This window comes from Nycticebus coucang, chromosome X (genome assembly GCF_027406575.1).
Source record: "Nycticebus coucang isolate mNycCou1 chromosome X, mNycCou1.pri, whole genome shotgun sequence".
Classification (NCBI taxonomy): Eukaryota; Metazoa; Chordata; class Mammalia; order Primates; family Lorisidae; genus Nycticebus; species Nycticebus coucang.
The window spans coordinates 44431748-44503836 of NC_069804.1; the positions used below are offsets into that span (position 1 = coordinate 44431748).

Here is a 72089-nt window from a genome sequence, read left to right on the forward strand (position 1 = left end):
TATTTTGCTTGAGCAGATTAAACGTTGATGACCACCCTGTTCTGGCTTGAAAAGTTTCAGCAGAGAGATCTGCAGTCATTCTAATGTTCTTCCCTTTGAAGGTAATAGTTTTTTTTCGCCTGGTTGCTTTGAGAATTTTCTCCTTCATATTAACTTTAGTGAAGTTAATTATGATATGCCTGGGGGATGTCTTATTGGGGTTGAGTCGTGCTGGGGTTCTGAAGATATCTGTTATCTGAATTTCAGGTTCTCTAGGCATGTCTGGTAAATTCTCCTTCATAATTTCATGCAGAAGGGCCTCAGTGCCCAGTGAGGTCACTTCATCTGTTTCGGGAATTCCTTTGAGTCAGATATTTGCCTTCTTTGAGTTATCCCAGAGCTCTCTGAGAGAGTGATCCATTTTTGCTCTCCATTTCTCTTCCTCTTTGAAAGTTTGGGAGCATTCAAAGGCTTTGTCTTCAATGTCACAGATCCTTTCTTCTGCTTGGTCCATTCTGTTGCTAAGGGATTCTACTGTATTTTTCATATCTTTGAGGGCTGCAAATTCTAGCTTCAGTGTGTCTAAGTCTTTGGTGGTTTTGTCTTTAAATTCGTTAAATTCTTGAGACAGATTTTGAATTTCTCCACGAATTCCTAGTTCCATTTTGTTAATCTTGTTTGCCATCCAAATTCTGAATTCTATTTCTGACATCTCAGCCAGTTGTTTGTGAATGGGATCTTCAATTACATCTGCCGTATCTTTCTTTGGGGGGGTTGATCTATTCTGGTTATTCATGTTACCAGAGTTTTTCTGCTGATTCTGCCCCATGATTGTTTTACTCCCTTTGATTTCTCCCCTGGTGTTTTGTCGAGGACTCGTACAGTGCTGTGACCTGAGAAACTGAGGCCCTGTTTTGTGCAGAGGGGCTAAGTGGTTCTGTCTTGTTTTCAACTGGTTTCTATTTGACCCTAGTGAAACAGTTACTCTGGGTTGAAGTCTCAGCTATGGAGAAATACCAGCAATTAAGTCACCCCAACCACCACAGGCAACAAATGGAAAAGGAAAATCAAACCTTCCTACAACCACACATCCAGGGCACCACCTGGATAGTCCCCAGGTGAGTGGCTCAGTTCAAAAGGTCCAAATCAATTGTCTCAGTCAGCAGCTGCCTCGGGTGGGAGACTTCAAGAGGTCCCTGGGAACTGGATCACAGGGGTCTGGTGACTGCTCTAAAATGGCTTGCTCCAGTGCTGCATGGAGTCAGGAAGAGCCATCCAGTAAATAGATCAGTCTGGGAAGATTGATGCCTACTTCCCCACCTTGCAGCTCTGTCACGCCCTGTCACTGCTAGCCCCACAGGGCTGTGACCTAGTCAGTTGTCTGCAGTAAGCAGATACTCCAGGGGTTTGCACCTGCCTAAGTCACAGGGTAGTCTGTGTCTGCTCGTCTAGGCCGCTACTCTCTGTCTTTAGCCAGCAGGGGGTGGTGTGGCCTGTCAACCTTGGGCACTTGATGGAGGCTGGAGGTGTTCACTCAGTTCCAGCCCCACCCTCAGTTTATGTTACTGAGTGAATGGAACAACCCTTTGGGAGTTTGTTTCTGACCCTGCTAGATTCCTCTGCAGAGGAGAGGCTGATTTGAGTTCCCAGAACCTGTGCCTGAGGCCCTGTCTTTAGTCCTGCGTGTTTGTATTCGCAGCACGATCAGTTGTCGGCTGTAGCCTCTTGGTCTCCTTTGCCTATAGGCTGGTGATCCCCTGAGGGCCAGGTGCATCTTAGGCTCAGTAAAGCGGTCCTCTGGATCAGCCCCACCCTGGGAGTTTCCTGGCTCTGCGGGTGTGTTTTCTAGTCCCCGTGGTCCACCCAGGTCAGTGCCGCCTCAGGCAAACCCTTTATTCACGGGGCCTGTGTTTCAGTCCCAGGTCTGTTCCATGGTGGTTGCCATCTGAGAAGATGCTTCACCTCATCTGGTTGCCCAGGAAGACAGGAGGAGAGGCTATGGGATGTCTGGGGGTGGGCCTTGTTATTGCTGAAGACAGCTGTTGCTCTGTACCTCAGGGCACCACCGCTCCAGTGTAATTCCCTTTTAGCCGACCTTCGTCTTCTCGCTCCTTTACTACAGAGTCAGCACTGGCCAGCTGCAGTCCAGGTCCTGTCTGCACCTCTCGAGAGTTCACCCAAGAATCTGGACTCCTGGCGGGGCAGGTCTCCACATCACAGAGTGAGAGTGGAGGGAAGTGTTAGGAGCTCAGAGTTGCAGGTTGTAACACCAAGCTCATTGAGACCAAATTAACAAATAAACAGATACAAAGGTTACCAGGCACATGGGCCTATAGATACAGAGACAGACGGAAACACATAGACATACAGGTAACAGCCACGACAACAGCAATATAAGAAAAACTGCAATAAAAATAGTGATAATCGTAAAATAATTGAAAGAAAGGAAAAAAAGAGAGAAAAAAGTGGTGTTAGTAGGAATGTTAAATGAGAAGAAAGAAGAGGGCGGCGCCTGTGGCTCAAGGAGTAGGGCGCCAGTCCCATATGCCCAAGGTGGCAGGTTCAAACCTAGCCCCGACCAAAAAAAAAAAAAAAAAGAGAGAAGAAAGAAGAAATTAAAATTAGAAGACATAGAAATAAATAATATATCTATGTAAAAAGTAATAATAAATAATTATCGAAATCTCCTCTAAGAAGATGGTGAGGAAAAAACAGAGAAAAACAAAACAAAAAAAACCCCACGAAAATCAAAAAACAAACAAACAAAAAAAGGCATCAACTACAAAAATATTCTTGCATGTAGAAATATACCTGTATATATCTATATGTCTGCTGTAGGGATCAACTTTCATAGGAATATATTCATACTGCAATATACTTTCTGGACACCAGGTGGCGCTGCAAGTGGTTCCGAGGCTTATACCTTATTTACAGTTTATACTGTTACCATGGTAACCACCTTCCATGGCCAATGGCCATTTTCGAATTTCTGTAAAAGTTTGTCGCCTAAGAATTGTGTGACCTCGGCTGTTCTTTTCCAGACAGCACTTGCGACCAACCTTCCCACTCAGTGCAGGTGTCCACGCTTCTTAAGTCTTCCCACTCTGTTCCCAGGTTCTCCTGCAAACTGGCGACTGCAATTGGCTGTAGGGGGAGTGGTGCTGAGTTCACACGGTTGTTGGCGGGTTTGCGGTTTTATCTGCTGTAGCTGGCTCCAGGGGCTGAAGCCAAGTTAATGGCTTTAGCAGCTAAAGCTGGGTCTGCGGCTTCAATAGCTTCCTGGCTTTAGCAGCCAAATCTGGGTCCGCGGCTTCAAGCAGGTTCCTGTGGTTGGAGCATTCGGGGACTTATTCTGGGTTTTATGGTTCAGAGTTTCCCTTTTGGATCGGCACCCGCCAGTTCCCCATGCAGCCTGAACAGCCAGCCCCCTCCAACACCCGGGGGAATGGTACCCGCCCTTTTGGGTAGTTCAAAATGTCTGTTTCCCAGGCAGAATCCCTTCCCTTCAATTGTCCAACAGTTTACCCAGCTCCCCGTGGTTTTGAGTGTCTCTCCTTTCGAATGCCTCCCTCAGTTCAGGAATAATTATTTGTCAATTGGGTATTGTCAGCATTTACAAGCTGCTGACCTCCGTAGGGGAGGGGCCTGCTGGCCGGCACGGCCAAGCAGGGAATAATCTCTACAACAGAGTCTGTGATTTTAAATTACCCCTCATATATAGCAATCCGCCAGTTCGCTGGCCATCTCCAGCTGTCTGTCCACTCCAATAATCCACACACAGGGAAGGTCCAGACCGCCTTTCCTCTCACCTGATGGCTTGGGAGAGGTGGGCTACACGTCCATCCAGTCTGCCATCATGCTCCGCCTGTCCTTCCATTCTTGAGATACTTCACTAAGAAGAATATGTTCCAGCTCCATCCATGTTAACGTGAAAGAGGTAAGTCTCCATCTTTCTTCAAGGCTACATAATATTCCATGGTGTACATATACCACAATTCATTAATCCATTCGTGGATCGATGGGCACTTGGGCTTTTTCCATGACTTGGCAATTATGAATTGGGCTGCAATAAACATTCTGGTACAAATATCTTTGTTATGATGTGATTTTTGGTCTTCTGGGTATATGCCTAGTAGAGGAATTATAGGATTGAATGGCAGGTCTATTTTTAGATCTCTAAGTGTTCTCCAAACATCTTTCCAAAAGGAATGTATTAATTTGCATTTCCACCAGCAGTGTAGAAGTGTTCCCTTTTCTCCACATCCATGCCAACATCTCTGGTCTTGGGATTTTGTGATATAGGCTAATCTTACTGGAGTTAGATGATATCTCAAAGTAGTTTTGATTTGCATTTCTCTGATGATTAAAGATGATGAGCATTTTTTCATGTCTGTAGGCCGCGTGCCTGTCTTCTTCAGAGAAGTTTTTCTTCAAGTCCCTGGGATCACTTGTTCTTTTCTTCCTTATACGTTTGAGTTCTTTGTGGATTATGGTTATTAAACCTTGGTCAGAGACATAACCTACAAATATCTTTTTCCATTCTGAGGGCTGTTTGCTTGCTTTACTTACTGTGTTCTTGCCTTTGCAGAAGATTTTTAGTTTGATCAGGTCCCAGTAGTGTATTTTTGAAGTTGCTTCAAATGCCCCGGGGGGTCCTCCTCATAAAATACTCCCCCAGACCGATTTCTTCAAGGGTTTTCACTGCACTCTCTTCTAGTATTTTTATAGTTTCATGTCTTAAGTTTAAATCTTTAATCCAGTGAGAGTCTATCTTAGTTAATGGTGAAAGGTGTGGGTCCAGTTTCGGTCTTCTACAGGTTGCCAGCCAGTTCACCCAGCACCATTTGTTAAACAGGGAATCTTTTCCCCACTGAATGTTTTTAATTGGCTTGTCAAAGATCAGGTAATGGTAAGTAGCTGGATTCATCTCTTGGTTCTCTATTCTGTTCCAAACATCTACTTCTCTGTTTTTGTGCCAGTACCATGCTGTTTTGATCACTATTGATTTGTAGTATAGTCTGAGGTCTGGTAGTGTGATTCCTCCTGCTTTGCTTTTATTTCTGAGTAATGTCTTGGCTATTCGAGGTTTTTTCTGATTTCATATAAAATGAAGTATTGTTTTTCAAGATCTTTAAAGTATGACAGTGGAGCTTTAATAGGGATTGCATTGAAATTATATATTGCTTTGGGTAGTATGGACATTTTAACAATGTTGATTCTTCCCAGCCATGAGTATGGTATGTTTTTCCATTTGTTAACATTTTCAGCTATTTCTTTTCTTAGAGTTTCATAGTTCACTTTATTGATATCTTTCACGTCCTTTGTTAGATAAACTCCCAAATATTTCATCTTCTTTGCCACTACTGTGAATGGGATAGAGTCCTTAATTGTTTTTTCAACTTGACTATTGTTGGCATATATAAAGGCTACCAATTTATGAATGTTGATTTTGTAACCTGAGACGCTACTATATTCCTTTATCACTTCTAAGAGTTTTTTAGTAGAATCCCTGGTGTTTTCCAGATATACAATCATATCATCTGCGAAGAGCGAAAGTTTGATCTCTTTTGACCCTATATGTATACCCTTGATCATCTTTAGCCCTATTTGCAGTGGCTAAAACTTCCATTACTCACCTGAAATTTCTATTGGTACTATTTGAAAAAGCTTCTTTGGATGTATGTAGATACAATTTTTTATCATACATCACATCGTATGTGTACATAACAAGGGGAATAAAAAATGAAATAAACACATTCCTAAGACTTCACATTTAGAGTCTTCGTAAAAAAAAGTATTTATTATTTTAAATTGAGAGATAAAATTGCTTGTATGTATTGCATAGAACATGATGTTTTGAAGTATATATACATTGTAGAATGGTTAATAGCTAATTACATATGCATTACCTCATATAGTTATCATTTTATGGTGAGAATACATAACCTCTATTCTCTTAACATTCTTCAAGAATACGGTATATTGTCATTAACAGGAGTCAACTCAGTGTACCTTCTAGACTTTTCACCTTCATTGTTCACAGAGTGTTAGGGAATAATTTGTTGTTATAAAGGATTGAAGCTAAGGAAAGTGGCAGGCTTTTACTTTAAGTTTTTCAAACAAAATAAATTACACAGGTCCTATTATTTTTTAGCTTGAACATATCCACCTGATCTTAGAGTCAAGTTTGAGGGATTTATGCCAAATACAGTCAACTGGGAACAAAATTTCTTGGCTTGTTTTTCAGAAACCAAAAACTCAGCTTGGCTCCTGTAACTCAAGCAGCTAAGGCACCAGCTACATACACCAGAGCTGGTGGGTTCGAATCCAGCCCTGGCCTGCCAAACAACAATGACAATTACAACCAAAAAATGGCAGGGCATTGTGACAGACAGCTGTAATCCCAGCTACTTGGGAGACTGAGGCAAGAGAACCACTTAAGCCCAGGAGTTTGAGGTTCCTGTGAGCTGTGTTCACGGCACTCTACCCAGGGTGACAGCTTGCGGCTCTGTCTCAAAAAAAAAGAAAAGAAAAGAAATTGAAAACTCTATTTTGTTCAACTCTTGAATTATTTCTAAATTTTTTCTCCTCTCCCTCTTTTTCTTATCTTTCTCTTTCTGTGTCTTTTGATCAGTATCTAATATTATTTATCTAGTAAAATACACATGATTGGAAATCTACCCCATCAAAAGAGAAACCCAAATTTGTGAAGGTCAAATCATACTCATGCCCCATTACATTTTTTTTTTTGCACTAACCTACCTGAATTACCTTGATACTTTGCTCATCTTCACAAAGGAGATGCAAAATATACCATAATATTACTGGAGGAACTCAGATGAGTGCAGCTTCATAAGCTTACATATGAAAATTAAAATGCGTCTGGGTTCATCCATTAAAAATTCCCCATTTAGGCTCAGCGCCCATAGTCCAGTGGTTATGGCATTGGCCACATACACCAAAGTCAGCGGGTTCAAACCTGGCCTGGGCTGTGGAGAGCTGAGTTGGAACCAAAGAATTCCTCCAATTAAAGACAATCCATTCACAAGTCAAAGGAAAGGAGGAGATGTGGAGAGTGGGCTGTGAGACTGGCAGGGCACTCACAGCCTGGGGAACATTCAGAGAATAAACCCCCAACTGCTTCTCCTCCATTCCCAAAACAACCATATTCCTTTCTTCATGCTTCCTCTGCGAGAAGTCACATAGCCTTTTGTCTAGTTAACTACAGAGATCCTTGAGATTTCTCCCTTCTTTCTCCTTGTCATATACTAACAAAGTTGAGTAAAAACCACTAAGTCACATAGTTCTTCCTTTGTTTTGTTAACTATGCTGGGATCCTCGTGATCTTTCCCTTCTTACTTCTTGTCATATGTTAACAAAGTTGAGTAGAAACCATTAATAAGATGGTTTGTCTTTGTTAAAGTTATTAACATTTTCCTATTGTACTATAAGACCAAAACTATGTCTTTTGTTTATGCTATTTCCTCGTATTGTCTATGCTACCTCCTCCATGACAACCCTGTGCAGATACTATAAAATGAAGCTGATTTTGCGCTTTGGTGCTGGCTGCAGTCAGACCTCCCCATCCCATCCTTTGTTTTTTTGTCTTCTCTTATGCTGTATTTTTCTCAGTCCACTCTGGTTCACTCCCCTTCCCCATGCTGGTTTGCAACACTGGGCCAGCTAAACAACAATGGCAACTGCAACAAAAAATAGCTGGGTGTTGTGGCGGGCACCTGTAGTCCCAGCTACTTGGGAGGCTGGGGCAAGACAATCTCTTAAGGCAAAGAGTTTGAGGTTGCTGTAAGCTGTGTTGCCATGGCACTCTACCAAGGGCAACATAGTGAGACTCTGTCTCAAAAAAAAAAAAAAATGCCCCTAGTGGGGGTATCTTTTCAAGTAAAGAAATATGATAGCATTTTTGCAGATATAAAGCTTAATTTATAAATGCAAAAAAGAATTCCTCATTTAACAAATAGTCATGAAACACCTTATATGTGCCAAGTAGACCATTCTAAAATTTCAGTTGTGAGCAAAAGTAGACATAGACCCTCTTGTCATAAACTTTATGACCTGGTGATTTCAAATCCTATCCCTAATATGCTGACACACATATTTCTCTAGCTAATAATACTTCTTCACTGAGTTCTGAGTTGTATGTCCAAACTATCCATTCAATATTTCCAATTCAGTATCTCTTCAAGGTTGACATGTCCAAGACTGAACTTATGAAACTGAACTATGGCCATTCCCCACTGTCTTCCAATAAATACAAATAAATTCCTTTTACTCCTCTTTTAGACTTTCCAATTTTAGTGAATGTCACTTTTGTTAGTAGAGCGTCTCAAGGAAGAAACTCAGAGGTAGAGAAGGCACCTTCCTGTTCTTAAGCCAGTTTCTAATCTAACACTAAGTGCTGTTATTTTAAAAATTTTTTTGTCTTTGAGACAAAGTCTCAGTCTGTCACCCTGGGTACAGTGCTATGGCCTCATCATAGCTCACAGTAACCTAAAAAAAACCTCTTGGGCTCAAGTGATCTTCCTGTCTCAGCCTCCAGAGTACCTGGAAGTACAGACACCTGCCACAATGCCTGGCTAGTTTTTCCCATTTTAGTAGAAATGGAGTCTTGGTCCTGCTCAGGCTGGTTTTGAACTCCTAAGCTCTAGGGACCCTCCTGCCTTGGCCTCCCAGAGTGCTAGGATTATAGGAGTGAGCCACCACACCCAGACTTGATTTTACTTCTTATCTCATAACTCTGTCTACTTCTCTCCATTTCACCATCACTGCCATTACCCCAGACCAAACCACTATCATGTTTTGTATGAACTGCTGTGAAAGTTCACAAACTACTCTCCAGAGACTGATGTTGACCCCCCACTCCAGTCCATCTTTCACTCTGCAGGAAGGATAGACACAAATGAGCTCGTGTGTATTTTTATTTATCACTCTATCCCCAGCACCTAGATGAGTAGCTGGCACTCTAAAATACTTGCTGAATATATAAGAAAATGACTTATTTCACTAAGATGTTACAGACCAATGTCTTTGACATGACCTATATGATACTGTATCACTTGTCCCTGCCTAGTGCTCCAGTATTATCTCTCATTAGCGTCCCTTCCAAGCTCTTAACCTCTGTACTTCACCAAACTGGACTTCTTCAAGCTTCTCAAACAAATCCTGCTCCCTCTCTCCAGTGTCTTTGCTCCTACTGCCCCTTTGGTGTGGGTTTGTTGTTCTTCTTCAACTAAGGAGCTCCTACCCTTCCTTCAACTCTTTGGTCACATGCTGCCTCCTCAAGAAAGCCCACCCTCACATCTGCCCTGGACTTGACAGTTTTTTTAGTAATCTGCCTAAGAATTCCACACCCCTTTCCTTTCCAACATGTTTCTCATTTCATTATTTCTCTTTTGGAATGATGTATTCATCAGTGTGATCAGTTGTTTAATTTTTGTCCCTTGTTTAAAGAGGAAGCTCCACAAGAACAGAGAAGATGTCTTCTTTGGCTCTCTAGCATCTAACACCTTGCCCGGCCTATAACTGGAACACTGCAAATGTTTACTAAATGAAGGCAAATTTGTTATTGAGAAAGCATTAATTATTAATTATAACTAAATGTATTACTTTATAAAATCTCTAAACATTGTTGCAAACAAATATCCCAATTTGGACAGAAGTATGGTATCCTCTACCTCTACCATTACTTCTTTCCCTTCTGTAGAATGCAGTCTACTACAGAAAGTGTTTTTTTTTTTCCTAAATTGAGTTGTTCATCACCCTAGTGAAGATAGTAATGAAAGTATTCATTTAGAATACAAGCTATAAACAGACTAAATCCTGACTTCTATGTTCATGGAGTTAAAACTTTAGAAGTTTATCACCTGTAACTGTCATCAGGTAGCAAAACACTTTTAATTGGTATTTCAGGACTTAAGAGAAGACAAACTGGGTAAAAGCAAATAGAGTCAGCCATAAAGTTGAAAGCCTTGATTTTTTACTTTGCCAAGTGTCTGAGGGGGATTTATTTAATTCAGCCGGTGAGTCAACAAGTCAGTCTAATTCTCTAAATCTGGTTATTTTCCTTTGCAAAATGTATTTGTTCTCTCCACCACAAAAGCATATTTGCAGAAGGCATTGACTATGAAATTCTCTTTGCCACAGTTATTGAAAAAGAATATGAAGAGGGCAGTGCCTGTGGCTCAGTGAGTAGGGCGCCGGCCCCATATACCGAGGGTGGTGGGTTCAAACCCGGCCCCGGCTAAACTGCAATCAAAAAATAGCTGGGCGTTGTGGCGGGCGCCTGTAGTCCCAGCTACTCGGGAGGCTGAGGCAGGAGAATCGCTTAAGCCCAGGAGTTGGAGGTTGCTGTGAGCTGTGTGAGGCCACGGCACGCTACCGAGGGCAATAAAGTGAAACTCTGTCTCTACAAAAGAAAAAAAAAAAAAGAAAAAGAATATGAAGAGCTACATAATAATTAGACAATTGATGTTCCCAAAAGAAGATTAAGAATCTCATTCCCTAGAATGTAAATGTTTTGGCACAGTAACTGAGATAACACCAGAAAGGCTATGTTAACCACTGTGATAAAAATGTGTCAAATGGTTTATGAAGCGAGTGTATGATGCCCCATGATCATATCAATGTATACAGTTATGATTTAATGAAAAAAAAAAAAGAATCTCATTCCCGAAGTCATTCTTTCTCAACTGAGCTATGAACACTCTCTCTACCCCCAAAAGAACCAAATTAAAAAACTTGTAAAATTTCTCCAACCTAAATTTTGAAAACTTATGACACTTTCAGTCATTCAATGATATTTTCTTGCTTAAAATATTTGGCATTATTAAATATTATTTTACCATGTTTCAAAATTGAAAGCTCCAATTGTTTCTCTAATTCTACATATATATCAAATTATTAAATAAGAAGATAATTTTAAGTCAAGGAAAAGAGCTATGTATTTTTCCAGGTAATCAGCATGCTATATAATAACATCACCTTATAATTTACAACATGCATAGCCTAATTTGATCTTTAGAATAATACTACAAAGACAGCATTCTTATCCTCTCCTGCTGTTACTAATCATTATCAGATAGTAAATGGTGGAGTTGGTATTTATGTCATCAGATTTCAAATCCCAATGTTGTTATACTCTATGCCACTCTGAATAGAAGAGCTAGAAATATGCTGGGAGAATTAGCTAGAATAAATTATCAAAGTTTCTAGTATCCTTAAACCTCAATAAGGAACAGGATGATAGTGATTACCAAATGTCTTGAGAAGAACTGTTCTTGTTCTTCTAATTCCAGAATGAGAAGAAATGGACTCAGCTAAAGAATAAAATTCAAGATATGTTCATTTATTGAGCCCTCAGTATATGACAAGCACTGTCCAAGTTGCTGGGAATACAAAGATGAATATGACATGGCCTCTGCACCCTGAGATCTCAAAGTCCTTTGGAGGAGATGAACATAAAAAAAGGCAATGATAAATTAATGTGGTAAATGCAGTGGAAGAGATATGCAGAAGGGCTTTTGCAACACAGAGAAAACCATATACCTTGGTCTGTAGTATGGGAGGCAAGTATCCTAACTGAAGATAGTCACAAAGGCCAATGGACACATTATCATGATGCTTTTGGACTATAAACTTTAGGAGAATAAGAGAACTTGTTTTTCTTATTTTGGTATCCCCAACACCTAGTACATGGCTGGTGCTCAACACATTAGTTTGTTTAACCAAACTTAACTGCCAGTTTAGAGATTCTGAGAAGATTCGGGGAGTGCTGGTCCTGGCTCTTGGAAATAAATATGGCTCTCAGGCCATGTGACGGATGCTTTTTCAATATTTTCAAACTTTGATATATTAAAGAAACCTGTGAAGTTTCCTTCTATTAAGACTTTGGGCCACAAATTCAACCTTTTTTCAATGGTCGTCATACTTGAGAGGTAAACACTCAAGGTTTTCTCCAGCCTGATGATCTTTTGACTTATGCTCTGATTTCTTAGAAAAAATGTTGTTGCATGCCAGTCTGTGCTACTTGCATTGAATGGCCTCACACATTATTGTCGCAGTTGATAATGCCATAAATTGAATTGTCTCATATTTATTTTTTTATTTTTATTTTTTTATTATTTTATTTTATTTTATTTTATTTTATTGTTGGGGATTCATTCAGGGTATAATAATCCAGGTTACACTGATTGCATTTGTTAGGTAAAGTCCCTCTTGCAATCATGTCTTGCCCCCAGAAGGTGTGGCACACACCGAGGTCCCACCCATCTTCTTCCTTCCCCCTCTCTGCTTTTCCTCCCCACCCCCATGACCTTAATTGTCATTAATTGTCCTCATATCAAAATTGAGTACATAGGATTCATGCTTCTCCATTTTTGTGATGCTTTACTAAGAATAATGTCTTCCACTTCCATCCAGGTTAATACAAAGGATGTAAAGTGTCCATTTTTTTTTAAATAGCTGAATAGTATTCCATGTTTTTTTTTCAGCAATCATATGTTTATTTTTTCAATGAAATTTATTTATTTATTTATTTATTTTTTCATTTTTATTTTTTTTATTGTTAAATCATAGCTGTGTACATTAGTGCAATCACCTGTGTCCATTCTAAGATGCACCATAGATGTGGCCCCACCCATTACCCTCCCTCCACCAAAACCTCCCCCCTCCCTTCCCCTTCCTTGGCCCTTTCCCCATAGTCTTGTGCTATAGTTGGGTTATAGTCTTCATGTGAAAGCTATAATTTAGCTTCATAGTAGGGCTGAGTACATTGGATACTTTTTCTTCCATTCCTGAGATACTTTGCTAAGAAGAATATGTTCCAGCTCCATCCATGTAAACATGAAAGAGGTAAAGTCTCCATCTTTCTTTAAGGCTGCATAGTATTCCATGGTACAAATGTACCACAAATTGCTAGTCCATTCTTGGGTCGATGGGCACTTGGGCTTCTTCCATGACTTAGCAATTATGAATTGGGCTGCAATAAACATTCTGGTACAGATGTCTTTGTTATATTGTGACTTTTGTTCTTCTAGGTATAAACCTAGTAAAGGAATTATAGGATCGAATGGCAGGTCTATTTTTAGGTCTCTAAGTATTCTCCAAACATCCTTCCAGAAGGAAGGAACGTATTAGTGTGCATTCCCACCAGCAGTGTACAAGCATGCCCTTTCCTCCACATCCACGCCAACATTTCCGGTTTTGGGATTTTGTTATGTGGGCTACTCTTACTGGGGTTAGGTGATATCTCAGAGTAGTTTTGATTTGCATTTCTCTGATGATTAAGGATGATGAGCTTTTTTTCATGGGTTTGTAGATTTTGCATCAGTCTTCTTTAGAGAAGTTTCTGTTTAAGTCCCTTGCCCACCCTGAGATGGGGTGACGTGTTCTTTTCTTGCTAATAAATTTGAGTTCTCTGTGGATTCTGGTTATTAGACCTTTATCGGAGGTATAACCTGCAAATATTTTCTCCCATTCTGACGGCTGTCTGCTTACTTTACTCACTATGTTCTTGGCTGTTCAGAAGCTTTTTAGTTTGATCAGGTCCCAGTAGTGTATTTTTGATACTGCTTCAATTGCCTGGGGAGTCCTCCTCATAAAATATTCACCCAGGCTGATTCCTTCAAGAGTTTTCCCTGCACTTTCTTCAAGTATTTTTATAGTTTCATGTCTTAAGTTTAAATCTTTGATCCAGTGAGAGTCTATCTTAGTTAATGGTGAAAGGTGTGGGTCCAGTTTCAATCTTCTACAGGTTGCCAGCCAGTTTACCCAGCACCATTTGTTAATTAGGGAATCTTTTCCCCACTGAATGTTTTTAATTGGCTTGTCAAAGATCAAATAACGGGTAAGTAGCTGGATCCATCTCTTGGTTCTCTATTCTGTTCCAGACATCTACTTCTCTGCTTTTGTGCCAGTACCATGCTGTTTTGATCACTATGGATTTATAGTACAGTCTCAGGTCTGGTAGCATGATTCCTCCTGCTTTGTTTTTATTGCTCAGTAATGTTTTGGCTATTTGAGGTTTTTTCTGATTCCATATAAAACGAAGTATTATTTTTTCAAGATCTTTAAAGTATGACAATGGAGCTTTAATAAGAATTGCATTAAAATTATATATTGCTTTGGGCAGCATGGACATTTTAACAATGTTGATTCTTCCCAGCCATGAGCATGGTATGTTTTTCCATCTGTTAACATCTTTGGCTATTTCTTTTCTTAGAGTTTCATAGTTCTCTTTGTAGAGATCTTTCACATCCTTTGTTAGGTATACTCCCAAATATTTCATCTTCTTTGGCACTAGTGTGAAAGGAATAGAGTCCTTGACTGTTTGTTCGGCTTGGTAATGGTTGGTATATATAAAGGCTACAGAATTATGGGTGTTGATTTTGTAGCCTGAGACATTGCTATATTCCTTGATCACTTCTAAAAGTTTTGTAGTAGAATCCCTAGTGTTTTCCAGATATACGATCATATCATCTGCGAAGAGTGAAAGTTTGAACTCTTCTGACCCTATGTGGATACCCTTCATCGCCTTTTCTTCCCTAATTGCGATGACTAAAACTTCCATTACAATGTTAAAGAGCAATGGAGACAATGGGCAACCTTGCCTGGTTCCTGATCTAAGTGGAAATGATTTCAATTTAACTCCATTCAATATGATATTGGCTGTGGGTTTGCTGTAGATGGCCTCTATTAGTTTAAGAAATGTCCCTTCTATACCAATTTTCTTAAGTGCTCTGATCATGAAGGGATGCTGAATATTATCAAAAGCTTTTTCTGCATCAATTGAAAGAATCATATGGTCTTTATTTTTAAGTTTGTTTATGTGTTGAATTACATTTATAGATTTACATATATTGAACCAGCCTTGAGACCCTGGGATAAATCCGACTTGGTCATGGTGTATAATTTTTTTGATGTGTTGCTGGATTCTGTTTGTTAGGATCTTATTGAGTATTTTAGCATCTATATTCATTAGTGATATTGGTCTATAATTTTCTTTTCTTGTTGGGTCTTTCCCTGGTTTGGGGATCAAGGTGATGTTTGCTTCATAGAATGTGCTGGGTAATATTCCTTCTTTTTCTATATTTTGGAAGAGGTTTAGTAATATAGGTACTAGTTCTTCTTTAAATGTTTGGTAGAATTCTGACGTAAAGCCATCTGGTCCTGGGCTTTTCTTTTTAGGGAGATTTTGTATAGTTGATGCTATTCCAGAACTTGATACAGGTCTGTTCAACATTTCCACTTCGTTCTGGCTAAGTCTTAGTAGGTGGCGTGCTTCCAGGTATTGGTCGATTTCTTTCAGATTTTCATATTTCTAAGAGTAGAGTTTCTTGAAATATTCGTTAAGGATTTTTTGAATTTCTGAGGGGTCTGTTGTTATTTCATCATTACCATTTCTGATTGATGAAATTAGAGATTTTACTATTTTTTTCCTGGTTAGGTTGGCCAAAGATTTATCTATTTTATTGATCTTTTCAAAAAACCAGCTTTTGGATTTATTGATCTGTTGTATAATTTTTTTGTTTTCAATTTCATTTAATTCTGCTCTGATTTTGGTTATTTCTTTTCTTCTGCTGCGTTTGGGGTTGAAGTGTTCTTCTTTCTCCAGTTGCTTGAGATGTTCCATTAAGTTATTGACTTCCTCTGTTTCGTTTTCTTGAGGAAGCCTTGCAGTGCTATAAATTTCCCTCTTAGGACTGCCTTTGCAGTATCCCAGAGGTTCTGGGAGTTCGTGTCTTGATTTTTGTTTGTTCCAAAAATATGGTGATTTCCTTCTTAATCTCATCTATAACCCATGTATCCTTCAGCATAAGGTTGTTTAGCTTCCATGTTTTTGTATGGGTATGCAGGTTCCTGTTGTTATTTAGTTCAACTTTTATTCCATGATGGTCTGAGAAGATGCAAGGAATAATTTATATTTCTTTAAATTTGCTGAGGTTAGATTTGTGGCCTAGGATGTGGTCGATTTTGGAGTATGTTCCGTGGGCTGATGAAAAGAATGTGTATTCAGTTTTGGGGGGATGAAATGTTCTGTAGATGTCCATTAAGTCCAGATGTTGAATGATTGAGCTTAAATCTAAAATTTCTTTGCTTAGCTTCTTTTTGGAGGATCTATCCAGGACTGCTAAAGGGGTGTTAAAATCTCCAACTACTTTGGAAGTGGAGGAAATCGAGTTGCTCACGTCTGTTAGAGTTTCTCTTATAATTTGAGGTGCGTTGTGGTTGGGTGCATTAATATTAATAATTGAGATTTCATCATATTGAGTATTACCTATAACAAATATGAAGTGTCCATCCTTATCCTTAATTATTTTGGTTGGTTTAAAGCCTATTGCATCTGAGAACAGGATTGCAATGCCTGCTTTTTTCTGCTTTCCATTTGCCTGGAATATAGAGGACCATCCCTTCCCCTTGAGTCTATATCTGTCTTTTAATGTAAGATGCGATTCTTGGATGCAGTAGATACCTGGCTTGAGTTTTTGTATCCAGTCCGCCAACCTATGCCTCTTTAGAGGACAATTTAAACCATTCACATTAATTGAGAGTATTGATAAGCCTTTCGAGAGACTGGTGGACATTTTTAATCCTTTTGCGACTGTGGAAGTTGGAATTTGATCAAAAATTTTTTGGGTGGGTTTACTTTTGTGGTGGAGAATTACGCTGGTCTTTATGGAGGATAGGTCTAAGAATGTCCTGGAGAGCGGTTTAGTTGTGGCAAATTTCTTCAACATGTGAATGTCATTGAAGTATTTAATTTATCTGTCATAAATGAAGCTCAGTTTATGGGTACAGGATCCTGGGTTGAAAGTTATTTTGTTTTAGGAGATTAAAAGTCGATGACCATCCTCTTCTAGCTTGAAAGATTAAAGCAGAAAGATCTGCAGTTATTCTGATATTCTTCCCCTTGTAGGTAATGGTTTTCTTTCGTCTGGCAGCTTTCAGAATTTTCTCCTTCATATTAACTTTAGTTAAACTGATTATGATGTGTCTGGGGGATGTCTTTTTTTTTTTTTTTTTTTTTGGTTTTTGGCCAGGGCTGGGTTTGAACCCACCACCTCTGGCATATGGGACCGGCGCCCTACTCCTTGAGCCACAGGCGTCGCCCTGGGGGATGTCTTATTTGGGTTGAGTCATGCTGGAGTTCTGAAACTGTCTGCTATCTGAATTTTGGAATCTCTTGGCATGTCTGGAAAGTTCTCCTTCATAATCTCATGGAGAAGAGACTCTGTGCCTTGTGAAGCCACTTCATCACTTTCGGGGATCCCTATAAGACGAATATTGGTTTTCTTCAAATTATCCAAGAGCTCTCTGAGAGAGTGGTCTGATTTTGCTCTCCATTTCTCTTCTTTTTTGAGGGTTTGGGAGCATTCAAAAGCTTTGTCTTCAATGTCAGAAATCCTTTCTTCTGCTTGCTCCATTCTGTTACTGAGGGATTCTACTGTGTTTCTCAGATCTTTGAACTTCTTGTCTCAATGTGTCGAAATCTTTGGTCCTTAGGTCTTTGAATCCATTGAATTCTTTAGATAACTTTTGGAATTCTAATTCGATCTTATTTGCTATCCAGATCCTGAATTCAATTTTTGACATCTCAGCTATTTGTTTGTGCATGGGGTCTTGTGCTGTTTCTGCCCCATTGATCCTTGGGGGAGTTGATCTACTCTGAGTATTCATATTGCCAGAGTTTTTCTGTTGATTTCGCTTCATGATTGTTTTTCACCATTGCCTCTGGCTGTCCTCAGAGTTGGGGAGGTGTCTCTCCAAGCTTAGACCCCAGCGGGATCACTCTGTTGTTGCTGGATCTTTGTAGGGAGTGACCCTGTGTAGTTCCTCTGGGGCTGCTCTAGCTAGGGAGTTCTGGTTGTGGAAGCAGCTCCGGTTTGTGACACACCCAGATCCAGCAACAGGGCTGGGGGTGGTGCGCACGGTTCTGGGAGTTCCAGGCACCCAGTGACTTTGGCACAGAGAGCCCAAGGCTCCAGCAGACTCTGGCCAGGGGAAGAGCTCTGCGCAGAGGCAGGGAGGGCTCCAAAGGGCATGCAGCTACCAGAGTCCCTGTCCAGATGAACGGGCTAGTGTGGAAGCTGGGAGGACACAGGAGGGAGGACGCAGGGTTGTGTGGCTCCTACAGTTCCTGGTCAGGGAATGCGGAGGCCCGGTGGGTGCAGGTCACAGGTCGGGGGGTCGCTGCACAGCTCTTATGGAGGTCTGGGCGGCGCCAAGCCCAGCAGTTTGAGGTTGCTATGAGCTGTGACATCACGGCACTCTACCCAGGGCAATAGTCCAAGGCTCCGGTGTGCCAAAACTGTCTCACTCTGCCCCTAAGGATTAAGGCTGTAAGGCAGCTCAGTCCCTGCCTTTAGGCTGCTCAGTCAGTAGGTTACTTTGACCTGCTCAATCCTTGCTCTGAGACCCTGAGGGCGGAGCTTGCCAGGGCAGTTCTTTCACCAATGGCTTCCTGCGCCCAGCTCAGTGGCTCAGTCTGGGGCCCCAGACAATGCCCAAAGTTCTCCACACTCCTGCTCAAGCTCTCCCCAAGGCAGTTCAACTGAGTGCCAAGTCCAAGAACACCGAAACAGTTCACAGGTAAGGCCTTTCCAGTTTGCAGTCTCACTGCTGCTTGTACTTATGGTTGCCAGCGTGATTAGGTCAATCGAACACATGCAACCACTTGCCAGTTTTCCACTGTTTTTGTCCTCCTCTTGGGGTCCAGAAGTCCCTTGCTGGCTCCCTGTATCCTCAAAGAGATGATTATAGGCAGATCCCACCAGCCAGAGATGCCTGGAGTCTTATCTCCCCAGACTCATTGTTCCCAGTTGCAGGGAAGCTGTTACTCGGCTGCCATCTTTAATCTCTCCTGCTGTTTGTCTGTGAATTGTCTCATATTTAATCAATTATTAAGTTCTGTCAATACTACCTCAAAATTGACTCTCAAATCTCTCCTTTCTTTTTTCCTATTCTTTTAATTGATACTACCTTTTTATCCACTCTTGCCTAGATGTTTTCATTAACATTCTATTCCCTTGTTCACAGAGCTTTCCAAAGTGATCTGCAGATTTTATTTTTCAAAACCTTTTTGATGGCTCTCCATTGCTAATGGGATAAATTCAATATCCTTAAGCATGATTTACCAGGCCTTTATGTCCTGAAAAGTGGATTGCGGGGAAATGAATACGCTGTGTTATTTGTAAACAGAATAGTCACAGCTCATAATCAGTTTTTTCAATAAATTGAAATCAGTTATAAAAAAAAACACTGCCTTGTGATACCCTAATTTCTTACACTACCAAATATAGTTGCAAAACAGAGTTGCAAAACTGGTATGCCTAGATGCCAAAAAGACTGTCTTTTTGACAAAAATATTGCTCTCTTGGAGAAAGTGGAAGCTATGAAGATAACTTTTTCCACTGATGGAAAGCCCCTGCTGTACTCTCTGATGGTGATTTGGAAATATTTATTTTAACAGAATTGGGATTATAACCATTTTCATGCAGCAACGGAGGTTCAGGAGTTAGCCCCTGAAGTTCTATTGTCAATGCTCCTGTCAGTTCAGCCCTGCAGTTAGACTCTCCAGGGTCTGCTAGAACTTTAACTGCTGAAAACTTTGAAGATATTGCTTCATTCAACAATATTATAGAGAGCTTGCCATGTTGAATTCACTGTTTTTTTTTTGCATGTGTGCCCATGCGTGTGTGTGTGTGTGTGTGTCTGTGTGTGAGCTATTGTTGCAGAGATAGCTGTGTGTTAATAGAGACTCTATTAACACACAGCTATCTCTGCAACAATTAGGGAGACATTTTAAATTATCTCTAAGCAATTGTGGCACATTATTATTGAACTATTCAACTTCTCTGGCCCATGTGGCTAACCTTCAGATACTAAAGGGAATTTTTTAATCAGAAGAAAAAATTCTAGTGAGTCAGAAGAAATAAATTGATTAAATTGAAGCTTCTCATTTTTGAAGTTGAAATCTGTCTGGCACAACAGCTGGGGCTTAATTCAGAGGGAATACCATGGTAGTTAGGGTCTTTGTTGTTGTTGCAGTTTGGCCAGAGCCGGGAACCCACCACCCTCAATATATGGGGCCGGTGCCCTACCCACTGAGCCACAGGTGCCATCCAGTAGTTAGGGTCTTGAAAAGTGAGTTATTACAACTTTGTTCTGAAAAATATCTGCCACTTCCTTTTATTTCTATGCCTTGATTCTTATTTCTTTACGTACTAAAGTAATAGAAAAAAACTAGTGAAGAGTAAGGTAAGTTAATTTAGCTCTGGGAAGTGTAAAAATGAGTGAGGTCTCCTACCTCATGTTGGGAGTGTCTGAGAAGCACCCCTGGCTGGATAACTGAGATCTGTGTTCAAATCATGATTCCTCCATGACTGGTTGTAAAGTCGATTTATACATGGGACTGATTGTGTCCTGGTTGATTTGTATGTGGGCAGAGATGTTTTGTTCTCTAATATCCTTTGACTCTGTGATCTATCCATATAATCCTAGTAAGGATCTCTGTGTGTAAAGAACGGGTTTCCTGGCCTCCTGCACATGTGTACAGAACAGAGGTGAGAAAAGAAAGAGAAGGAAATATAGAAATTCAACTTGAACCAAGAAATACTCCCTCCATCCTCTCATCTATCTTCTGATGGGCAGCTCCAGTTATGCTTTTTCTGTGACTCAGCAGAGTTTCATGCAAAGTCTGACCCTATGCTTCTAAAGAAAACAGCCTGCAGCTTTAGTTTAGGGGCAGAGAAGAGTTGGCATGATGGTGGTAAGAGGAGCCAGGCGTTTGTGTCACATGGTAGGTCACATGTGCCACCTACCATGATCAGCACATACAGTAAAGCAGAGTTTGAGGTGGCAAAGGATGGAAACATGCTTGTGCTGACTATAATAATTAATACCTACTGAATACTTACTATATTCTAGGAGCTGCTCTAGATGCTGTACATTCATTAAATGATTGAATCGCTCAATAACACTGTGAGTTAGGTATTATTAATCACGCAGTACATACAATGAGACTGAGATTAAACAAAGATGAAATATGTTGCCCAAGGTCTCATAACTAGTAAGTGGTAGAAACAAGATTCAAACTCTGGTCTGAAAATATTCTTAACTATTTTACCTCAGTCATCTTTCATGGCAATGATCTGATTTTTCCCTTTACTGTGATAGTGATAGTAACAGATGTTTATTAAAACAAACGAGGTTTGGGCTTGGCGCCTGTGGCTTAAGTGGCTAAGGCGTCAGCCACATACACCTGAGCTGGCGGGTTCGTATCCAACCCCATTAACAACAATAACGGCTGCAACCAAAAAATAGCCGGGGGTTGTGGCGGGCACCTGTAGTCCCAGCTACTTGGGAGGCAGAGGCAGGAGAATTGCTTGAGTCTAGGAGTTGGAGGGTGCTGTGAGCTGTGATGCCACAGCACTCTACCCAGGGCAACAGCTTGAGGCTCTGTCTCAAAAAACAAACAAACAAAAAACCAAAAAAAAATGAGGTTTGAAAATAATTCTTTAGAACCTTTGGCTTTTGCCACTAGAGCTATACATATACAAATATTGGCTATAACTATGAAAGAATCTACAGAGTTATGTATGGAAACATGATTACAAGCAAAGGCAGTAGCAACTCCCAGCAGTGAGTTGTCAGAGTCCACTAGCCTTATGGAAGCAGTTAGATCAGTTAAAAGGCCTTTGTAATAATTCAGCAAGAGATGATGCCTGCATTAGTTTCTTAATGCTGCTGCAACAAATTAACACAAACATAGTGTCTTATGAAAATTCATTATTTTACAGATTTATAAGCCACTAGTCTGGTACAGACCCAAATCAATGCCACCGACCTCTGATTACCCTGATCCATCCAGAGTCTTCAATTTCTTTCCATCCACTCATTTATTCACTTATTTATTTGCTCACTTATAAATTCATTTATTAAAAAACTATTTTCTGAGTGCCTACTTGGTGCCAGAGACTCTATTCCAGATATTGAGGATCCATCAGTAAACAAAACAGTCAAATATCTTTTCATCCATAGGGCTTAATTTATGATAGAGCGAGACAGAAATAAATAAAAAGTAAAACAAAAAACATATTGAAAAATGTGGGCTATTAAAAATACTGAAAAGATATTGCAATTTTAAATAGAATAGTCAGGGAAGGCCTACATGAGACACTGTCAGCTGAGCAAAACCTGAAGGAGGCAAGAGCCATGTGTATATATTGGGGAAGACTATTTCAGGCAGAGAGAGTAAATACTGCTAGTGCCCTTAGATGGGGGCGTGTGTCTGTGTATTCAGGGGACATCAAAGGAGGCAGTGTGACTGAAGTGGAGTAAGCAAGGTTGAGAGTAATAGAATGGGTCATGGTGGTAGAGAAGGACTTGATTGTGACCTTAGAGGCCATTGTGATGACTTTGACTTTTATTCTGTGTGACCTGAGAAGCCACTGGACATTTTGAACAGAGAAATGGTATGATCTGACATGTTGTAAAAATACCACTCTGACTTCTGTGTTGAGAATAAATATACTGTAGGTGGTTAGGGATGGAAGCAGGTAGATCAGTTAAGCTAAAATAATTCAACAAGAGATGATCCCTGCATTAGTTTCTTTTCTTTCTTTCTCTCTCTCTCTTTTTTTTTTTTTTTTTTTTTTTTTTTGAGACAGAGTCTCACTATGTTGCCCTGGGTAGAGTACCAGGGCTTCACAGCTCACAGCAACTTCAAACTCTTGGGCTCAAGTGATTCTCTTGCCTGAGCCTCCCAAGTAGCTGGGACTACAGGCACCCACCACAATGCTTGGCCACTTTTCTGTTGCAGTTGTCATTGTTGTTTTAGCTTGCCTGGACTGGGTTTGAACCTGCCAGCCTTGGTGTACATGGCTGGTGCCTTACCCACTGAGCTATGGGCACCGCCCACTTGCATTAGTTTATTATTGTTGCTGTAACAAAATAAAACAAACGTGGTATCTTAAAATAATGCAAATTTATTATTTCACAGATTTGTAAGCCATTACTCAGATACAGACACAAATCAAGTTTGTGGCAGACTGTGTTCTTTTCTGGAAGCCCTAGGGATAAATTTATTTCCTGCTCATTTAAGTTTTTGGCAGAATTTTGGTTCTTTGTGCTTGTAATACTGAGGTCTCCTCACTTTTTTATTAAATACTGTAAGCTGAGCAGTATTCCCAGCTTCTAAAGGGAGACTACACGAGCAACTTTGGCGGGTCTATCTATGTTGTAGTAGCTAATAATAAAATCTAACCAGTTTTTCACAAAGAACCAGATAGCCACATTTTTTATTTGGCCCTTGCCTCAGGTTCAGTCTTAAAGGCCTAGTGGTTCAAAAGTTTTCTCAGTTTTATATTTGATAGTTGGTGGTTAAAACCATTTGCATCTTTCAATCATACAAGTCCCTGAATTTTTGAATTCTATTTCCTCTCACTCCTGTTTCAAAGTCTTTTCAGAACTCATCTTTCTTGAGGTACATTGTCAAATATATCCAATAGCAAATGAGGCATGCTACTAATGTTCTGTTTTCTAAAATTTTCAGCCATAAAGCAACAAATTTATTAAGGATGTCATCTACCTTTCTTTCAAGTTACGGTAAGCAATAGTTTTAGCAAACTTTTTAGTACTGCATGCCTTGGATCTCCATCCCTTCCATACCCTGATAACATTTTTTTTCTTCTTTCTACCTGGCTCTGAAACCAATGCCATATTTTTGTGTGTTATAGCAGTATCCACTTTTGTCACCAATTTCTCTATCAGTTGGAATAGACCAGGTCATGTGGCAGCATCAAATGACCACACAATTTCAATGGCTTATGACCACAGAAGTTTATTTCTTGCTCACACACATACTTATGTCTTTTTTACTGTGGAACCTACCTTGATAAAGCTCCTACTATCTGGATTTTTGCCAATCTTAAGTGTCGGGGGAGGAGAACATGGCAGATCATGTACCAACTCTTAAAGCTCTGCTTAGAAATAACACTAATCATTTCTGTTCAGTTTTTTGTTTGTCCAGAATAAGTTACACAGCCAACTTGATGTCATTGTGATGGGGAAGTACAGTACTTTCCCAGACTGGGATAGTGAATATTTGTAAGCAATAAAATAATTTAATATAAGAGACTAGATCAAGACTTTGGTTTGGATATACTAAGTTTGGCATACCCTCTAGACCAGTATTTTTCAACCTTTTTTTTTATCTCATGGCACACTTGAACCTATGGGTAAACTTTTGCAGCACACTTACATTATGTTGATCCAAAAAAGAGTTAAAAAAAAAAAAAGGAATATACTTAATCTGCTTTGAACTTCTTTTGAAAATAATTTAATTAATTATCTTTGAAAATTTTCTTAGGCACACCTAAGATCCTCTCACAGCATACTAATGTGGTGGAGCATACCAGCTGAAAATCAAGGCCTTACACTTTCAAGTGGAGGTATAAAGCAAACATTTGTATTTGAGAGTCCGGAGATCAGGAGGGAGAGAAAATTAGGAATTTAGATCATATGTAAGGTAACCCAGGAGAGTAGAGTGATTAATGTCACTAAAGAAGTAAGTACATGAATTCATCTAGAGAAGAGAAGAGATCAACTATCATTTAGAAGAGGAGCAGACAAAAAATCATTAAAATATCAAGAGGGAAGAAGTTGTCATTGAATTCGAAGAAAAACTTGGGGTGTTTGTTACCCTTCGGCCAAGCAAAGAAATTATCTCCATGATGAGGCAGTGATCATCTTTGTCATGATGCAGTGAGGTCAAGTAAGATGAAGTCTGAGAATTGATCATTGGCTTCATCAGTGTATAAATAATTGATTTGAGGACAGTTTCTATGGGGCAATAAGTATGAAAGTCTGATTGGTGTGTGCTTAAGACAGAGTGAGAGGAAAGGAATTAAGGATAGTTAAAAGTAAGATGATAGATGAAAAGATAAGGAGGGTCAGGAGAAGGTATTTTAAAACTTGAATGTGTGAGTGATATCAGCATGTTTGTGTGTTAATTGGAGAGCTTCATAAGTGATGACACAGAACAGAAGGAGGAGAACCCCTGGAATCAGGTCTTTGAGTAGGTGAGAAGATAGGGGACCCAGTTCACAAGTTGAAGCTTTGGTCTTAGCTAGAATCATGGGCAGTAGAGAATATTTAGCATTTGGTATAAATAGGTAGGTAAATGTGTTGGTTGGTGGCAGCTTATTCAAGTTCTCTATTGATTTCTTTTATTTAATTGATGAACCAAACATCAAGGTCAGCTAAAACCAAGGGGAATAAAGGGGTGTTGAAAATAGTGGATAAGGTATGAAATAGTCTTGTGAAGAAACAGTAGAGATAACAGGGAAATATAACATGATAACCAGGTAGCATTCAGGACCCTCTGAGGTCAGTAATTATAAATTTAAAGACCAATCAGCATGAATGTATGTTTTTCTCCAGTCACATTCAGATACAGAAATAGAGCCATGGAATAGGTTGAAAATTGTATTTAACCATGAATGGGGTTTAGCCACCTGAGAATTTTGTAGAGGAGAAAGAGTTTGTGTTGTATGCATGGTGGTGATTATGATTGCTTATGGAGTTTTAAAACTGGATAATAAGGAAATTAGCAACCCTCAAGTGGTCAGAGAGAGTGAAAAAAATGATGGGCTCAATGAATTGTAAATCTCAGTGGGACTGAAGAATTATGGGACTCAAGCTATCAAGGAAGTGATCTGGAAAGAGAGAGGCAGTGGCTGGAGACTGGGATGCATGAAATTGAATTTATAAAAGGGTTATGTAGTTACATGTTATGACAAGGTCTATCTATCATCATCTTTGCTCTCTTTTTTGCCAGAAAGTGTATGGCCATTTCCTCTAGCCAAGAAGAAAGGTATCTTTATAGCACCAAAAACCCATGGAAACCCAGGGTGACCTTAAATTATCCGGATCTCTATCACATCTCTTAATGAGATCAATAATATTGCCTCTTCATTGAATTAATGCAAAGATTAGAAATAATCTATGTAAAATGTCTGCAACATACCATTTATGGGTGCCTGTCATTATTGTTGTTATTATTGTTGTCCTTCTCTCAAAGAGAACTGGCCCTTGGCAGTTTTTACTTAGAACATGCTTTCAAGAGTTTTGGAGTGAGAGGACTTACTGAGGTGATTAGGAAAAATGACAATTTATTTTTCTTGTTATTGTTGTTGTTTTTAAGACAGAAGTTTACTCTGTTACCCAGGCTAGAGTGCCTCAGCCTAGTTCACAGCAACTTCCAACTCCTGGGTTCAAGTGAGCCTCCTGTTCCAGCCTCCCAAGTAGCTGGGACTACAGTTGCCCACCACAGCATTGGGTTAATTATTATTTTTTTTTTTACCAGTAAATATACTCTTTCTTTTTTTTGCTCAGGGTGGTCTCAAAGTCCTGAGTGACAGGGATCCTCCCTTCTCAGCCTCCCAGAGTGAGGCACCATACTGGGCTGGTAGAAATTACAATTTCTTTCTCCAGCCTTCATTTCTCTCTTCGCCTCACCCTATATGACATTAAACTGACATGGTGAGAAGTCAGAAAGTGCACCAACACTGTGTTTTATAAGAAGTGAACTTTGGAGAAAGTTCAAGTACAAATTGTTGACATTGTGAAACATCTAAAACGAAGTCTTGGTAAAACTCCCATCCCACGTAGTTAAGATACATTCCTTACTAATTATCCTACACTCATCCCTATGATGCCAAGGGCTGAGACATGGAGATAAACTGTTTCAGGTTTAACTCCCATCATCCTTGAAAAGGGGGAAAACATAGTGTTGTCCCAGGGTGACAGCTTCAGTAATTTCCTGATCCACTCTTCTGTCCCAGAGTTTTCTTCCTGTGGTGGAGAGAAGAAGGAAGACAGCACAGAGTTGGTGGCAACCCTGCTGACTGAAGCTGACCAAAAGGTGCTCATACACCAGCCACCATCAAACATGCAGTTTTCCTTTCACTACAGCATTCCTGCAGCACTGAAAAACAATTGATCGTGTTGGTCAATTTTCAGTTGAATGACTACCTTAGAAGAATATGAATAAAATGCAAAGCATTGGCTTTACCAGGTTTCCCTGAGTCTCAACTTCCTTAATTTTGACAATACATTGCTATTTTTATTGAAAAATACTAGATTATGGAGAATTTAAATTAAATAAAAATGTTAAAATTTTAAAATTATGGGCGGCGCCTGTGGCTCAAGGAGTAGGGTGCCGGTCCCATATGCCGGAGGTGGCGGGTTCAAACCTAGCCCCGTCCAAAAACCACACACACAAAAAAAATAATAAATAAATAAATAAAATTTAAAAAAATAATTTTAAAATTATATTTTGTATTGGAATTTATTCATTTTCTGGTTAAAATGCATTATCCTTGAGTAATCATATTTCTCCTCACTGATGATTTGCTTCTTTTTTGGTCAGAGTTGCTGTAATTTGGAACTTTTTTCTGGGGTGAAGGGTATAGATAAATATTTCTGAAAGTGTTTGTCAAATAGGCATTTTGTCTGACCAAAATGTTAAGAAATAATGGTGATGGATGGTATAAATCTTAGTATAGCAGCAATGAAGCACTTATACATGTTAACTGTGATCAATGTCAAATGGCTGCCCATTTCAGAAGCATGAGAAGGCTAACTGGAGATCTGGAGCCTGTAGTATCTACTCTGAGTTTCCTTCCTGGATATAGACCCCACATGCTATTATAGACAACTCTTACATACCACCTTAGAACCTTTCAGCTTCATCTATCTCCAGAGCCATTTTTTTCTGCCCTAATTACTCCATGTTGACGGACTCCATAGGAGACCCTTGCCACTAAGTGTCTTTGGCTCCTCCAACCACTTTTAGACTTAAATATGGCTCTATCTAGTCATGCATAGGATCTGGCTTTCTCAGTGGTTGCTGAAGAGGCCACATGATACAACCCAGAACTGAGATGGTATTAATTCCCTAACAAAATTAGGATATGAACTTCAACAAATGGTGTTAGAAGAGAGAAGGAAACTGGCTGATAAATTCCAAATATGGCACCCCTCTCAATTGGATTGTTTAGAGATGGTAGCTTTGAAAGTCCTCCTTGAACCTGTCAAGCACAACTGAGCAACTGACTGAACTTTTTACAAAACTGTGACCAGTTTGGTAATGTATTCTTTTATATTTGCTTATCCTCCTTCCCTGTCTTACTCTTTCTTTTCCTTACAAATGATTACCTTAAATTGCATACCCCCCAAAGTGTTAGCTATATACTTTTGCATCAGGCTCTGTTTTGTAGGTAACCCTAGGTAAGACGCATGAAGCCTTGGTGCGGTTATTAACATGGTGAGTTGGGGGTGGCGCCTGTGGCTCAGTCGGTAAGGCGCCGGCCCCATATACCGAGGGTGGCGGATTCAAACCCGCCCCAGCCAAACTACAACCAAAAAATAGTGGGGCGTTGTGGTGGGTGCCTGTAGTCCCAGCTACTCGGGAGGCTGAGGCAAGAGAATAGCTTAAGCCCAGGAGTTGGAGGTTGCTGTGAGCTGTGTGAGGCCACCACACTCTACCGAGGGCCATAAAGTGAAACTCTGTCTCTACAAAAAAAACAAACAAACAACAACAAAAAAAACATGGTGAGTTGGAAGTTGAAGGGCTTTGAATATTGTGCTTAGGGATTTGGATTTAGGCTTCATATACAGATTGTAGATAATGAGAAGGGTATTTAGACAGAACTCCTCGTTGCAAGCAACAGCAACCAGCTCTGACTAACTTAAGCAAAAAAGGAGATCTAGTAGAGGAATATTATGAAAGTCCTCAGGATGGAAGATGAAATTTGAAAGCAGCAGAAGTGAAGACAGTGCTGGAAAACTCATAAATGGAATTCCGGGGCTTCTCTTTACAAGGCTACCACTAGACATCTTCCTGCAAATCAGATGTGGCTAGATATGGACCAAACATTCTCAAGATCTGAGTGTAAAAAAGGAAATGGAATCTAAAAATAAGGAAAGATTGTAGATGTTGGAGAAAAAAGGAACTGGTGAAAAAGTTCTTCATCAGATAATTGGGAGAAGTGGGGACTAAGACTATGAAGCTTCCAGAAGGTGGAAAGATAATGTTGTCTCCCTAAACAAGAGACCATGATTTTATTCTGTTCTATTTGCCTATGTCTCTATTTTTGTACCTATACCATAATGTTTTGATTACTATAGCCTCGTAGTATAATTTGAAGTCTCAGACATTTTTCTGTAAAGTTATGCTATCTTAGACATTATCCATGTTTTTATACATCAGGGGTGTCAATCTTTTGACTTCTCTGGGCCACACTGGAAGAAGAAGAGCTGTCTTGGGCCACACACTAAATACCAAAACATGAGCAAAGGCTGATAAGCAAAAAAAAAAAAAAAAAAGAAAGGTTCCTGCATAATTTTTATGTTGTCCACCACGACAGATAAGCAAGAAAGTCCTCATGTAATAATCCTAATAATGCAGCAGCTTGTTCAGAGAATCTTTTAAAATTCTTCATCAGGTCCCACATTTCCAATCACCAATATAGAAAATGTACATATCTAAACAATGAAGCATCTTTGTTTTTTTTTGGATTTTTTGAAATATAAAAGTTAAAAAGGGCTAGACATGATGGCTCACGCCTGTAATCCTAGCATCCTGGGAGGCCGAGATGGGTAGATTGCTTGAGCTCACGAGTTCAAGACCAGCCTGAGCAAAAGCAAGACCCCCCCATCCCTACTAAAAATAGAAAAACTGAGGCAAGAAGATGGCTTGAACCCGAGTTGGAGGTTGCTGTGAGCTATGATGCCACAGCACTCTACCTAGGGTAAAAGCTTGAGACTCTGTCTCAATAAATAAATAAATAAAAGGAAAAGTTTTCAATATAAAATGAGTGGATATTTGACATTGTATTTGTGAAACTAATGCATCAGTATCTGGTTTGATGGAAGTAGTTGTAATTCTCAGTGACTTCTCAAGGTGCTCACCAGATATTTTGGTTCTAATTTTAATCTTCATGTGCTTCATTCTTGAAAATAATTTTTCACAAATGTAGGTGCTGCCAAAAAGTGATGACATGAATAGAGTGTGATCATGAAACAAGGGATATTTGTCTCTGGTAAGATCAGAGTTATAAAAGACCAGTAAAGTGATATGATCAAATTTTTCTTTAAGTTAGATGTCAGATTGCAGCTTATGCATTCCATTTGAAAATTGGCAGGTAATAGGCAGTGCCTGTGGCTCAAAGGAATAGGGCTCTGGCCCCATATGCTGGAGGTGCTGGGTTCAAACCCAGCCCTGGCCAAAATGCAAAAAAAAAAAAAAGAAAAAGAAAGAAAGAAAGAAAGGAAGGAAGGAAGGAAGGAAGGAAGGAAGGAAGGAAGGAAGGAAGGAAGGAAGGAAGGAAGGAAGGAAGGAAGGAAGGAAGGAAGGAAGGAAGAAAAAAAAGAAAAGAAAATTGGCAGGTAACACATTTATGTGGACTGAAAATGGAGTTGCAAGAGCACCAAAATATTGATTATTTTCCCAGAAATCTTGAAATCTATTTTCAAATTCTTATATCAAATTGAAAAGCAAGACGACTTCTTCTTCTTCTTCTTCTTCTTCTTCTTCTTCTTCTTCTTCTTCTTCTTCTTCTTCTTCTTCTTCTTCTTCTTCTTCTTCTTCTTCTTCTTCTTCTTCTTCTTCTTCTTCTTCTTCTTCTTCTTCTTCTTCTTCTTCTTCTTCTTCTTCTTCTCTATTCACAGGAGTTAGAAGAGAAGGGGAAACTGGCTGATGAATTCCAATTAGACAACATGTGGAAACAGCATAAAACTGTTTGCCTTATTTGAGGTTATCGTATTTCAGTTTCATTTGGCATACTGTTATGGTTTGAAACATTGTATTTATAAGTTGGTTTTCACCTTGATGATTCACGTCTAACTTATTTAAATGTGCAGTTAAATCCAGTAAAAATGCTAAATCTGTAAGCCAGTTTTTATCAATATGTTCTGGCAGAAATTTGGTTTTTGATACAATAAATGACTTGCTAATATGTTGAAAATTATAAAATCTTTTAAACTTTACCTCAAGTTAACCATCTTACTTCCAAAAATTAAATGATGTCGCCATAGTCAGCATAAGTACTTTCAAAGAATTCCTAGAATTGATGATGATTCAAACTCTTGACCCTTATGAAATTCAGTCTCGAAGACTAATTGCATGACATTATCCATTTTTAATGCTTTTGCGCATAATTTTTTTGATATTCTATGCAATGAAACTTCATTGAATCTGAGTTTTGGGCAGCAATTGCATCATCTTCTATTAATTTTATAAGTCCCTCTTTTACCTACTATTGTCAATGGACAAAGAAAATCACTTTAATGTATTTTTTACTACTTTGTATATATCTCTTGATTTAGTTGTGTCTTTTAATGGCTCTAAATAAGCCATTTCTTCAGTGACATTATATTCATCATCAATACCTCTAAAAAAATGGCATGTTGAGCTGTATTTGTAGCATCAATGCTGTCATCCATCACCAAAGCATAAAATTTAAAATTAGCAGTTTTACTTTCAAAATTTCTTTGTTTTTTTTTTCTTTTTTTTTTTATTAAATCATAGCTGTGTACATTGATATGATCATGGGGCATCATTCACTAGCTTCACAGACCGTTTACCAAGTTTCACATATACCCTTGTAAGATGCACCGTTGGTGTAATCCCACCAATCCCCTTCCCTCTACCCACCTCTCCCCACATCTCCCCTCCCTCCCATCACTTTCCCCCTTCCCCCTATTCTTAGGTTGTAACTGGGTTATAGCTTTCATGTGAAAACCCTAAATTAGTCTAATAGTAGGGCTGAGTACATCGGGTACTTTCTCTTCTGTTCTTGAGATACTTTACTAAGAAGAATATGTTCCAGCTCCATCAATGTAAACATGAAAGAGGTAAAGTCTCCATCTTTCTTTAAGGCTGAATAATATTCCATGGTGTACATATACCACAATTTATTAGTCCGTTCGTGGATCGATGGGCACCTGGGCTTCTTACATGACTTAGCAATTATGAATTGGGCTGCAATAAACATTCTGGTACAAATATTATTGATATGACGTGATTTTTGGTCTTCTGGGTATATGCCCAGTAGAGGAATTACAGGATTGAATGGCAGATCTATTTTTACATCTCTAAGTGTTCTCCATATCTCTTTCCGAAAGGAATGTATTAATTTGCATTCCCACCAGCAGTGCAAAAGTGTTCCCTTTTCTCCACATCCGCGCCAACATCTCTGGTCTTGGGATTTTGTGATACAGGCTAGTCTCACTGGAGTTAGATGGTATCTCAAAGTAGTTTTGATTTTCATTTCTCCGATGATTAAAGATGATGAGCATTTTTTCATATGTCTGAAGGCCGCACGCCTGTCTTCTTCAGAGAAGGTTCTCTTCAAGTCCCTTGCCCAGCCTGCAATGGATCCCTTGTTCTATTCTTGCTAATGCGTTTGAGTTCTCTGTGGATTCTAGTTATTAAACCTTTGTCAGAGACATAACCTGAAAATATCTTCTCCCATTCTGAGAGCTGTTTGCTTGCTTTACTTACTGTGTTCTTGGCTGTGCAGAAGCTTTTTAGTTTGATCAAGTCCCAGTAGTGTATTTTTGAAGCTGCTTCAATTGCCTGGGGGGTCCTCCTCATAAAATTCTCGCCCATCCCGATTTCTTCAAGGGTTTTCCCTGCACTCTCCTCTAGTATTTTTATAGTTTCATGTCTTAAGTTTAAATCTTTGTTCTAGTGAGAGTCTATCTTGTCAATGGTGAAAGGTGTGGGTCCAATTTCAGTCTTAGACAGGTTGCCAGCCAGTTAACCCAGCACCATTTGTTAAATAGGGAATCTTTTCCCCACTGAATGTTTTTAATTGGCTTGTCAAAGATTAAATAACGGTAAGTAGCTGGATCCATCTCTTGATTCTCTATTCTATTCCAGACATCTACCTCTCTGTTTTTGTGCCAATACCATGCTGTTTTAATCACTATTGATTTGTAGTATAGTCTGAGGTCTTGTAGCGTAATTCCTCCTGCTTTGTTTTTATTTCTGAGTAATGTCTTGGCTATTCGAGGTTTTTTCTGATTCCATATAAAATGAAGTATTGTTTTTTCCAGGTCTTTAAAGTATGACAGTGGAGCTTTAATAGGGATTGCATTGAAATTATATATTGCTTTGGGTAGTGTAGACATTTTAACTATGTTGATTCTTCCCAGCCATGAGCATGGTATGTTTTTCCATTTGTTAATATTTTCAGCTATTTCTTTTCCTAGAGTTTCATAGTTCCCTTTATAGAGATCTTTCACGTCCTTTGTTAGATAAATTCCCAAATATTTCATCTTCTTTGGCACTACTGTTAATGGGATAGAGTCCTTAACTGTTTTTTCAACTTGACTGTTGTTGGTATATAAAAAGGCTACCGATTTATGAATGTTGATTTTGTAACCTGAGACGCTGCTGTATTCCTTGATCACTTCTAAGAGTTTTGTAGTAGAGTCCCTAGTGTTTTCCAGATATACTATCATATCATCCATGAAGAGTGAAAGTTTGATCTCTTCTGACCCTATATGGATACCCTAGATCGCCTTTTCTTCCCTAATTGCGGTGGCTAAAACGTCCATTACAATGTTAAAAAGCAATGGAGACAATGGGCAGCCTCGTCTGGTTCCTGATCTGAGTGGAAATGATTCCAATTTAACTCCATTCAATATGATATTGGCTGTGGGTTTGCTGTAGATGGTCTCTATCAGTTTAAGAAATTTCCCTTCTATACCGATTTTCTTAAGTGTTCTGATCATGAATGGATGCTGGATATTATCAAAAGCTTTTTCTGCATCGATTGAGAGAATCATATGGTCTTTGTTTTTTAATTTGTTTATGTGCTGGATTACATTTATAGATTTATGGATATTGAACCAGCCTTGAGATCCTGGGATAAAACCGAATTGGTCATGATGTATAATTTGTTTGATGTGTTGCTGGATTCTGTTTGTTAGGATCATGTTGAATATTTTTGCATCTATATTCATTAGTGATATCGGTCTATAATTTTCTTTTCTTGTTGGGTCTTTCCCTGGTTTGGGGATCAGGGTGATGTTTGCTTCATAGAACATGTTGGGTAGTCTTCCTTCTTTTTCTACTTTTGGAACAGGTTGAGTAATAGGTACTAATTCCTCTTGAAAGGTTTGGTAGAATTCTGACGTGAAACCATCTGGTCCGGTGCTTTTCTTTTTAGGGACGTTTTGTATGGTTGATGCTATTTCCGAACTTGATATGGGCCTGTTCAACATTTCCACTTGATTCTGGTTAAGTCTTGGAAGGTGATGTGCTCCTAAGTATTGGTCAATTTCCTTCAGATTTTCATATTTCTAAGAATAAAGTTTCTTGTAGTATTCATTAAGGATTTTTATGGATTTCTGAGGAGTCTGTTGTTATTTCGTCTTTGTTGTTTCTGGTTGATGAGAGTAGAGATTTTACTCTTTTTTTCCTGATTAGGTTGGCCAAAGGTTTATCTATTTTATTGACCCTTTCGAAAAACCAGCTTTTTGATTTTTTGATCTGTTGTATTATTCTTTTGTTTTCAATTTCATTTAATTCTGCTCTAATTTTGGTTATTTCTTTTCTGCTACTGGGTTTGGGGTTGGAATATTCTTCCTTTTTCAGTTGCTTGAGATGTCCCATTAAGTTGTTAACTTCTTCTCTTTCCGTTCTCTTGAGGAAGGCTTGCAGTGCTAATAATTTCCCTCTTAGAACTGCCTTTGCGGCGTCCCAGAGGTTCTCATAGTTCGTGTCTTCATTGTCATTTTGTTCCAAAAAATTGGCGATTTCTTTCTTAATCTCATCTCTGACCCAGCTATCATTCAGCATAAGGTTATTTAACTTCCATGTTTTTGTATGAGTATGCAGATTCCTGTTGTTACTGAGCTCAAGTTTTATTCCATGGTGGTCCGAGAAGATGCATGGAATAATTTCTATTCCTTTAAATTTACTGAGGTTAGACTTGTGACCTAAGATGTGATCGATTTTGGAGTAAGTTCCATGGGCTGATGAGAAGTATGTGTATTCAGTTTTGTTGGGATGAAATGTTCTGTAGATGTCTGCTAAATCCAAATGTTGGATGGTTAGATTTATATCTAAGATTTCTTTGCTCAGCTTCTTGTTGGAGGATCGATCCAACACTGCCAAAGGAGTGTTGAAATCTCCGACTATTAAGGAGCTGGAGGAAATCAAGTTGCTCATGTCTGTTAGAGTTTCTCTTATAAATTGAGGTGCATTCTGGTAGGGTGCATAGATATTAATAATTGAGATCTCATCATAGTGAGTATTACCCTTAACAAATATGAAGTGACCATTCTTGTCCTTCCTTACTTTTGTTGGTTTAAAGCCTATTGTATCTGCAAATAAAATTGCAACACCTGCTTTTTTCTGATTACTATTTGCCTAAAGTATGGATGACCATCCTTTTACCCTGAGTCTGTATTTGTCTTTTAGGTTAAAACCCAACAATAAAAAAAAATAAAAAAAATAAATAAAGATGTGACCCTTGTATGCAACAGATATCTGGCCTGAGTTTTTGTATCCAGTCAGCTAAGCTATGCCTCTTTAGAGGACAGTTTAAGCCGTTCACATTAATGGAGAATATTGATAAGTCTGGTGAAGTTTTGGGTATTGAGTTTTTCAAAAGTCCAGTGGCCATTTTTAATCCTTTCGCCATTGTGGAAATTGGAGTTTGATCCGAAGTTTCTGAGTGAGTTTACTTTTGTGGTATAGGATTGGGTTGGTCATTATGGAGGATAGGTCTGAGAATATCCTGAAGAGCTGGTTTGGTTATGGCAGATTTCTTCAACATATGAATGTCATTAAAGTATTTAATTTCTCCATCATAAATGAAACTCAGTTTAGCTGGATACAAGATCCAGGGTTGAAAGTTATTTTGCTTTAGGAGATTAAAAGTCTGTGACCACCCTCTTCTGGCTTGAAAAGTTTCAGCAGAGAGATCTGCAGTCATTCTAATATTCTTCCCTTTGAAGGTAATGGTTTTCTTTCTCCTGGCAGCTTTGAGGATTTTCTCCTTCATATTAACTTTAGTGAAGTTAATTATGATATGCCTGGGGGATGTCTTATTGGGGTTGAGTCGTGCTGGGGTTCTGAACCTGTCCGCTATCTATATTTCAGAATCTCTAGGCATGTCTGGAAAATTATCTTTCATAATTTCATGCAGAAGGGCCTCTGTGCCCAGCGAGGCCACTTCATATGTTTCTGGAACTCCTATGATTCGGATATTCGCCTTCTTCGAATTATCTGAGAGCTCTCTGAGAGAGTGATCTGTTTTTGCTCTCCATTTCTCTTCCTCTTTGAGAGTTTGGGAGCGTTCAAAGGCTTTATCTTTGATGTCAGAAATCCTTTCTTCTGCTTGCTCCATTCTATTACTGAGGGATTCTACTGTATTTTTCATATCTTTGAGGGCTGTAAATTCTTGCTTCAGTGTGTCTAAGTCTTTGGTGGTTTTGTCTTTAAATTCGTTAAATTCTTGAGACAACTTTTGAATTTCTCCTCAAATTCCCAATTCCACTTTGTTAATCTTGTCTGCAATCCAAATTCTGAATTCGATTTCTGACATCTCAGCCAGTTGTTTATGAATGGGATCTTCAACTGCATCTGCCATATCTTTCCTTGGGGGGTTGATCTATTCTGTTTATTCATGTGACCAGAGTTTTTCTGCTGATTCCACCCCATGGTTGTTTTACTCCCTCTGATTGTTTCCCCTGGGGCTTTGTCGAGAGCCCGTACAGTGTTGTGGCCTAAGAAACTGGGGCCCTGTCTGGTGTGGTGGGGCCTTGTCTGGTGTTCTGCCTTGTTTTCAGCTGGTTTCTGTTCCACCCTAGTGAAACAGATACTTTGGTTTGAAGTCTCAGCTGTGGAGAAATACGGCAATTAATTCACCCCGCCCCCCACCAGCCAACAACTGGAAAAGAAAAATCAAACCTTCCTACCACCGTGCACCTAGGGCACCACCTGATTTGTCCTCAGGTGGTTGGTTCGGTTCAAAAATGTCCAAATCAATTGTCTCAGTCTGCACCTGTCTTGGGTGAGAGAGTTTAAGAGGTCTCTGGGAACTGGATCACAGGGGTGTGGTGACTACTCTGGTGTGGCTTGCTCCAGTGCTGCGTGGAGTCAGGAGAAGCCACCCAGCCTATAAATCAGTCTGGGAAGGTTGCTGCCTCCTTCCCCACCTTGCACCACTTCACACCCAGTCACTGATAGCCCTGCAGTTGGCTGACCCAGTTGCCTGTAGTGAATCGGTACTCCAGGAGTTTGTACCTGCCTGAATCTGCCAGACCACTGCGCTCTGCCTCTCTCCAGCAGGAGGAGGTGAGGCCTGACAACCTTGGGCGCTAGATGAAGGTTGAGGGGTTTTCACTCAGGTCCAGTCTCGCCCCTGATTAATGTTACTGACAGAACAGAACAGAACGACTCTGCGTTTCCCCTGCAGAAGAGAAGCTGAATTGAGTTCCAAATCAGCTTGTCTTTGCTCTTGTATTGTCTATAGGCTGACGATCCCCTGAGGGCCAGGTGCGTCTTAGTTTTAGTAAAGTGGACCTCTGGGTCAGCCCCGCCCTGGGAGTTTCCCTGGTTTGCAAGTTGGATTTGCCTCAGGCAAACTCAGAGTCTCTGGTTGCCCAGGGAGACAGGGGGTGTGGCTTCAGAATATTCTGTAGTGAGCCGTATTGCTAGCAAAAGAGGGCTGCTGCCTTATGGCTCAGGCAACCGTTGCTCCTGTGTAGCTCCCCTCCGACCAACCGTCCTCTCTCCACTCCCGTATCCCAGAGTCTGCACCAACCGGCTGCAGCCCAGCACTGTCTACACTCCTTGAGCAATTGCCCAAGAGTCTCGACCCCTGGGGGACAGGCCTCCAGACCTTGGAGCAAGAGCAGAGGGGAGCGCAGGGAGCTCTGGAAGCCTGGGGTTGCGGGCAGAGAACACTCACAGCTTTACACAGTTTTATGCCTGGCCGTATTGTCACCAAAAGACGGCTGTCGCACTGTGCCTCAGGGAACTGCCACTCCGGTGCAGTCCCCTCTCCACCAACTGACCAGGAGTGGCCTCCAGACCCCAGTGTGAGTGAAGGGGAGCGCTGGGAGCTCAGAATTCCAGGTAGAGACTATATACAGTTTATACAGTTTTATGCCTGGCAGGAGGATGCCGTGGCACCCTAGTAGGAGAGGTAGGTCCAGTTTTTAGAGGGTCTCTCCTGTGGAGTGTACTGTGAGGAACTTTGAACTCTGCCCGGTTGTTTGTGGGGCACTCTGAGCCATTCTCATGGGGGAGGGAACTCCCGTCCACTTGTTGATGGATTTTGTACCTTTTGTTTGTATCCTTGTGCTTGCAGCTCGCCTCAGTGGGGTTGACATGCGTTCTACAACCTTCTCTCTTAGTGTAGCTCAAATCCACCAGGTTACTTGCTGAATTTTTGTCCTTTAACTCTCCTTCTGAATGGGAGCCTCACCCATGGGAATCCCTGCAAGTCTAGGCTCTGCCGCAGCCGCTGGGACCTCCCACGTCCGCGCTCCACCCACCCGCGTGGAGCCTACTCGCCACACCTGCAGGGCTTGTGTCTCTGCAGGATCCCGGATCGGGCCCCGACTCCTCCCCAGTGCGGAAGGGCCCAGAACCTCTCAAAATTTCTTTTGATAGATTTTTCAATTTCTTCAGTTTGCTTGGCTATAATCTGGTGAAGCAAGCTGCTTTTAGAAATATCTCCCTTTTGAGAGCAGAGAGAGAAGGAGGGAGGGTAGGTGGGGGAAAGGAAGATCAGAGAGTGGGAAGGAGGGAGGAGGGTGGGGTCTCGGTGTGTGATACACCTTTTGAGGGCAAGGCACAATTGTATAGAGGGGTTTTACCTAACAAATGCAATCAGTGTAACCTGGTTTCTTGTACCCTCACTGAATCCCTAACAATTAAAAAAAAAAAAAGAAATATCCCCCCTTTTTCAGGGCAAATTATGTCTACCATGCTTTCCAGACTTAATAAACTCACTACCAGTAAACGGTTTTGATATTTTTGCTATTAAACATGCTACCACATAACTAGCTTTTACAATTGTATATGAGTTGTAGCTTTTTTCTCTTTTTGAGACAAAGTCTCTCTACGTGGCCCTGTGGCATCATAGCTCGCAGCAATCTCAAACTCCTTAAATGGGCTCAAGGAATCCTCTTGCCTCAGCCTCCAGAGTGCCTGAGACTACAGGCACGTACCACAAGTCCAGGCTAGTGTGTGTGTGTGTGTTATAAAATTTATATGTGTAACCATTCAGACATTTTTAGATGGGAAAGATGATATGCAGATTCTACTACAAGGTACAACAGAAAGTTGTATGGGAAGGACGGTACATCTGGTGCAGACCAGCAGTGGCACGACTCCAAACGAATGTTAGATGAGAGCGCTTCCCTGGGGAGAAACCAAAGGTAATAATTTAAAGCTTCATGAGGCAAGATATGCTCCAATTTAAAATGCTAAGAAATAGTACCATCAATGTAAAAGGAAATCAACTTCTAAGTGTACCAAAAGGGTGGCAGGGCAAACAAGAGGAAAATTTGCATTTGTTGAGGTACAAATAGGAGTGTTCCCTAAAGGGCATTAATTATTATTAATGACAAACCCTGAAAATACAAAATAAAATCCAAATCACTGGTCACATAATTCAAAATTTACGTGTAATAAAGACAAGGCAAGTAGACTCCAAGGACATTATCTACAGAAGCACTTGGCCAATTTGTACACAATGATTTCTTATGGCATCGATGCCGAAAGAGTTTCCATAAAAATGACTTTGTATACAAATCTGTACACGGATCCACCAGAGTGATTCTCCACCTCCTGGGGGAAGCTGACAATTTAACACAGGATACCTGAGATTTCACGTCTGTAGATGCCTTACTGCAATCCCAAATATACATTTCAGGGTTTCTGTTTTAAAAACCCTTTCCTTGAATATGTGCACTATGGTTAAAATTAAAACCAAGAATAATAAAATAAAATGATCACTCAAAGGAGTGGACCCTTTCCCACCCCATCTGAGAGACTTCATCTGGCTGTGGCACAAGAGGACCATGTGTGTCCGGGACATGTGCCTTCGGCTGTGGGGTCTTGGCCCCTCCACAGAGCACCTCTTCAGCAGAGTCAGCAAAGGCTCTCCTTGACTTTTATTTTTTATTTATTTTTTTGAGACAGAGCCTCAAGATGTCTCTCTGGGTAGAGTGCTGTGGCATCACAGCTCATAACAACCTCCATCTCCTGGGCTCAAGCTATTCTCCTGTCTCCGCCTCCCAAGTAGCTGGGACTACAGGCGCCCACCACAACACCCAGCTATTGGTTGGTTGCAGCCGTCATTGTTGTTTGGTGGGCCTGGGCTGGATTCGAACCTGCCAGCTCAGGTGTATGTAGCTGGTGCCTTAGCCGCTTGAGCCACAGGCAACGAGCCTCTCCTTGACTTTTAAAGAGGAAGATGAAGAAAAAAGAAAAAATCAAAACCCCAAATACCACAGGAATTTCAGTGGGATGAGATTCCTCCACCACTATCTCTGGAGCCGCTGCTCAAGCTGGGCCACCATAGTGTCGGAGATGCAGGGCATGTCTCCTCTGCCAGGAAGATGACCCTCTGCCAGGAAGATGGCCCTCAGCAGTTTTTCTACTGATCCCATGTCCCTTCGCACGCCTGGCTCTGCTCCTTCAACTCCGCAGAGGAGAAATAATTGTAGACACTGAGAGAAAGGCCTCTTTGGGACATCTTTCATCTTATTTCTAAGTCTAATGGGTGAAGAGCTCCGTTCTTCAGATTCTTGGGATCCTTCTCTTGGATGGTGAAGATATAGTCCCCAGAGTCACTATGGCCAGATGCTTGGCCATCTGTTCCCGAGTCCGAGTCTTAGGAGCTGGAGTCCTCATGGCTGTGCTCCGCCTTCCATCTCTTGTACCTGTTGATGAGCTCCGTCAGGTAGGATGTTTTCTATGCATTGAGCGTCATAAACTTGTGCTTTAGTAACTCTTTAGCAATGGGTCTAAAACTCGGCTCCTTATTCAAACAGGACTCCACCAACTCCTTGAGGGGTTTGCTATAGTTTCCTTCCAACTTTGGTGGGTCATTCTTTGGAATGAGGAATAAAACCTTCATCGGGTGCAATTGGGAATGAAGTGACTCTCCTTTTGTTCTATGGCTATTATACCCAGGGACCAGATGTCTGCCTCTGAGTCATAAGCAGATTGGTTGATGACCTCAGGTGCCATCCAAAAGGGGTGCCCTTGGTGTTCCTTTTGATCTGGTGTCCGTCAGCTGGTCTGCCCCATTGAAGTCAGCCAGCTTCACCTTATCAAGCTCAGACAGCAGGACATGGGCAGCTTTAGTATCTCTATGGATTTTCTTCTGGAGATAATCCAGTCCTTTCAGTATTTCTCTTAATATAGTAGCGATCTGAGTTTCATCTAAAGGCCCAGGTTCTAACACATCTAGGGCAGAACCTCCACCAAGGTATTCCATTACTATCCATAATTTTGTATCCTTCAGATAGGATCCATAATTATTTGGTTACATATGGACTGTCGCACCAACTTAGCACTGTCATTTCTTGTTGAATGTCCTTTATCTCATCTTCAGCTTCTTCAAGATCAATGATATTTATGGCAACCACTTTCTGAGTCCAATTGTCAATGCCTTTGAACACCTCACCAAGAGTCCTTTCCAATTTGCTCTAGTTTTGTAAAAAGCTCTTCTGGATAAAGGTTCTGTATGCCTGGCAGGCCCGACTGCACTGGGAGTAAGCCATGGTACTCAGGACTTCCTGGGACAGGACGGCAGGGCCACAGGCGATCGGCAAGGGCGATGAGGCCAACCCGCTGTGCGCAGCCCTCGGGCAGCGGGGCCGGCTGGAGCCTGAGGCCACCTTAGCCCCTGAGAGTCCCGGCCAGGCCGCAGGGCTCAGCGGCAAGCAGCTGGCTGCGTCTCCATGCACCGCGCCGGGAGGGGCTGCGAGGGGGCAGGGCCTCGTGCGAAATGCCGCCACTGCTGCTAGCCTAAAGCCGGGCGACCTGGGCCCGCTCGCACTGGCCGCCTGGAGCCTGAGTCCAGGCTAGTTTTTCTATTTTTAGTAGAGACGAGGTCTCGCTGTTACTCAGGCTGGTTTCGAACTTCTGAGCTTAAGCAATCCATCCACCTCAGCCTCCCAGAGTGTTAGAATTATCGGTGTGATGCACTGTGCTCACCTGAGTTGCAACTTTTAAAGACAATTTTTGTTGAGAAGACAGTTTTTTTCAGTTCTGCTTTTTTGTTCTTAGAACACAATCCTTCATATACATCAAATTTGGTAGCATGTTTTTGCATATAATGCCTTTTCAAATTGTAAGCTTTGAAAATTTGCGCAAATTCCCTCCAAATTAAGCAGAGAACCTTATTATTTGCCTCAACAAAAAAGTAGTCATCTGTCTACTTTTCACTGAGCAATCTTCCTTCATCCATAATTTTTCATTTTGGGGGTTCTGTTTTCTTTTGAGATGCTGTAGAAGACACGTTGGGAGTAAAACAATGTAACAGGAGCTGTATTTCTTTTATTATGAGAACCAATTGATGGAAAAGTAGAAAGAAAGATTTGGGCCCTTCCACAGCTCAGCTGCTGATGCATGGGAGAGGTGGAGGGCACACTGTTAAGTACAGAGGGTGATGTATGAGGCACCACTGAGCAGTGAAAGTACCCTTCATAATCAAACAAGGATGCTTACCTGACTCCTAAATAACAGTAAATGCCTAATGTTGCAATGGTAGGTTGAAATACTATTGACAATTGCTGCCTTGGCAAGTTACCACAAGCACATGTAATGTCTTTTGGTGTCAACTCAACTGTCTGCACTTGGAAGATAACACATTGGAAGGCTCACACTGCTGTAACACTGAAGCCACGCATGCGTACAAATAGCTAGGACGTGGACGTGACATTGTAGTCTACAAAGTTTACACTTGAGAACTGCGCAGTTGAGTTTCACAAAAACATTAAAAGAAAAAAACTCCTAATGTTTTAAGTAAGTTTGTGATTTTGTGTTGGGCTGCATTTATAGCCATCTTGGGCTGCCTGGGACCTGCAGGCAGTGGGTTAGATGCCCCTGCTTACATGGATGGACTAGGCTGTGTGTGATTCTATCACCTAGAAGGGGCATCTTTTACCACCTAAATCATTTATCTGCTTCTCAATTTGCCTCTCCTTACAGGAAGAGATGTTCTCCTGGTAACTGGCTATCATAATAAGTATGAAATCAGAATGCCTTCTCATTGTGTTATCATGATTAGCCAAATAAATTGCCTTGACCAATGAATTATTAGCAGAAATGATGTCAGTTACCTTTGGCAGAATATTTTGGAGGCCTTCAAGACTCTTTTTTCCCCTTCTGCAATGGAAACTGGCAACATTCTCCAATAGTGGTTGCTCCATCAGCCTTAGACTCAAAGTGAGGATGATGGCAATGCAGGCCATAGCCCCAAGTGAACCTTCTAAAATTGTCTCCAAAGCAAGAAATCAACCTTTAGGCTAAAAGGACTTGAGGATGTTTGCCACTGTGGTATACCCCGGCTCATCCTGATTGATATTCTTCTATTGAGTATAGGATTCTATAGGCCACCCAAAAATGAACTGCTGGTGGTAGATTCTCCTTTTACTTCTGTAATGTCAACATAGGGTGCTACATTTACAAAGCTATTAGGCCTTTAGCTTTCTTTTTCTTCTCCCCTTTCATTGTTCTTTGTCTACCTTGCTACTATGTCTCTTTATCTAGCATCTTGGGGATGTTGAGACTCTTTCTTTTCTTCTGTTGGAAATGAGTCACCTTTCCTTGGCCCAAAGGTCTACAAGGTTACATATTATCTCTTTTGTTGTACACATTAAGACACATATTATTCAACAAATGATGCTCTCAGTTCTAGTATGTAATGAATAACAGAAAGTCTGCTGGAGCTCCGCCACCGCCTCTGCTGCCTCGCATCACCGGTCCCGACACGCCGCCGCTGCTGGGAAGGCAGCGGGTGCCGAGCAAGTTGTGAGCGTGCCTCTCTGCCCGGGGAAAGTTTCCCCCGTGGCCACCGGCGGGAGTTGGCTCCGGGTCCCACGCCGTGGCTGTAAGAGTTTATCCTGAAGCCACCATTAGAAGTGGATCTCAGAGGTGTGGCACCTGTGGGCTCAAAGAGAAATTTACCAATTGAAAGAGATGTTCACTGAGCACCTGCTGGGGTTCAGAGATTAAAAACTCCCAATCCCTGACCTCAAAGTGCTCACAATCTGATACAACAACCAGGTTACTCTCAAAAGTTGAGCACTTTGATTGTGTGTGTGCAGCTGTTGTTGTTAAGACAATAAAGCATCAGGAGGCGGAGCAAGATGGCAGCCGAGTAACAGCTTCCTTGCATCTGGGCACCGTGAGTCTGGGGAGATAGGACTCCAGGCATCTCTGGCTGGTGGGATCTGCCTAACATCACCCCTGAGAGGATACAGGGAGTCAGCGAGAGACTTCTGGACCCCAAGAGGAGGACTAAAACAGTGGAAAACCGGCAAGTGGTCGCGTGTGTTCAATCCGTCTAAACCCGCCCGCAACTGTAAGTTCAGTAGCAGCGAGACTGCAAACCAGAAAGGCCTTACCTGTGAACTGTTTTGATGTCCTTGGACTTGGCACTCAGCTGAACTGCCTTGGGGAGAGCCTGAGTGGGAGTGCGGAGAACTTTGGCCTTTGTCTAGGGCCCCAGTGTGAGCCGCTGAGCCAGTCGGAGCTAATAGTGTTTGGCTCTGGGTCACAGGGAGCCATTGTGAGCGATCCGCCCCGGCAAGCTCCGCCCTCAGGGTTGCAGAGCTGGAATTGGGTGGGAGCTGGTAACCCAGCGAACAAGTAGCCTAAGGGCGGGGTCTGAGCTGCCTTGCAGCCCTAACCCTCCGGGGCAGGAGACCAGTTTTGACACACAGGGTAAGTGGATAGCCACTTCAGCAGTGATTCCAGCGACAAGCACTTCCCTGAGAAAGCTTCTGCTCAGTAAGTGAACAAGTTCAAAGCGCCTTTCAAGTGGGCTGAAGAGAGATTTAGGGTGTCTACCTGCTGGGGTTTGAGAAACTAGCAGCCTCCAGTCGTATCAGAACTGTGATTAACATCTCATACCCCAGAAGACCACGTGTTGCCCAGACAATATTCAATAACATATACATACTGCTTTGTTTTTTGGTTGTGTTTTTTTTTTTTTTGGTTTAGTTGTTTTTTTTTTGTTTATTTTGATGTTGTGGATTGTTGTTTTGTTTTTTAAGTTCAACCTTTTCCATACAGATCCTTTTTCTTTCTCAATTTTTCTAGTTTAATTATAATTTCCCATTACTGCCTATTTCAATAATTAGAACTTCATTTTTGTTACTGTTTCTACCGCTATTATTTGGTTTTTCCAACCAATTTTATCCTGTAAAGTTTTCTGTTTGCTTGTTTTCGTTTGATTTATGGCATTTTTGTCTTTCCTCTCTACTTGGTGGAGGTGGGGTACTGTGTCTGATCAGGTTAGAAAAGAGCTGCTGACCTCAAGGGAACCACCCAACTGGACACCCCCAGAAGGTGTTTTTTTTTTTTTAAGGTTGTATCAAAGTACCCTACTGTACACCTATATTGCTCTGTCTCCCTCTTTCTGTGCCTCTCTTCTTTTTGTCAATATTCCTTTTACCCATGCCCTCTCCTTTCTCTATTTTTCTTTTTTTTTCTTATCACTCAGTCCTCCTTTCTTTCATCCCTTTTTTGCTCTTAAACCTTCTCACCCTTCTGGTCCTGTAACCCTTAGTCCACAGGCACGAGAACTTAAAGAGCAAGAGGAAGTGAAAGGAAAATTAGGGCAAGGAAACAGATAAAAGAAATCACCCATGAGGAAGAATCAGCAGAAAACTCCAGGCAACATGAAGAATCAGTCCAGAACAACCCCGCCAAGGGACAATGAGGTAGCTACTGTAGAGGATTCCACCTATACAGAAATGTTAGGAATGACAGAAAGGGAATTTAGAATACACATGTTGAAAACAATGAAAGAAATGATGGAAACAAGGAAGGAAACTGCTAATAAAGTGGAAAATAACCAAAAGGAAATCCAAAAACAGAATCAAATCAGAGATGAACGATATGAAGAATATAAAAAGGATATAGCAGAGCTGAAGGAAATGAAACAGTCAATTAGGGAACTTAAAGATGCAATGGAAAGTATCGGCAACAGGTTAGACCACGCAGAAGAAAGAATTTCAGAGGTAGAAGACAAAGTTTTTGAGATAACTCAGATAGTAAAAGAGGCAGAAAAGAAGAGAGAGAAAGCAGAACATTCACTGTCAGAACTATGGGACTCTACGAAGCGTTCCAGCATACGAGTTATAGGAATCCCAGAAGGGGAAGAAGAATGCCCCAGAGGAATGGAAGCCATACTAGAGAATATTATAAAAGAAAATTTCCCAAATATCACCAAAGATTCTGACACCCTGCTTTCAGAGGGCTATCGGACCCCAGGTCGCCTCAACTCTAACCGACCTTCTCCAAGACACATTGTGATGAACCTGTCCAAAGTCAAGACAAAAGAAAAGATTCTGCAAGCTGCCAGGAGTAAGCGCCAGTTGACCTACAGGGGCAAATCCATCAGAGTGACTGCAGACTTCTCTAATGAAACTTTCCAAGCAAGAAGACAAATTGTTCTGTTTAATCTACTTAAACAGAACAATTTCCAGCCCAGAATTCTGTACCCTGCTAAGCTAAGCTTAAAAATTGATGGAGAAATCAAATCATTTATAGATGTACAAACATTGAGGAAATTTGCCACAACAAGACCAGCTCTACAGGAAATACTTCAACCTGTTCTGCACACTGACCACCACAATGGATCAGCAGCAAAGTAAGGACTCAGAAATTAAAGGACAGAACCAAACCTCCCCACTGATCCAAAAGATAAAACTAAGCAACGGACTCTCACAAAATAAGACGAATAGAATACTACCACACTTATCAATTATCTCCATAAATGTTAATGGCTTGAATTCCCCACTGAAGAGACATAGATTGGTTGACTGGATTAAAAAACACAAGCCATCCATTTGCTGTCTGCAAGAAACACACCTGGCTTCAAAAGACAAATTAAAGCTCCGAGTCAAGGGTTGGAAGACAATTTTTCAGGCAAATGGAATTCAGAAGAAAAGAGGAGTTGCAATCTTATTTTCAGATACATGTGGATTTAAAGCAACTAAAGTCAAAAAAGACAAAGATGGTCACTTTATATTGGTCAAGGGAAAAATACAACAAGAAGATATTTCAATTCTAAATATCTATGCACCCAATTTAAATGCTTCCAGATTCTTGAAACAGACCTCACTCAGTCTGAGCAGTATGATATCTGATAATACCATAATAACAGGGGACCTTAACACTCCTCTTACAGAGCTGGACAGATCCTCTAAACAGAAATTAAACAAGGATATAAGAGACTTAAATGAGACCCTAGAACAACTGTGCTTCATAGACGCATATAGAACACTCCATCCCAAAGATAAAGAATATACATTCTTCTCATCACTCCATGGAACATTCTCCAAAATTGATCATATCCTGGGACACAAAACAAATATCAACAGAATCAAAAGAATTGAAATTTTACCTTGTATCTTCTCAGACCATAAGGCACTAAAGGTGGAACTCAACTCTAACAAAAATGCTTGACCCCACCCAAAGGCATGGAAACTAAACAATCTTCTGTTGAATAACAGATGGGTGAAGGAAGAAATAAAACAGGAAATCATTAACTTCCTTGAGCATAACAACAATGAAGACACAAGCTACCAAAACCTGTGGGATACTGCAAAAGCAGTTTTGAGAGGAAAATTCATCGCTTTAGATGCCTACATTCGAAAAACAGAAAGAGAGCACATCAGCAATCTCACAAGAGATCTTATGGAATTGGAAAAAGAAGAACAATCTAAGCCTAAACTCAGTAGAAGAAAAGAAATATCCAAAATCAAATCAGAGATCAATGAAATTGAAAACAAAAGAATCATTCAGAAAATTAATGAAACAAGGAGTTGGTTTTTTGAAAAAATAAATAAAATAGATAAACCATTGGCCAGACTAACGAGGAATAGAAAAGTAAAATCTCTAGTAACCTCAATCAGAAATGATAAAGGGGAAATAACAACTGATCCCACAGAGATACAAGAGATCATCTCTGAATACTACCAGAAACTCTATGCCCAGAAATTTGACAATGTGAAAGAAATGAATCAATATTTGGAATCACACCCTCTCCCTAGACTCAGCCAGGAAGAAATAGAGCTCCTGAACAGACCAATTTCAAGCACTGAGATCAAAGAAACAATAAAAAAGCTTCCAAGCAAAAAATGCCCTGGTCCAGATGGCTTCACTCCAGAATTCTATCAAACCTTCAAGGAAGAGCTTATTCCTGTACTGCAGAAATTATTCCAAAAAATTGAGGAAGAAGGAATCTTCCCCAACACATTCTATGAAGCAAACATCACCCTGATACCAAAACCAGGAAAAGACCCAAACAAAAAGGAGAATTTCAGACCAATCTCACTCATGAACATAGACGCAAAAATTCTCAACAAAATCCTAGCCAATAGATTACAGCTTATCATCAAAAAAAGTCATTCATCATGATCAAGTAGGCTTCATCCCAGGGATGCAAGGCTGGTTTAACATACGCAAGCCTATAAACGTTATCCACCATATTAACAGAGGCAAAAATAAAGATCACATGATCCTCTCAATAGATGCAGAAAAAGCATTTGATAAAATCCAGCATCCTTTTCTAATTAGAACACTGAAGAGTATAGGTATAGGTGGCACATTTCTAAAACTGATTGAAGCTATCTATGACAAACCCACAGCCAATATTTTACTGAATGGAGTAAAACTGAAAGCTTTTCCTCTTAGAACTGGAACCAGACAAGGTTGTCCTCTGTCACCTTTACTATTCAACGTAGTGCTGGAAGTTCTAGCCAAAACAATTAGGCAAGACAAGGAAATAAAGGGAATCCAAATGGGAGCAAAGGAGGTCAAACTCTCCCTCTTTGCTGACGACATGATCTTATACTTAGAGAACCCCAAAGACTCAACCACAAGACTCCTAGAAGTCATCAAAAAATACAGTAATGTTTCAGGATATAAAATCAATGTCCACAAGTCAGTAGCCTTTGTGTACACCAATAACAGTCAAGATGAGAAGCTAATTAAGGACACAACTCCCTTCACCATAGTCTCAAAGAAAATGAAATACCTAGGAATATACCTAACGAAGGAGGTGAAGGACCTCTATAAAGAAAACTATGAAATCCTCAGAAAGGAAATAGCAGAGGATATTAACAAATGGAAGAACATACCGTGCTCATGGATGGGAAGAATCAACATTGTTAAAATGTCTATACTTCCCAAAGCAATCTACCTATTCAATGCCATTCCTATCAAATTACCAACATCATACTGTCAAGATTTGGAAAAAATGATTCTGCGTTTTGTATGGAACCGGAAAAAACCTCGTATAGCTAAGGCAGTTCTCTGTAACAAAAATAAAGCTGGGGGCATCAGCATACCAGATTTTAGTCTGTACAAAGCCATAGTGCTCAAGACAGCATGGTACTGGCACAAAAACAGAGACATAGACACTTGGAATCGAATTGAAAACCAAGAAATGAAACTAACATTTTATAACCACCTAATCTTTGATAAACCAAACAATAACATACCTTGGGGGAAAGATTCCCTATTCAATAAATGGTGTTCGGAGAACTGGATGTCTACACGTAGAAGACTGAAACTGGACCCACACCTTTCCCCACTCACAAAAATTGATTCAAGATGGATAAAGGACTTAAACTTAAGGCATGAAACAATAAAAATCCTCCAAGAAAGCATAGGAAAAACACTGGAAGATATTGGCCTGGCATGGCAATTGCAACAACAACAAAAATAAACAAATGGGACTTCATTAAACTGAAAAGCTTCTGTACAGCTAAGGACACAATAACCAAAGCAAAGAGACAACCTACACAATGGGAAAGGATATTTGCATATTTTCAATCAGACAAAAGCTTGATAACTAGGATCTATAGAGAACTCAAATTAATCCACATGAAAAAGCCAACAATCCCTTATATCAATGGGCAAGAGACATGAATAGAACTTTCTCTAAAGATGACAGACGAATGGCTAACAAACACATGAAAAGATGTTCATCATCTCTATATATTAGAGAAATGCAAATCAAAACAACCCTGAGATATCATCTAACCCCAGTGAGAATGGTCCACATCACAAAATCTCAAAACTGCAGATGCTGGCGTGGATGTGGAGAGAAGGGAACACTTTTACACTGCTGGTGGGACTGCAAACTAGTACAACCCTTCTGGAAGGGCAGTATGGAGAAACCTCAAAGAACTCAAGCTAGACCTCCCATTTGATCCTGCAATCCCATTACTGGGCTTCTACCCAGAAGGAAAGAAATATTTTTATCATAAGGACACTTGTACTAGACCGCTTATTGCAGCTCAATTTACAATCGCCAAAATGTGGAAACAGCCTAAATGCCCACCAACCCAGGAATGGATTAACAAGCTGTGGTATATGTATACCGTGGAATACTATTCAGCCATTAAAAAAAATGGAGACTTTACATCCTTCGTATTAACCTGGATGGGTGTGGAAGACATTATTCTTAGTAAAGCATCACAAGAATGGAGAAGCATGAATCCTATGTACTCAATTTTGATATGAGGACAATTAATAACAATTATGGTCATGGGGGGGAACAGAAAGAGGGAAGGAGGGAGGTGGGTGGGGCCTTGGTGTGTGTCACACTTTATGGGGGCAAGACATGATTGCAAGTGGGACTTTACCTAACAATTGCAATCAGTGTAACCTGGCTTATTGTACCCTCAATGAATCCCCAACAATAAAAAAAAAAGAATAATAGAAAGTCCAATGTATATTATGCTTGTGCCAGTGAAAATAGACAACCAGTGATTTATTTTATCATAGTAAAAAGGTATTTATGCCAGGATTCATGTCTCTAATGCAGTGTCATTATTCTGTGGCTGTGCTAATTGTAGAGGAAAAGTTGTTTATAGTTACAGACAGAGCATCAGACTGAGACCCAAGAGTTATTCCAAGAATGATGACAAGAACAGTGTGTGTTAGAAGACGTTGCTCAGCTGGAATAAGGATTGTGTGAAGTAGAAGTAACCTAAATATTCTATTTGTTATCTTTTGTGCTTTCCTTCTCTCCTTTCCTTTTTTTAGTCTGGTCTTTATTGGAGCAGCGAGTTCTTTCACATTTCACTCTTTAATGGTGATTTTCTTGAACATCTAAGTTTATGATGATATCTCTTTCCACAGATTCCATTGGGATGTCCACAGAAGAAATTAATTAAATTAAATTAATTAAAATTAAATTCTTAAGTTAGCTTAAGAATACATGCACCAGTGTGTGCTGGTCTGAACCGGTCACAGTACATTAATATACAATGTGTAGCCTGACCACTTGACAACTTCTAACAAAGTCTTATTTTTCTGTCTCCCTGAAACAGAACAACTATATTTCTGGAATAATGCTGGAGGCCTTTTCTTTTAGAAAATTACACTTTTCAAAAGGTTAACATAAAATTAACACCCATATCTTCATGTCCCAGATTTTAAAACTGTAAATAATTTTTATATTTCTTCCAGCTTTTGTCTGTGCATTTCTTTTTTAAAAATCATGTTTTATACACCTTTAGTTTTAGAAAAACTGGTAAATGTAAAACTCCCCTTTGACTATATTTCCAGCCCATTGCCCTTTCTCTATTCTCTAGAGACAACCACTATGATGAGTTTGATATCTATCCTTTTTAATACTTTCATGTACATTCAGAAACAGATGTAATGTTTCTGTGGGTTTGGGAAAAAAATATATATATATGGAATTGTTCTATACATTCCATTCTACAACTTTTTAAATTTGACGTTAAGTGTTTTAGGTCTATCCTTACTGATTCATATAGCTCTAGCCTCTTTATTTTAATATGATTAGCAATCCATTTCAGGAAGATTCCACATTTTATTCATTCTTTTATTGATGGATATTTTGGTTGTTCCTAATTTTTTTTTTTTTTGAGACAGAGTCTCTCTATGTCGCCCTCAGTAGAGTGCTGTGGCTTCACAGCTCACAGCAACCTCCAACTCTTTGGCTTAAGTGATTCTCTTGCTTCAGCCTCCCAAGTAGCTCTAGTTTTTTTTTTTTTTTTTTTTTGCTGTTTCTCACAATGCTGTCATAAACATCTATTTATGTGTCCTCTTGTCTACATAGTCAAATGTTTCTCTGGGTTGTGTACTTAGAAGGGAAAATGTTAGGTTGTAGGGTTGACATGTGTCTCATTTTACTAGAGACATTCACACTCCTCTCCCAAGTGGCTGTTTCAGTTTATTTACCCACTGGATGGTGTAAGATGATCTGTTTACCCATCCTCCTATTCCCTATACCAGTGATTGTCACATTTTTAAATTATGGTTTATCTGATGAGCAAAAGATGCTCTCTTATTGTAGTTTCAATTTACATTTTTATGATTACTGGTGAGATTGAACAACTTTTCTTTTTTTTTTTTTTTATTGTTGGGGATTCATTGAGGGTACAATAAGCCAGTGAGATTGAACAACTTTTCATATATTTATTGGCCATTTGTGTTTCATCTGGATTCATTATATGCCTAAATTATATCTGCTGATTTTTTTTCCTGCACACAGACAAAATACACTCAAAAGCATTTATGCATAAAAAGAAGCTGGAAGGAGAGAGGAAAAAAAAATCTTCAGCATTGTTTGCCGGAGTGGTGCTACTTAATCCTTCTGAAAAAAATGACTTGATTGTGCAATTTCATTCTAGGAAGATGACACTGTGCGTTATCTAGTCACAAAGCACTTTTAAAACAGAAACAAATTCTGTGCAACTTCCTTCAGAATTAACACATTATTGTGCTGTAAGTAAACATCAGTGTGTAATAGCTGAAGCATAGGCTTTGGAATAAGAAGGAACTAACTTTCTGTTTCAGCTCTGCCAATTTCTACCTGGAGGGAAGTTGGGGAGACTATAACTTTTCTGAGCCTTCAATATGTTTTCTTGGTCTTTCCAGCATCAGACTCAAAAGTTAACCTTCTCCATCCCCTTTCTTGTCATTCCTGATGTCTTCATTCCATTTTCATGATAATTTTATAGTCTCCTTGCTTCACAGTCTAGAACTTTTCCTTTCTGACACTCTTTTTCTCCCTGCTATTTCCATGACCTTTTGGCACAATCTAACACGGAACCATGTCATTACTTAGGAGCCACCTCCAAGAACTCTAATTCGAGTTTTTTCCTTTCTGGCCAAAACATCCTGCTCTTTCATCTTTGATTTTTTACTTTATTTTTCATATTTCATTCATCCTACTAGCCCTGACCTATGTTCACAGGTTCTTAGCCTCTTTTCTCTCCACCAGCTTATCTACCAGTATGGAGCTCTATTCAACCATGCCTTCTTTCTCTTGAGCTCCCCTGGTCCTTCTATTGCATTTGCCTTGCCAGTCCTCAGTCCTGAGCACAGCTGCTGTGGGTTTTCTCGGCTCTCCCAATCACAAACTATCTAGCATAAAGATGATTAGATTAACTACAACAGCAGTTTTCCGAGTGTGGGTCCTGAACTAGCAGCATCCACATCACCTAAGAACTTGTTAAAAATACAAATTAGGGGGGAACACAGTGGCTCACACCTATAATCTTAGTACTCTAGGAGGCTGATACAGGTGGATTGCTTGAGCTCAGGAGTATGAGACCAGCCTAAGGAAGAGGGAGACCCCATCCTACTAAAAGAGAAAAACCAACAGGGCGTAGTGGTGCATGCCTGTAGTCCAAGCTGCTCAGGAGGCTGAGGCAAGTGGATGGCTCAAGCCCAAGGGTTTGAGGTTGCTGTGAGCTATTATGCCAAGGCACTATACACAAGATGACAGAGTGAGACTCTGTCTCAAAAAAAAAAAAAAAAGGAAGAAAGAAAGATAAATTTCTAGGGCCCTATCCAGGTGATGCAATATAAAATTCTTGAACTTAACTGAACCTTCTTGACAATCCTTTGATTGACCCTTCAATTGAAACCTTATCTACCCAAATTTTCAGATTAAAATGTTGATTTCCCAGTGACAAACACTCCTATTTGGTAGGAGTGTTTGACTTTTTTTTTTATTTATTGTTAACTCATAGCTGTGTACATTAGTGCAATCAAGGGGTACAATGTGCTGGTTTCATATACAATCTGAAATATTCTCATCAAACTGTTCAACGTAGCTTTCATGGCATTTTCTTAGTTATTTTATGTAGACATTTGTATTCTGCATTTAGTAAGTTTTGCCTGTACCCATTCTAAGATGCACCGTAGGTGTGGCCCCACCCATTATCCTCCCTTCACCCTAACCTCCCCCCTCCACACCCCTCCCTTGGCCCTTTTCCAATATTCTTATGCTATAGTTGGGTTATAGCCTTCATATGAAAGCTATAAATTAGCTTCATAGTAGGGCTGAGTACATTGGATACTTTTTCTTCCATTCTTGAGATACTTTGCTAAGAAGACTATGTTCCAGCTCCATCCATGTAAACATGAAAGAGGTAAAGTCTCCATCTTTCTTTAAGGCTGCATAATATTCCATGGTATACATGTACCACAATTGCTAGTCCATTCGTGGGTCAATGGGCATTTGGGCTTCTTCCATGACTTAGCAATTATGAATTGGGCTGCGATAAACATTCTGGTACAGACGTCTTTGTTATATTGTGATTTTTGGTCTTTTGGGTATATACCTAGTAAAGAAATTATAGGATCGAATGGCAGGTCTATTTTTAGATCTCTAAGTATTCTCCAAACATCCTTCCAAAAGGAAAGTATTAGTGTGCATTCCTACCAGCAGTGTAGAAGTGTGCCCTTTTTGCCACCTCCACGCCAACATCTCTGGTTTTGGGATTTTTTTATGTGGGCTACTCTTACTGGGGTTAGGTGATATCTCAGAGTAGTTTTGATTTGCATTTCTCTGATGATTAAGGATGATGAGCTTTTTTTCATGTGTTTGTAGATCGTGTGTCTGTCTTCTTTAGAGAAGTTTCTCTTCAAGTCCTTTGCCCACCCTGAGATGGGATCACTTGTTCTTTTCTTGTTGATACGTTTGAGTTCTCTGTGGATTCTGGTTATTAAACCTTTATCGGAGGTATAACCTGCAAATATTTTCTCCCATTCTGACGGCTGTCTGCTTGCTTTACTTACTATGTTCTTGGCTGTGCAGAAGCTTTTTTGTTTGATCAGGTCCCAGTATTGTATCTTTGATACTGCTTCGATTGCCTGGGGAGTCCTCCTCATAAAATATTCACCCAGGTCGATTCCTTCAATGCAGTTTTCCCTGCATTTTCTTCAAGTATTTTCATAGTTTCATGTCTTAAATTTAAATCTTTTATCCAGTGAGAGTCTATCTGAGTTAATGATGAAAGGTGTGGGTCCAGTTTCAGTCTTTTACAGATCGCCAACCAGTTCACCCAGCACCATTTGTTAAATAGGGAATCTTTTCCCCACTGAATGTTTTTAATTGGCTTGTCAAAGATCAAATAACGGTAAGTAGCTGGATTCCTCTCTTGGTTCTCCATTCTGTTCCAGACATCTACTTCTCAGAACGCCAGCAGGACTATTTGATAAATCTTAATGCAATTCGGGATCTGCATTTCCAATATGCACTCCCATGAATTCTGATTAAGGAAGGCCTGGGGACAACACTTTGGAAAATACTGAACAAAGCCCTCATGGTGGTTTTCTTTTTTAAAAAATTTCAGGTTGGGCGGCGCCTGTGGCTCAAGGAGTAGGGCGCCGGTCCCATATGCCGAAGGTGGCAGGTTCAAACCTAGCCCCGGCCAAAAACCAAAAAAAAAAAAAAAAAAAAAAAAATTTCAGGTTAATATAAGGGTATATACAATTAGGTATTTGTTAGGTAAAGTCCAAATTGGAGTTGAGCTCTTCAGCCAGAAGGTGTTCCATATACACCTGCATTGTGTCCAAAAGGTAAGAGTTTGCTACCTCCCCTCTTCTTAAATTTAAATGTGTTTTTCTCTCATGTGGGCCTGTAGTTGTTCATCTACTAAGTTTCATATTAATAATGAGTACATTGTGGGGCAGCGCCTGTGGCTCAGTGAGTAGGGCGCCGGCCCCATATGCCGAGGGCAGAGGGTTCAAACCCAGCCCTGGCCAAACTGCAACAAAAAAATAGCCGGGCGTTGTGGCGGGCACCTGTAGTCCCAGCTGCTCGGGAGGCTGAGGCAAGAGAATCGCTTAAGCCCATGAGTTGGAGGTTGCTGTGAGCTGTGTAAGGCCACGGCACTCTACCGAGGGCCATAAAGTGAGACTCTGTCTCTACAAAAAATAAATAAATAAATAAATAAATAAATAAAAAAGAATAATGAGTACATTGTGGGGGCAGAGGAAGTCAAACTCTTGCTCTTTGCTAATGATATGACCTTGTACTTAGAAAACCCCAGAGACTCAACTACTAAATTCCTGGAAGTGATCAGGAAATATAGTAACATCTCAAGGTATGAAATCAATGTTCACAAATAAGTAGTCTTTGTATATGCCAGTAATAGCCAAGTTGAGAAGCAGATCAAGGACACAATTCCCTTTATAATAGCTTCAAAGAAAATGAAATACTTAGGAATATCCCTAACAAAAGAGGTGAAGGATCTTTTCAAAGATAATTATGAAACCTTAAGAAAAGAAATTGCAGAAGACATTAACAAATGGAAGAACATACCACGCTCTTGGCTAGGAAGAGTCAACATTGTCAAAAATGTCTCTTCTATCTAAAGCAATCTACAGATTCAACACAATTCCCATTAAGATACTAACATCACATTTTGAAGAAATGGAAAAAATAGTACTTCGTTTTTCCAGGAAAAACCCTGTATAGCTAAGGCTGTTCTTAGTAATAAAAACAAAGCTGGAGGCATCACCCTACCAGACTTTAGGCTATATAACAAGTCCACAGCAATCAAAATATCATGATATTGGCACAAAAGTAGAGATATAGACATATGGAACAGAATAGAAAACCAAGAGATAAAACCAGTCTCTACTTGCCATCTGATGTTTGATAAATGAAACAAAAGCATACAGTGGGGGGAAAGAATCCCTGCTCAACAAATGGTGTTGGGAGAACTGTATAACCACATGTAAAATACTGAAACTTGACCCACATTTTTCACCCCTTACAAAAATTGACTCAAGATGGATAAAAGATTTAAATCTAAGACACAAAATGATAAAAATCTTAGAAGAATGTGTGGAAAAAACTTTGGATGATGTTGGACTGGGGAAAGATTTTATGACAAAGGCTTCAGCAGCTATCACAACAACAACAAAAATTAACAAGTGGGACTTAATTAAGCTGAAAAGCTTCTGCACAGCTAAGGAGACAACAAATAAAGCAAAAAGACAACCTTCAGAATGGGAAAAGATATTTGCAGGGTATCAATCTGACAAAGGGTTGATAACTAGAATCTATAGTGAACTCAAATTAGTCAACAAAAAAGAGAAAATAATCCCATCTACCACTGAGCAAGACATATAAACAGAACCTTCTTGAGGCAGACAGACAAATGACTAACAAACATTTCAAAAAATGCTCATTATCCCTAAACATCAGAGAAATACAAATCAAAACCACCCTGAGATATAACTGATACGCAGTGAAAATAGCCCACATCACAAAGTCTCAAAGCTGCAGATGTGGAGAGAAGGGAACACTTTTACACTGCTGGTGGGACTACAATCTAATACAACCTTTTTGGAAGGAAGTATAGAGTATCCTCAAAGAATTCAAATTAGACCTCCCATTTGCTCCTGCAATCCCATTACTAGGCATCTATCCAGAAGAAAAAAAAAATTTTATCATAAATTTACAATTTCCATGATGTAGAAACAACCTAAATGCTCACAAATCCATCAATGGATTAACAAGCTGTGGTATATGTATACCATGGAATATTATTCAGCCATTAAAAAGATGGAGACTTTACATGTTTTGTATTAACCTGGATAGAGTTGGAACACATTCTTATTAGTAAAGTATCACAAGAATGGAGAAGCAAGAATCCAATGTGCTCAATTCTAATATGAAGCCAGTAGATGATCTAATACATACTCTCACAAGAGAAAAACTCAAGTCAATTCAAGGTGGGGGTCAAGTAAGCAAGGGAGTGGTGAGAGGGGTGGAGGGAGGCAGATGGGGGTTATGGTGTATGGCACCTTTTGTGGGTGGGACACAATTATAACAAATGCAATCAGTGTAACCTAATTTTTTGTAGCCTCAATGAATCCCAAACAATAAAAATAAATAAATAACCACAAAAATAAAAAAATTAAAAAGTTAATAAGAATGCTGAGTACATTGGATGCATGCTTTTCCATTCTTGTGATACCCCATTGTGGTTTTCTAATGGTTTTCAATCTGTTTTTCTTCCCTTTGGAAAGGACATAGCCCCTCTTTTATTGAGCTCAGGAGGTTGAATGCTTAATCACACTGTCTCTTGCCTCCTCTGATAACTCATTCAATTACTTTCCATTTATCTTCCCCAACATACTTAACTCTCCTCTATGCTCAAAAATATTTCCATGATAGTGCCACCCCTTTGAGTTCTAATTTTATTTTATTCCTTTTTTTCCCATTAACAAAGTGCTTGAAAGAGTGAAATAACCAACTGCTTACACCTCCTCACACTCACTCCCTCCTTCTACCTTCACCACTTCACTGAAATTGTTCTCTTCGTGTTTCACGGGGACTTCAAAATTGCTCTCCTACTCTAAAGTCTTATCTTAATGACCACCCTCCTTTATTGACATTCTCCCCCCTTGGCTGGTTTCTTAAGACAACAACTTCTGTTTTCATTTCATGGCTTGAAGTTTCCCTTCTCTATTCATTTTATGGCTTCAGTTCCTCCCATTCTCATAGTGAAAGGTTCTTCTCTCTGCTCTTTTCTTTTCTCGCTATATGTGTCAATCTTTTAAAAAAAATTTATTGAGGTGTAATTTACATTTGATAAAATTATAATTTAAGAATATGCAATTAATTCTCGCTTATTATACACTCAATGAATCCCCAACATTAAAAAAAAAAAGAATATGCAATTCAGGGTAGCACCTGTGGCTCAGGGAGTAGGGCACTGGTCCCATACACCGAGAGTGGTGGGTTCAAACCTGGACCTGGCCAGCTAAAAACAGCAGTGACAACTGCAACAACAACAACAACAACAACAAATATGCAATTGAGTAAGTTTTGGTATATTTACAGAGTTGTACAACCACCACCACAATCTACTTTCAGATTATTTTCATTATCACTCCCCCCCCCCATAAAATATCTTGTACCCATAAGCAGTCACCATTCCTCCCTCCCTGCAGCCTCTGGCAACCACTAATCAACCTTCTGTCTCTATGGAGGTTTTTTTTTTTTTTTTTTGGATATTTCATATAATGAAATTATACAGTATGTTGTCTTTTGTGCCTTGCTTCCTTCATTCAGCATAAGGCTTTCAAGATAGATCCATGCTGTGGCATGCAGCAGAATTTCATTCTTTTTGTAGACAGGACATGTAGGCAGAAAGAAGAAATGAAAGCATTCCAGACTGAGAAAAAGAAGGAACACTGTCTCTGTTTACATATAACATGATCTTGTTCATAGAAAATCCTGAGGCATCCTCAATTTTAAAAAATCAATTAAAGTAAATGAGTTCAACTAGGTGGCAGAATACAAGATCAATGTCCAAAAATGCCCTATAGAAAAGGCTAAAAAAAAATAATTATACTTATATACACTAGCAACAAACAATTGGGAAATGAATGGTTAAACTACATTTTATCTTTTTTTTTTTATTGTTGGGGATTCATTGAGGGTAAAATAAGCCAGGTTACATTGATTGCAATTGTTAGGTAAAGTCCCCCTTGCAATCATGTCTTGCCTCCATAAAGTGTGACACACACCAAGGCCCCACCCCACTCCCTCTTTCTGCTTTCCCCACCCCCATAACCTTGATTGTCATTAATTGTCCTCATATCAAAATTGAGTACATAGGATTCATGCTTCTCCATTCTTGTGATGCTTTACTAAGAATAATGTCTTCACTTCCATGCAGGTTAATACGAAGGATGTAAAGTCTCCATTTTTTTTTAATAGCTGAATAGTATTCCACGGTATACATATACCACAGCTTGTTAATCCATTCCTGGGTTGGTGGGCATTTAGGCTGTTTCCACATTTTGGCAATTGTAAATTGAGTTGCAACAAACAGTCTAGTACAAGTGTCCTTATGATAAAAGGATTTTTTTCCTTCTGGGTAGATGCCCACTAATGGGATTGCAGGATCAAATGGGAGGTCTAGCTTGAGTGCTTTGAGGTTTCTCCATACTTCCTTCCAGAAAGGTTGTACTAGTTTGCAGTCCCACCAGCAGTGTAAAAGTGCTCCCTTCTCCCCACATCCACGCCAGCATCTGCAGTTTTGAGATTTTGTGATGTGGGCCATTCTCACTGGGGTTAGATGATATCTCAGAGTTGTTTTGATTTGCATTTTTTTAATATATAGAGATGATGAACATCTTTTCATGTTTGTTAGCCATTCGTCTGTCATCTTTAGAGAAGGTTCTATTCATGTCTCTTGCCCATTGATATATGGGATTGTTGGCTTTTTTCATGTGGATTAATTTGAGTTCTCTATAGATCCTAGTTATCAAGCTTTTGTCCGATTCAAAATATGCAAATATCCTTTCCCAGTGTGTAGGTTGTCTCTTTGCTTTGGTTATTGTCTCAGCTGTACAGAAGCTTTTCAGTTTAATGAAGTCCCATTTGTTTATTTTTGTTGTTGCAATTGCCATGGCAGTCTTCTTCATGAAGTCTTTCTCCAGGCGAATATCTTCCAGTGTTTTTCCTATGCTTTCTTGGAGGATTTTTATTGTTTCATGCCTTAAATTTAAGTCCTTTATCCATCTTGAATCAATTTTGTGAGTGGGGAAAGGTGTGGGTCCAGTTTCAGTCTTTTACATGTAGACATCCAGTTCTCCCACCCCCATTTACTGGATAGGGGGTCTTTCCCCCAGGGTATGTTCTTGTTTGGTTTATCGAAGATTAGGTGGTTATAAGATGTTAGTTTCATTTCTTGGTTTTCAATCTGATTCCAAGTGTCTATGTCTCTGTTTTTGTGCCAGTACCATGCTGTCTTGAGCACTATGGCTTTGTAGTACAGCCCAAAATCTGATATGGTGATTTCCTCGGCTTTATTTTTATTACTAAGAACTGCCTTAGCTATACAGGGTTTTCTCTGGTTCCATAAAAAACGCAGAATCATTTTTTCCAAATCTTGAAAGTACGATGTTGGTATTTTGATAGGAATGGCATTGAATAGGTAGATTGCTTTGGGACATATAGACATTTTAACAATGTTCATTCTTCCCATCCAGGAGCATGGTGTGTTCTTCCATTTGTTAATATCCTCTGCTATTTCCTTTCTGAGGATTTCATAGTTTTCTTTATAGAGGTCCTTCACCTCCTTCATTAGGTATATTTCTAGGTATTTCATTTTCTTTGAAGCTATGGTGAAGGGAGTTGTGTCCTTAATTAGCTTCTCATCGTGACTGTTATTGGTGTATACAAAGGCTACTGACTTGTGGACATTGATTTTATATCCTGAAACATTACTGTATTTTTTGATGACTTCTAGGAGTCTTGTGGTTGAGTCTTTGGGGTTCTCTAAGTATAAGATCACGTGGTCAGCAAAGAGGGAGAGTTTGACCTCTTCTGCTCCCATTTGGATTCCCTTTATTTCCTTGTCTTGCCTAATTGTATTGGCTAGAACTTCCAGCACTACGTTGAATAGTAAAGGTGACAGAGGACAACCTTGTCTGGTTCCAGTTCTAAGAGGAAAAGCTTTCAGTTTTACTCCATTCAGTAAAATATTAGCTGTGTGTTTGTCATAGGTAGCTTCAATCAGTTTTAGAAATGTGCCACCTATGCCTATACTCTTCAGTGTTCTAATTAGAAAAGGATGCTGGATTTTATCAAATGCTTTTTCTGCATATATTGAGAGGATCATGTGATCTTTATTTTTGCCTCTGTTAATATGGTGGATAACGTTTATGGACTTGTGTATGTTAAACCAGCCTTGTATCCCTGGAATGAAACCTACTTGATCATGATGAATGACTTTTGTCATGATAAGCTGTAATTATTGGCTAGGATTTTGTTGAGAATTTTTGCATCTATATTCATGAGTGAGATTGGTCTGAAATTCTCCTTGTTGTTTGGGTCTTTTCCTGGTTTTGGTATCAGGGTGATTTTTACTTCATAGAATGTGTTGGGGAAGATTCCTTCTTCCTCAATTTTTGGGAATAATTTCTGCAGTACGGGAATAAGCTCTTCCTTGAAGGTTTGATAGAATTCTGGTGTGAAGCCATCTGGACCAGGGCATTTTTTGGTTGGAAGATTTTTTATTGTTTCTTTGATCTCAGTGCTTGAAATTGGTCTGTTCAGGAGCTCTATTTCTTCCTGGCTAAGTCTAGGGAGATGGTGTGATTCCAAATATTGATCCATTTCTTTCACATTGTCCAGTTTCCGGGCATAGAGTTTCTGGTAGTATTCAGAGATGATCTCTTGTATCTCTGTGGGATCAGTTGTTATTTCCCCTTTATCATTTCTGATTGAGGTTACTAGAGATTTTACTTTTCTATTTCACGTTAGTCTGGCCAATGGTTTATCTATTTTTTCAAAAAACTAACTCCTTGTTTCATTAATTTTCTGAATGATTCTTTTGTTTTCAATTTCATTGATCGCTGATTTGATTTCGGATATTTCTTTTCTTCTACTGAGTTTAGGCTTAGATTGTTCTTCTTTTTCCAATTCCATAAGATGACTTGTGAGATTGTTGATGAGCTCCTTTTCTGTTTTTCGAATGTAGGCATCTAAAGCGATGAATTTTCCTCTCAAAACTGCTTTTGCAGTATCCCACAGGTTTTGGTAGCTTGTGTCTTCATTGTTCTTATGCTCAAGGAAGTTAATGATATCCTGTTTTATTTCTTCCTGCACCCATCTGTTATTCAACAGAAGGTTGTTTAATTTCCATGCCTTTGTGTGGGGTTGAGCGTTTTTGTTGGAGTTGAGTTCCACCTTTAGTGCCTTATGGTCTGAGAAGATAAGGTAAAATTTCAATGCTTTTGAGTCTCTTGATATTTGTTTTGTGTCCCAGGATATGATCAATTTTGGAGAATTTTCCATGGGGTGATGAGAAGAATGTATATTCTTTATCTTTGGGATGGAGTGTTCTGTATGTGTCTATCAAGCACAGTTGTTCTAGGGTCTCATTTAAATCTCTTATACTTTTGTTTAATTTCTGTTTAGAGGATCTGTCCAGCTCTGTAAGAGGAGTGTTAAAGTCCCCTGTTTTTATGGTATTATCAGATATCATATTGCTCAGACTGAGTAAGCTCTGTTTCAGGAATCTGGGAGCATTTAAGCTGGGTGCAAAAATATTTAGAATAGAAATGTCTTCTTGTTGTATTTTTCCCTTGACCAATATAAAGTGACCATCTTTGTCTTTTTTGACTTTAGTTGCTTTAAATCCACATGTATCTGAAAATAAGATTGCAACTCGTCTTTTTTTCTGGATTCCATTTGCCTGAAAAATTGTCTTCCAACCCTTGCCACGGAGCTTTAATTTGTCTTTTAAAGCCATGTGTGTTTCTTGCAGACAGCAAATGGATTGCTTGTGTTTTTTAATTTAGTCAGCCAATCTATGTCTCTTCAGTGGGGTATTCAAGCCATTAACATTTATAGAGATAATTGATAAGTTTGGTAGTATTCTTTTTTTTTTTTTTTATTGTTGGAGATTCATTGAGGGTACAATAAGCCAGTTACACTGATTGCAATTGTTAGGTAAAGTCCTCTTGCAATCATGTCTAAGTTTGGTAGTATTCTATTCATGTTATTTTCTGAGAGTCCATTGCTTAGTTTTATCTTTTGCATCAGTGTGGAAGTTAGGTTCTGTCCATTAATTTCTGAGTTCTTACTTTGCTGCTGATCCATTGTGGTGGTCAGTGTGCAGAACAGGGTGAAGTATTTCCTGTAGAGCTGGTCTTTTTGTGGAGAATTTCCTCAATGTTTGTATATCCGTAAATGATTTTATTTCTCCGTCAATTTTTAAGCTTAGCTTAGCAGGGTACAGAATTCTGGGCTGGAAATTGTTCTGTTTAAGTAGATTAAAGGTAGATGACCTTTGTCTTCTTGCTTGGAAAGTTTCATTGGAGAAGTCTGCAGTCACTCTGATGGATTTGCCCCTGTAGGTCAACTGGCGCTTACTCCTGGCAGCTTGCAGAATCTTTTCTTTTGTCTTGACTTTGGACAGGTTCATCACAATGTGTCTTAGAGAAGCTCGGTTAGAGTTGAGGCGACCTGGGGTCTGATATCCCTCTGAAAGCAGTTTGTCAGAATCTTTAGTGATTTTTGGGAAATTTTCTTTTATAATATTCTCTAGTATGGCTTCCATTGCTCTGGGGCATTCTTCTTCTTCTTCTGGGATTCCTATAACTCGTATGTTGGAACGCTTCATAAAGTCCCATAATTCTGACAGTGAACGTTCTGCTTTCTCTCTCTTCTTTTCTGCCTCTTTTACTAGCTGAGTTATCTCAAGAACTTTGTCTTCTACCTCTGAAATTCTTTCTTCTGCATGGTCTAACCTGTTGCCAATACTTTTCATTGCATCTTTAAGTTCCCTAATTGACTGTTTCAGCTCCTTCAGCTCTGTTATATCCTTTTTATATTCTTCATATCGTTCATCTCTTATTTGATTCTGTTTTTGGATTTCCTTTTGATTATTTTCCACTTTATTAGCCGTTTCCTTCATTGTTTCCATCATTTCTTTCATTGTTTTCATCATGTGTATTCTAAATTCTCTTTCTGTCATTCCTAACATTTCTTTTTAGGTGGAATCCTCTACAGTAGCTACCTCATTGTCCCTTGGCGGGGTTGTTCTGGACTGGTTCTTCATGTTGCCTGGAGTTTTCTGCTGATTGTTCCTCATGAGTGATTTCTTTTATCTCTTTCCTTGCCCTAATTTTCCTTTCACTTCCTCTTGCTCTTTAAGTTCTCGTGCCTGTGGACTAAGGGTTAGATGAGTCCTTTTGGTACAGGACCAGAAGAGTGAGAAGGTTGAAGAGCAAGAAAGGGATGAAAGAAAGGAGGACCGAGTGAAAAGAACAAAAAAATAGAGAAAGGAGAGGGGGTGGGTGAAAGGACTATTGACAAAAAGAAGAGAGGCACAGAAAGAGGGAGACAGAGCAATATAGGTGTACAGTAGGGTACTTTGACACAACCTTAAAAAACGCCCGCCTTCTGGGACTGCCCAGTTGGGTGGTTCCCTTGAGATCAGCAGCTCTTTGGTAACCTGATCAGACACAGTACCCCACCCCCACCAAGTAGAGAGGAAAGACAAAAATGCTATAAATCAAACCAAAACAAGCAAACAGAAAACTTTACGGGATAACATTGGGTGAAAACCAAATAATAGAGGTAGAAACACTAGCAAAAATGAAGTTCTAGTTATTGAAAAAGGCAGCAACGGGAAATTATAATTAAACTAGAAAAATTGAGAAAGAAAAATGATCTGTATGGAAAAGGTTGAAATTAAAAAACAAAACAACATCAACAACATCAAAATAAACAAAAAAACAACGAAACCAAAAAAAAAAACCACACACACACAACCAAAAACAAAGCAGTATGTATATGTTGTTGAATATTGTCTGGGCAACACGTGGTCTTCTGGGGTGTGAGATGTTAATCACAGTTCTTATACCACTAGAGGCTGCGGATTTCTCAAACCCCAGCAGATAGACACCATAAATCTCTCTTCAGCCCTCTTAAAAGGCACTTTGACCTTGTAAACTTGCTGAACAGAAGCTTTCCCAGGAAAGCACTTGTCATTGGAATAACTGCTGAAGTGGCTATCCACTTACCCAGTGTGCCCAAACCCATCTCACTCTGCCCCTGAGGGTTAGAGCTGCAAGGCGGCTCAGACCCCACCCTTAGGCTACTCAGTCGTTAGGTTACCAGTTCCCACCTGATTCTAGCTCTGTGACCCTGAGGATGGAGCTTGTGGGGGCAGATCACTCACAATGGCTCCCTGTGACCCACAGCCAAACACTATTAGCTCCATCTGGCTCAGTGGCTCATACTGGAGCCCTAGACAATGGCCAAAGTTCTCTGCGCTCCAACTCAGGCTCTCCCCAAGGCAGTTCAACTGAGTGCCAAGTCCAAAGACACCAAAACAGTTCACAGGTAAGGCCTTTCTGGTTTGCAGTCTCGCTGCTACTGATCTTACAATTGCAGGCGGGTTTAGACCGATTGAACACACATGACCACTTGCCATTTTTCCACTGGTTTAGTCCTCCTCTTGGGGTCCAGAAGTCTCTTGCTGACAGGGGTGATGATAGGCAGATCCCACCAGGCAGAGATGCCTGGAGTCCTATCTCCCCAGACTCACAGTGCCCAGATGCAAGGAAGCTGTTACTCAGCTGCCATGTTCCTCTCTGCTCTCCACATTTTATCTTTTTATCAGATGATAGAAATTTGATTTGTTTCCACCTTTTAGCTATTATGAATAATACTGCCAAGAAGATTCATGTACAAGTTTTTGTGTGGACATGTTTTCGATTATTTTGCATATATACATAGGAGTTGAGTTGCAGGGTTATAAGGTAGTTCAATGTTTAACTTTATTTATTTATTTATCTATTTTCTTAATTATTAAATCATAGCTGTTGCGTTGGTGGTGTAGTGGTGAGCATAGCTGCCTTCCATAGCTGTGTACATTAATGCATTCGTGGGGCAGCATATACTGGTTTTATATACCATTTGACATATTTTCATCACACTGATTAACATAGCTTTCCTGGCATTTTCTTAGTTACTGTGTGAAGACATTTATATTCTACATTTAGTAAGTTTCACATGTACCCTTGTAAGATGCACCATAGGTGTGATCCCACCAATCACCCTCCCTCTGCCCATCTTCCCCCCTCCTTACCCTCCCTCGCCCACTTCCCCATATTCTTAGCTTATAACTGGGCTATAGCTTTCATATGAAAGCCATAAATTAGTTTCATAGTACGCCTGAGTACATTGGATACTTTTTCTTCCATTCTTTTTTTTTTTTATGAAATCATAGCTGTGTACATTAGTATGGTCATGGTGCACCATATACTTGGTTCATAGACTGACACATTTTCATCACACTAGTTAACATAGCTTTCCTGTTATTTTGCTAAGAACTTTACATTCTACATTTACTAAGATTCACATATACCCTTGTAAGATGCACCGCAGGTGTAATCCCATTAATCCCCCTCCCTCCACCTACCTCCCCCCTCCCTCCCCTCCCTTTCCCCCTTCTCCCTATTCTTAGGTTGTAACTGGGTTATAGCTTTCATGTGAGGGTCCCAAATTAGTTTCATAATAAGGGTGAGTACATTGGGTACTTTTTCTTCCATTCTTGAGACACTTTACTAAGAAGAATATGTTCCAGCTCCATCCATGTAAACATGAAAGAGGTAAAGTCTCCATCTTTCTCTAAGGCTGCATAATATTCCATGGTGTACGTATACCACAATTTATTAATCCATTCGCAGATCGATGCGCACTTGGGCTTTTTCCATGACTTGGCAATTATGAATTGGGCTGCAATAAACATTCTGGTACAAATATCTTTTTTATGTTGTGATTTTTGGTCTTTTGGGTATATGCCTAGCAGAGAAATTATAGGATTGAATGGCAGATCTATTTGTAGATCTCTAAGTGTTCTCCAAACATCTTTCCAAAAGTAATGTATTAATATGCATTCCCACCAGCAGTATAAAATTGTTCCCTTATCTCCACATTAACGCCAATATCTCTGGTCTTGGGATTTTGTGATATGGGCTATCTGGAGTTATATGATATCTAAAAGTAGTTTTGATTTGCATTTCTCTGATGATTAAAGATGATGAGCATTTTTTCATATGTCTGTAGGCCGTGTGTCTGTCTTCTTCAGAGAAGTTTCTCATCAAGTCCCTTGCCCAGCCTGAGATGGGATCACTAGTAAACATAACCTGCAAATATCTTCTCCATTCTGAGGGCTGTCTGCTTGCTATCTTACTTAATGGTGAAAGGTGTGGGTCGAGTTTCAGTCTTTTACTGGTCACCAGCCAGTTCACCCAGCACCATTTGTTAAATTGGGAATCATTTCCCCACTGGATGTTTTTAATTTGCTTGTCAAAAAAGATCAAATAACGGTAAATAGCTGGATTCATCTCTTGGTTCTCTATTCTGTTCCATACATCTACCTCTCTGTTTTCGTGCCAGTACCATGCTGTTTTGATCACCATCGATTTATAGTATAGTCTGAGGTCTGGTAGCATGATTCCTCCTGCTTTGTTTTTATTTCTGAATAATGTCTTGGTTATTCGTGTTTTTTTATGATTTCATATAAAATATATTCTTTTTTCAAGATCTTTAAAGTATAACAGTGGAGCTTTAATAGGGATTGCATTAAAATTGTATATTGCTTTGGGTAATATGGACATTTTAGCAATGTTGATTCTTCCCAGCCATGAGCGTGGTATGTTTTTCCATTTGTTAACATTTTCAGGTATTTCTTTTCTTAGAGTTTCATAGTTCTCTTTATAGAGATCTTTCACGTCCTTTGTTAGATAAACTCCCAAATATTTCTTCTTCTTTGGTTTCTGAAACCTCGGTCATCTGTTTATGAATGGGATCTTCAGTTACATCTGCCATATCTTTCCTTAAGGGGGGGTTGATCTACTCTGTTTATTCATGTTACCAGATTTTTTTCCATGATTATTTTACACCATTCAACTAGATGAGTGGATAAAGAAATGTTGGGTTCGGGGCTCCAGGAATAGAGATTAACCAGCCCTTTACCAAAAAGCTGGGACTGGTGTCTGTACCTTTTCCCCTGGAGCCAGGATCCATACAGTGCTACAGCCTGAGAAACTGGAGACCTGCTTGGTGTGGTGGAGCTAAGTGGCTCTGTCTTCTTTTCAGCTGGTCTCTATCCAACCCTAGTGAATCAGTTACTCTGGGTTGAAGTCTGTGGTGAAATACTAGCAATTAAGTCACCCCACCCTCCACAGGCAACAATTGGAGAAGGAAAATCAAACTTTCCCACAACCACACACCCAGGGTACCACTTGGATAGTCCTCAGGTGATTGGCCCAGTTCAAGAGGTCCAAATCAGTTGTCTCAGTCAGCACCTGTCTCAGGTGGGAGAGTATAAAAGGTCTCTGGCAGCTAGATCGCAGTAGTCTGCTGACAACTCAACTCAAATATGACTTGTTCCAGTGCTCCATGAGGTCAGGAGGACCCACCCATCAAATAGATTAGTTTGGGAAGGTTGATGCCTCCTTCCCCACCTTGCACCTCTGTCACACCCAGTCACAGTTAACCCCGCAGGGCTGTGACCCAGTTGCCTCCAATGAGCAGATACTCCAGGGATTTGTACCTGTCTGAATCACAGGGAGATCTATGTCTCCTCAGCCAGTCCACTGGTCTCTTCCACTATCTGGCAGGGGGATGTGAGGCCTGACATCCTTGGGCACTTAATGGAGGCTGGGGCTCTTCATTCAGGTCTAGCCCCATGCCTGATTGATGTTACCGACAGAACAGAACAACTTTGCGGAATTTGTTTCTGTCCCAGCTAAATTCTCCTGCAGAAGAGAAGCTGTTTTGAGTTCACAGAACCTGCACCTCAGGCCCTGTCTTTGATGCTGCCCGGCAGTTTGTATTCGCAGCACAGTTAGCTGTCAGTTCTAGCCTCCTGCTCTCCTTTGTCTAGTCTGATGATCCCCTGTGGGCTGGGTGTGTCTTAGGCTCAGTAAAGCTGTCCTCTGGGTCAGCCCCACCCTGGGAATCTGCCAGCTCTGCACGTGCATTTTCTAGTCCCCTCCATCCACCCAGGCTGGTACTGCCTCAGGCAAACCCTTTACTCATGGTGCCTGCGTTTCCATCCCAGATCTTTTCTGCCAGTGGCTGCCACCAGAGAAGATGCTTGCCTCATCTTGTTGCCCAGAGAGACTGGGGGTGTGATTCCAGAATATCCAGGGGTGAGCCCTATTGTTGCCAAAAATAGCTGTTGCTCTGCACCTTGGGGCACCGCCGCTCTGGTGTGGTTCCCTCTCAGCACACTGTCCTCTCCTCACTCCCGTGCCTGAGAATTAGCACTGGCCAGCAGCAGTCCATGCCCTGTCTGCACCTCTCGAGATAATACCCAAGAATCTGACTCCTGGGGACAGGCTTCCAGACCTCAGAGTGAGAGTGGAGGGGAGTGCTGGGAACTCAAAATTGCAGGTAGAGAATATATACAGTTTTATACAGTTTTATGCCTGGCAAGAGAGTGCCATGTCACACTAGCAGGGGAAATAGGTCCAGTTTTTAGATGGTCTCTCCTGTGGGATATAATGGGAGGACCTTTGAACTCTGCTCGTTTGTGGGGCACTCCAAGCTCTTCTCATGGGGGAGGGGATTCCCGTATGCTTGGTGATGGATTTTGTACCTTTTGTTTGTATCCTTGGGGTCACAGCTCATCTCAGCCGGGTTGATGTGCATTCTTCAATCTTCTCTATTGGCTAGCTCTAATCCACCAGGTTACTTGCTGAATTTCTGTCCTTTAACTCTCCTTCTGGATGGGAGCCTCTGTGGAAAGCTGGCTTCTGTCAGCCACCTTGTCTCTGCCCCCTTCCTTTTTTTAAGACAGAGCCTCAAGCTGTCACCCTGTGTAGAGTGCTGTGGCATCACAGCTCACAGCAACCTCCAACTCCTGGCTCAAGTGATTCTCCTGCCTCTGCCTCCCAAGTAGCTGGGACTACAGGCACGTGCCACAATGCCTGGGTATTTTTTCTTTTTGTTGCTGCCGTTATTGTTGTTTGGAGCCCCGGGGCTGGATTCGAACCTGTCAGCTCACGTGTATGTGGCTGGCACCTTAGCTGCTTGAGCCACAGGCACTGAGCCTCAATGTTTAACTTTTTAAGCAACTGCCAAACCATTTTCCAAAGTGGTTGCACCGTTTTATATCCCTGCTAGAGGTGTTTGAAGATTCTGGTTTCTCCGTGTCTTTACCAACACTCGTTATTCTTTGTCTTTCTTGATTATAGTCACCCTAGTGGGCATGAAGTGGTATGTCTTTGTGATTTCAATTTGCATTTCCCTAATGACTAATGATGATCATCTTTACATGTACTTACTGACCTTTGTATATCTTTTCTGGGAAAATATCTATTCTAATCTTTGCCCATTTTAAAATTGGGTTATTTTTCTTTTTATTGTTGAGTTGTAATAGTTCATTGTATATTCTGGATACTACTCCTTTATCAGATATGTAATTTGCAAATATGTTCTTCCATTTTATGAGGTATCTTTTTACTTTCTTGTCCTTTGTGCATAAATGTTTTTAACTTTTATGATGTCCAAGTTATTCTATTTTTTCTTTTGCTGCTTATGCTTTTGGTGTCATATCTAGGATTTCATTGCCAAATCAAGGTCATTCAGATTACCCCTATATTTTATTGTAAGAGTTTTACAACTTCAGCTTACTTACTTTTAGGTCTCTTATTCACTTTGAATCAATTTTTTCCGTGGTGTAAACAGTGTCAAGTTTCATATTTCTGTGCTTGAGTATCCAGTTGTACCAGCACCATTTGTTAGAATGACTATTCTTTTCTCCACTGAACTATCCTGGCACCTTTGTTGAAAATCACTTTCTTGCAACCTAAGAGTTTATTTCTTGACTTTCTTTTTTATTTTATTTTATTAAATCATAGCTGTGTACCATACACTTGGTTCATAGTCCATTTGACACATTTTCATCACATTAGTTGACATAGCCCTCCTGGCATTTTCTTAGTTGCTTTGCTAAGACATTTACATTCCACATTTACC

At 40.1% G+C, this 72089-nt stretch overlaps 1 pseudogene; it reads right to left on the bottom strand.

Moving 5' to 3' along the window:
- Nucleotides 1-40575: 40575 nt before the first annotated feature.
- On the bottom strand, nucleotides 40576-52532 carry LOC128576780 (serine/threonine-protein kinase 24-like; annotated as a pseudogene).
- Between the last annotated feature and the right edge of the window lie 19557 nt (nucleotides 52533-72089).